Source organism: Lepidochelys olivacea (assembly GCF_965140295.1).
Source record: "Lepidochelys olivacea isolate rLepOli2 genome assembly, chromosome: 2".
NCBI classification, from domain to species: Eukaryota; Metazoa; Chordata; order Testudines; family Cheloniidae; genus Lepidochelys; species Lepidochelys olivacea.
The window spans coordinates 67,371,908-67,443,996 of NC_140412.1; the positions used below are offsets into that span (position 1 = coordinate 67,371,908).

Below are 72,089 nucleotides of genomic sequence, written 5' to 3' on the forward strand. Positions count from 1 at the left end.
TTTAAAAAACGCTGCCTGAATACCTCCAAAGATATTAATAAATACAAATGCATGCTGTATTTTCTCTGAGCGCTTTAATCTTAAAGTAAAGACTTTTACCCAGATGTTACAAAGCTCTTACATCAGAAGGTCACTGGCTATTTAAAATAAAGAAAGGGTGACAACATGTAGTTAGTGATGTCTTAGATTCTCATTTTTCAGGGTTGTTCAATTTCTTTTATGTAACCACAGTTCCTTAGGCATTAAAACTGTTCAATTTGTTATTACCTGAGCACTGCTTATATTTTATTAGGTATGGACGTGAAGCTAATCCTTGATTCCAAACACGCCCAAACTTTGTAGTGGTTCAGATCCACATCAGAACTCTGACTCGGAAATCTATATTTTATTTACCAAGTATTTAGGTCTAGTATATTGTTTTAAACATATATTTCCTTCCTCCCTCACCCCAAATACACAACACTCACCATGCAAAACACACAAACAACTCGTTTGTCACAGCGTAAAAAATAAGAGAATATGAAAAAGTTGTCTGGGACATTTTTAACTTAAAATGTTTTCTTTATTGATTAGCACACACAATGTATTTGTGATTGTTTAAATCATGCAGATATTTGTCTTACAAAACATTTGACTTCCTAAATGGTTGCAAATGATTGAAAATTACTTATAGTTGGAAATGCCTACTCTGAGGTAAGAACTTAAAATAAATTCTACTGACCAAGGATGAGCGAAGTATAGTGAAATAAGTTTTCAAGTTTTTGGGAAATAATATTAAAGACAACATTCTATACATACTGGCACATGGGAGGCAGCCCATTCTCCTCATCTAAGATTTGATCCTCTCTTTTGACTCACGGTATGCAGATTTATAATATCTGTGGCTGTATAAATACAGGACCCCATTTTCTATTTCACGCTGTTTCTATCTGCATAGCAGAATGAAGGATTAAACTCTTTGAAAAGAATATATTTTCAAAGAATTGTCATGGTTTAATCACGCAGCTGCCAGTGAGAATAAAGAAAATTGCATAACTAAATTCCCATTGTACTACTTTGAAAATTTAACACTTTTAGACAAAATATCAAATATGAAGAGCTAAAGTCCAGGTGCAAAACTGCATGCACAACTGCACATCTTCTTTTGTGCATTCAAATGACTACATAAACAAGTCTTGTGTTTGTGCACACATGTTATCTGAACACCTAAATAACTGCTTGTGCATGGAATTATGTATCTGCATAGGTCTCACTTGCACGTGTGTTTGAATGTGATCATCAAGCCAATTCTTTGGAAAATATGGAGCTTTGTTTGTCCATTAGTTGCTATTACTCTCTACCATTTCTATTTAAAGTAAATTCTTTCCAACATGAGAATTACACCTGGAGCACAAGTGAGAAAAATATTAAATATGAGTGAGAACAATATTAAATATATTCAGAAAAGGCTGAGATTTGTTTTTCTTTTGTTACTGATCCATTCATAGTGACGGTTATAGGATAATTTACAGGAAAAATATTTATAGGTTATTTTATGTAATTATACTGCACCAACAAAACACTACAAACAGAATATTTTAAAATCATATTAGGGCATGTAAACATGTCAACTTACAAAGAATACTTGAAAATCTATGTGCTAAGGGAGGTAAACATATCTCAGCCTACTGGGTTAAGTTTTCAAAAGGCTGTTTGTCAATGCAGCATAAAACATTTCCTTAGTGCAAGACTTACCAAGTGTGTAAAAAGACACTGACTCCCTGAAAAAACTCCTTTTCTCCCCTAAAAATATCTGAATAATAAAGTGATATCTGTGTTTCTCAAGTAGCTTATTAGTTCTTGCTGAGTTTTGGAACATACCCATTTATACAAGCTTAGTTTTAAAACTGTAAAAACATTTGGTGAGAAATCACTCTAAAATCTGATTCAAATATGCTATCGTTGGAACACAGAACAGAAATAAAAACAAAACTGATCTGTGCAAGTGAAAGAAGATGTTGATTTGATTCCCTCCCTCCGCACCACTGGAAGCATCCTTGTATGACAGTTTGGCACATTACCTATCCACAAAAGCTATATTGGACTGACAGGTGCAAGGTTACTTTAGTTGTTGAAGAATCACAGTGTTAAGTATATCTGCTTCTTGTAGTGTCAGACTTTCATCTGTTAGTTCTTTATTTGGAAATGTAGTCACAAGAACAAAGTCAGATGCTGCAAATGCAGGACGGGACTGGATAATAAAATCTCGAACATCCATAATCCTGTTGAAATAAATATGATATAAACACTGAAAATTACTAATGATTTAATTTATACAGGAATCAGCTGCCAACACCAATAAAGGCAAAAAATTTGAATACTGCAAATACAGCATGCACTATTTACAAATGCACTTTTGATTGTATACCTATATTTTGATTATATTCGCCAGATTAGGATGATAATCTAGGGATTCTTGCTTTCTGAATACAAGGACTGAAAAGAAGAGTAGATGTATGGTTTGTCTTATATAATAGAAAGTTACTCATCTTGTAAAATCTTGAGCTGTCTCCCTCTATAAGTGCTCCACTTCAGGTGTGCAGGTGCCTCTTGAGTCATTGATCAGAGATTTTCAGCTATCAGTGTCTGTTTAGCCTGTGCATTCGCCTATGCCTCCTTGTGCCAGACACCAAGGCTATATAGGTGTGTGCAGGCAAACTGGCCTCAGGTCCTTCTCTACCCAACTGTCCCCCAAGGAACAGTTTGAAGCACAGGGGAAGGAGGGCAGGTACTGGAGCACCCAAGGGGACACACATCTTGAAGACTGTAGTTACTGCACAAGTTGAATAACCTCCTCTTCTTCTTCGAGTAGTGTCCCTATCGGTGCTCCACTTCAGGTGATTTCTGGACAGTATCCCCAGAAGGAGGAGGGAACTTCAAAACAGAGTCCAGAACTGAAGATGATACTGTAGAACCTATTGATGTATCAGATCTGACCACATGGATAAGGAAATGAAGCTGGAATACAGGGTTGGTTCCACCACTGTTGATGACCAATACAATCCTCCCTGGGACTAGCCAAAAAGGAATTCCTGAAGGGGCAGGTTGGTGAACCCCTGACCAAGACAGAGGAGACTGATTGAAAGTCTCCCTCTTTCTTTTTTATGTCATCCCATCGGGTCGGGGGGCACCACTGAAAATGGTGGAGATTCCTACGGTGCCAGAGGACAGTAGCCCAGAGACTGGTGTCTCAGTACCGAAAGGCACTTAGTACCCATAAGAAGCAGGGACTCTGGTCCATCAGATAACGTAAGGTCCTTAGAGTGCTGGAATGCCTGTGATAGTGAGAAGGGATCCAGTACTGAAGCAGTAGCCCAGGCCATGGTCACCAAAGCCAACGGTACTGATGATGATTACACTCCAGGTGAAGAAGGGGGTCATGCCAAATGTGCTGGCACTGATGGCTGGACAAAATGAATCAGTACCAATGGCTGGACTAAGGGGAGTAATGGCACTGCTGGCTGGGTCGGATGCATTGGTACTGACTGCTGGGCTGAACTCGACAGTGCCCCATGACTGCTCTCCTTGTGGGTAAAGGATACTGGCATCCTGCCAGAGCAGTGTCTTCTTTCCTTGGAGCTCCAGTGCTTCACAGCCCCACCAGTCCCCATAGAAGAGTCTTTGGCCTCAACAGTACCCTCGGAGACCGTAGACTTGGTGCGGAGACTTGGTCTTTTCTGGTGCTGGCTCCTTGGATTGAGAGTCTGCACTTCTCTTTTTGGGAGCCTTCCCAGAAGCCTCCAAAAATCTTCCCTTCCTTGGGGGAAGCTTGCCCCAGCGTGCTCTGGGTCTGTCTGAGGACAGGCATTCTGGAGGTGGGAGGTTTCTTGTGACCTGGTTCTGGCTGCAGGAGTGTTCTGTCATGAACAGTCTTAGCTTGGTCTCCCTGTTCTTCCTTGGCCTACACTTAAAGGTCAAGCAAAAGTTGCACTTCTGAGAGATATGGGACTCCCCCAAGCAATGAACACACTTAGAGTGGCCATTGTTTACAAGACTAGCCTCATTAGGAGAGGCAGCATTTGAAACCTGGGGAGCCAGGCATGTCCTGCCAGGAAAAATGAGTCTCCCAAAGGAAAAAAGGGTAAGGAGAACAAAGCAATCCCCCCTCACTATCCACAGAAACTAACTATAACTACTACTACTAGTAGTCTCTCCATAGTAGTCGTCCATCACTGATAATGATGACAATATTGTTACAATTCTCATCTATGGCCATGCATATGACTCTGAAGTCCAAACCCTGATGCAGAGTCGGCTGCACTGAGGGTGCAGGAAGTCCGTATCCATGATATTTGACGATGCAGCTCTATGGCATCTTTCATATGCAGCCTGGAAACAATTTGGTCAATCCTGCTCAAACCCATGGCATACTAATCTTGTCAGAGACTACCAGTGAGTCCTGTTCTGAGCGGTTTGCTCAAGTTCTTTGAGATTGATCCCAGCCCACAACAGACCGCATTTCAAGTTATCTATGAAGCGCTCATACGGATAACACTTCTTTGTTTTGCCCTGTCTCAGCTCCCCATACAGGATCTGTTTTGGGAGGTGGTGGTCTTCCATTCTGATGACATGTCCAGTCCTAATTTGTGCTCTCAATAACATTTCCTCGATGCTGGTTGTGTTTGCTGTAACTATATACCACACTAACTATACCACACTAACATTACCAACTGCTAAACTAAGTATCTTAACACTAAGGAAAAACAGAATGGCCAATGTAGATACACTAAGGCTCCGTCTCAGGCTGAAGTGCTTGAGAAAAAGCTAAGGGCAGTTTGCCTGTGCACCCATATATAACCTTGGTGTCCGGCACAAGGAGGCACAGGGCGCATGCAAGAGCTGAACGGACACTGCTAGCTGAAAATCTCCAATCAAGGGCTCGAAAGGCACATGAGCACCTGAAGCGGAGCACCCATAGGGGACACATCTTGAAGAATGAAGGTTGTGGCACAGGAGTTCACTAGATAAACTCCTTTTATTTTTCAACGTAATTTACTCTTTCAGCAGTTTGAGTACTGAGAGTTGAGTAAAATCCAATACCCCACATGTAATGACAAAGCCAAGCTAAATTAACGCCAGTTCCTTAATCAGCTTCAATTCTGAGTGATCAGTGCTGTCCCTACTTCCCAGACATGGCCAAATCTGAATGAAAAAAGAGAAGCATTACACTGTACCCCTGTGGTGTAGCTAGGTATCGAAATTTGGGTGGGCCCCAAATTCTGATGGAAGGGCAATGTCTAATACCTGAGCTCCCACCTTCACGTTGCATGGTTCCAAAATAAAGCCCATTAATAAATTCACTTAAACTTGGCATTCACACAGACTCTGATTCTGGTGGGCCTGAGTGAGCTACGATCCATGTCTACACCAGATCCATGTCTACACCCTTGATGTACCCTGAAAGTCAGCAGACTAGCTCTGACAGAAAAATGGTGGTTGGGGACAGGAATGTGTTCCAAAACCAAAAAGTTTTCTGCTGAATACCCCTATCAACCACCCACAATCTAAAAACTGTCAGCAAAAGTACTTCAGATGACATCATAAGTAGTGTCAACACACAGAACAAGAAGTCATCTTAAGACAGTCAAGATGCAAATTATACAGGGCTCGAGAACAAATTTAATGCTGCAAAATTGTTCCAGAGGAAAATAATAAGCCTGTGCAATCTTTGAAGAGTTAGTGTAAAATGTCCTCTTTAACCAATAATTAAGCAAGCAGACAGCAGCATCCTGCAGTAGCTGTAGTTCCTTACTGATCGTCTACCGTACACTGGGCTGTGAAGTGTATTCTATATTGACATTATCAGTGCTTGGATAACTATGACAACTATGTGAGAAAAGGGTCACTACTGCCTAACAAAATACATGGAAACAAGTGCTTCTGGCTATTGATGCTATCTGGGAACCTAGGAGCAGGTTGGAGTCCAGAATCCCCCTTCCCCTCCTGGATGGCAAAGTTCCTTCAAGACTGGAAATACTCCCTCAATAATGGGGAAAAGCAATATCCTGGGTCACACCTTGTATCAGTTTCCCCGCTTGAGCTGGTCAGGAATATTCAATGCAGTGGTTTGTCACAAAATACTGATTTGCCAAAACTTTTTGCAGGAACATGCCAGTTTAAACAAAAAACTTTTGCCAGGAAAGGTTTCCTGGGTTGAGGATGGAATTTCTGGTCTAAATGAGAGAGACACCTTCCTCCTCCACCACCACCAGAATAGCCCATTGGTTAGGGCATTCAACTGGACGTGGGAGATCTAGGTATGAGTCTTGCTCTGACTGATTCAGACCAGGGACCTGAACGTAGCCTCCCACATCCCAGGTGCGTGCCCTATGCACCATGCATTGACTGTTCTGGAGTGTGTCTCTCTTCGGCTCTTTGCAACTACATAAAATGTCACTGTTTTGTCTATATGCAGAATGGGAGTGTTTTTGAAATCTCAAAAATTTTAACAGGACAGGAAATCTGTTTCCTGCACAGTTCTATTCCCAATCTATCAGCATCACCTTTATTTTAATTGGACTAAGCCTCAGCCACCTTGCTCTCAACCAAATACTAGGAAAGAAGGAAGGTTGTATTATTCAGGTCTGCTAAAATAAAGAGACTTAGCATTGCAAGTCCCTCTGCTCACTGATTGTACCACAGCTGAAACTGTCTCACTCTGCCCACCACAGTTCTCACATACATGTAGAGCAGGAAATGTGACAACAGTATAACTTTGCCAAACTCTGCACAAATGCACTCTTAGAATGGATAAGTAATTGCATAACACCACACATCAAGCAGCCAAACAGAAGTAATTCTCAAGGCTATATCCAAACTAACAGCCAGAATGATATGAGTATGGACGATGAAAGTTATATTAATTTTACAGTTACCAAATGCCTGAATCTGATCACCTCCAAAAGTGTAATTCTACATCTAGCGTTCCTCTACCGCAAACATTCATAATTAATAAACTGCTTATACACTTTACCTTTGTTACCATCATTCTTGCCTTTTTATATGCCAGCTGCTATTTTAGTTCTTTTTTTATCTTACTGAAAGAAGTGTGGTTACTTGTATCTCTGTGGCATTAGTTTACCTGTGTGTTTGATTGAACCTTTGTATCAAACGGCTTCCATCCGCTAGCCTAATCTGAATTTTAGTTGTTGCAATGGAGTCATCAATCAGAACAGTTGCATTAAGAATGGATTTTTCCTCTTCTTCTGGGGAAGAAGGTGTACTGACAATTTCAGGTGTGAGGCTAAAGGATTGAAATATAGGTGTTACTGAAAGAATTAAACCACAACTGAAAAGATGTATTTTAGAACATTTCTTATCTTTTTTTTTTATCTGAAACCAGTATCATGCACTGTATGCTAATTGACCTGGGTATTGAAAACAGTGTCAAAGCTGTCTGCATTAATACATGGATAAGATTTTATAAACATGCACTTAGTTACACAAGAACATTTTCTCCATACATGAGGTTTCTTGTACATATTTTTTTATATACAGAACTATTTCACACAGGGATATAAATATTGTTTAAAAAGTTAATCGTTTAAACGATTAAAATTTTTTCACTTAAATGGTTAACCGATTAAAGGATCAGACTGGTGCGGCTGGGGCTGCTCCTGCCCTTGTGGCTGGGGCCAGCGGGTGGGCTGGTGTGGGGTTAACGGTTAAGGTGGATTAACCAGTAAGACTAATGCTTACAGGTTAACTAGTAAACATTTTACATCCCTAATTTAATGCACATCACTACGAAAGAGGGAAGGCTAATACAGTTGCATAATTTTATATATATGGACAGATGATTATAAAACAACCCACAGGTCGCAGGTTGCCCATCACTGGCTTACACTGAAAGCTCTAAATCAAAAACCCATGCAATTAATGGAACCAACTTTTGACACTTACACCCCACACACCTTACCTGCAAATGAAAGCTTTTTCAGCAAATTCATTTGAATATGTCAGTTAAGTGCAAAGAAGGAAGACTTGGAGAGTGAAAATCTGAACAGGAGTTTTGAAGCAACAACAACATGTAGCTATTGCCTGTTGTAATCAAACAAATCTGCTTATGTGATCTTAGATGTGTTATATATTTATTTTAACACAGTTAAAAATTAATTACCGTATATACTTGTTTATAAGCCGACCCCCCGCCAAATGGATATGTAAAAATAGTAAAAACTGCATGACCCTTTCATAAGCCGACCCTATATTTCAGGGGCTGGCAAACTTTGGCTCCCGGCCCGTCAGGTCGGGACCTTTTGTTCACTTGGGGCGCCTGCAGGCACAGAGCCCCTCACTCCCAGTGGCCGTGGTTTGCCGTTCCCAGCCAATGGGAGCTGTGGGAAGTGGTGCCACTTCCTGCAGCTCCCATTGGCTGGGAACGGGAAACCACGGCCACTGGGAGCTGAGGGGCTCTGTGCTTGCAGACGCCCCAAGTGAACAAAAGGTCCTGACCACCAGCAGCTTACCCTGACTGAACAATAACTGAACAAATATGTCTTCACTTTCAAAATTACAATCACTTTCAAAATTACAGTCAACTGCGTGCCACTTCCCGCACCTCCCATTGTCTGGGAATGGCGAACTGCGGCCACAGGGAACTGAGGGGCGCCATGCCCGCAGGCTCTCCAGGTAAACAAAAGGACAATGTATTAGATAGTCAATTCAATGATTTCATAGAGTTTAAAATCACCACATTTTGGTGTAGACCCGTTTATAAGCCGACCGCTGCTCTTTGATGCGTCCTTTTTTACCAAAAATATTTGGCTTATGAACGAGTGTATATTGTAAGCTATTTCCAAAAAGGTATCAGAACTGCCTTGCTGACAAAATTAGTACACATTATATAACGTGGTGAGCATCAAGCAGTTGAGATGTTTACTATTCAACTGCTAGGCATTATTGAGTTAGTCTATAAGATTGCTCTGGAGCCTATGATTCTGTGTTACATAAAAGCTTGAGGACAGAATGTTACACGTATATTTTTTTCTGCTTCTTCTTGCTGAGTTACCTTGAATAGTTTTTTAAAGCCTTGTCTAAAAAGGTATAATATCTCAAGTCTGATTAGGGATGCAAGCTGACTGTCACATCTCAGATGCTCAGTCACTAGAACATATTTTGCAGTTGCACTATTATGTAACTGTTTAGAATTTTATCATCCACATATTCTTGCCCCCAGATACCAGATTAAGCAATTCAAAGGCAGGTGTCACATTCTTTAACATTATTGCTTATGTTTCAATGACTATTATCTATGTACTTCAGCTTTTTGTGGCAGCCTTTGAAGCTCTCACCAGGATTTCATTGGAATTCAGGTTTTAACATCATGCAATTTATTGTTCATATTCATTTTGTGTAAAATAAATCAAGCGGGATTCTCAAATTAATATCTCTTCTGTTTAAGGATACCGGACCTGTCAATTGTGTAGCTGGGAGTCTTATATTCAAAGGTGTCACCAGTTCATATACTATATCACAATATTTCTGCCACTGGCATTTCAGCCAATAGATACTTTAATTGCTGCCATACAGAAATCCTATCAAGAACTTGGTCAAGTATCAGACTATGAAAATGTTTATGGCTAAAAGCAGAAAATGACAGAGAAGGATGGGGGTTGGATGGTTCAGGGAATTAGTAATGGAATATACAGTTTGCTATTTATACTGAACGTCATTGGATTAAATACAGACCAAGTACTGACGGCTATAGGGTTGAATAAATTAGTGGTCTCAGTCAAATTCCTGTTGAACTGGTGCCTTCTTTAAAATCTCCAACAAAGTAGGCAAAGTTTTTGGCAGTCTCACGTGAGACAGCAAGGAATTAACAACGATCAAGACTTAAGTGTGAAGGACTATGTATAAAGAGTGGTCCTTCCAGATCAGGGTTGAGGCATATTGGCAAGGTTGCATGAGGAATCCTATACTACAGCTCTCGGCATTCTACCCATTCAAACAGTAAAATAAGGGCTTCAATCTGGTTGGCAATCAATCCATTACTTTTAATCAGCTACATTTCCTTAATAAAGGAAGGACAGGTCTTTGTATATATTAATTTATCAAGTGTCTAGGTAAACTGATCTGGCAGATTGGAATGACATTCCACTATGAATGTCAAATTCCACTTCATGATTCTCTAGAAACAGTAATAAAGCAGCAAGTTTAAATTTGAATAGAATAATCTTAACATCCTGCATACATTTTTTTCCGATGATTATAAGCAGAACTGGTAGCACCACCCTTCGTTAAAGTTGCCCAAAAATGTTTCATTATTAGGATGACCATACATCCTGTTTTGGTGGGACAGTCCCCTTTTTAAGCCCTGTCCAGGATGTCCTGACATTTTTGGCAAAAGTGTGCATTTGTCACAAAAGCTAATGGGTCAAATGCACAGTTTTGCCAAAGCAGAGGAACGTGGCGGGGGAGGGGTGTGACGATGTCAGACCTTGGGCTGTCAGCCCTAGCCCTGAGTGGTGGGGCTAGGGTTTTCAATCCTGTGCTGGGGGCAAGGCTTGGGTGAGCCCCACACCGGGGGTGGTATGGGTGTGGGATGGTAGTGGTGTGGAGTGGTGGTGGAAGGCTTGCTACGTCAACCCTGGGCAGCGGGGCTCAGGCTTCAGCCCCAGCCCTGGGTGGCGGGGCTAGGTCTGTCAGCCCTGCTCTTGTGGGGAAAGGCTCGGGCAAGCCCCACATGGGAGATGGGGAGAGAGAGGGCCTTAGGCTTCAACCCCAGCCCTGGGCAGCAGGGCTCAGGCAAGCCCCATGCGGTGTCCTGTTTTCCCTTTGGGAAATATAGTCACCCTATCTATTATAAGACCCTGTTTTTAGTTGCCTATAACTTGGCCAAATGTTAAGCATTCAGGCTGAAATGTTCCATTCTGGGTGTCCATTTCAGGCTGAATTTTTTGTAAAATTTTAGCAAAAATGGTTGAGCCACATCTGAGAATAAAGATAAGGGTAAAATACATTGTTTTCCCAGTGTTAAAAAAATCTTACAACTTTGGCAACTCCATTCTTTGAAACAGGGACTTTAAATTCGGCAGGGGTATCACCCTGATTTCAAGGGTGCAGCTTCTGCTGTTCCCACAAAAACCCCCTAAATTTGACCAATTTATACAAAAAAACCCCCACAGTATGTGATCATGTAATTAAGCAGGGCTGCCCAGAGATGGGGGGGCGTGGAAGGGGCAGTTTGCCCCAGGGCCGCTGTTTCAGAGGGCTCACAAAATGACAGAGGGGCGGCTGAGCCAAATTTGAGTGAAGAGGTGTTGCAACATGGTGAACGGGATTGCAATGCTGCTCGGGTTTGATGCCTGCCATCAATAATGCAGGGAGCGAATTGCCCATCTCATCCAGGCCCAGAACCCATAGTCAAGGTTATTGGCATCTTTATGCCAGGCTTGAGGCAACCTGCCACGCTGACAGCCCAGAAGAAGGAGTAAGGTCAGGGATACTATTCCCGCTAGTGACAGGGCTAGAAGGGCTAGAGTTCAGGGAGAGGCAAGACCTGGCTACATGCAGAGAAGAGCATCCCCATTCCTGTGGGGAAGGCAGCAAACACACAGGCCTGGGGCTTCGCTGACCCCCTCCCCCTGTATCCTTTCCCCTCTTCCTAAACTTTCATTCCATGGTAATTTTTTTTTATTTGGATGGGGACATCAATTTCAGATTTTGAACTGGACCCCCAAAACCCTCTCTGCAGCCTTGAAGACTGTAAAATAAGGCATGCACACAATGGGACAGAATTACATTGCAAAGGCAACCTTAACTGGTCTTCTAACTTCTAAGTTTTGACATATTTGACCTGTGATATTTTGGATTAATAAAGTATTTGTTTTCATTCACTACATTCTTTGAACAAGATGGATCAGTAAACACTTCTGGTATTAACTGCCGTAAGTGGAAAGTGCACTGAGTTACCTTCTCCAGAAGTCTCCTATAGTGTTTGAAAACATTACAAAAACAAAATGCATCTTTTGCGGTCATCCTGAGTCCTACTCTTCTCTTTAATTGCAAATTACACATGCACATGACAGAAGAGAACATTAATTTGTTTACATTTTTTTTTACCTTCCAAGCTTTTGTCCTTCTCCACTGAAAGCTTTGAATTTCAATCTAGGCTTTACATATTCCTGTTCTTGGTGGTCTTCCATATCCAAGTTAACTTGGCCACCATGCACCAACCGTTGAAGTTCCAAAGGAATCTCTCTTAAATGCAAAAATAAACCATTTTAGCTGTCTCCTTAAAGTACACAATAGAAATTCCGAATTACAGTACAGTAAAACATTTCAGTATGGATCCTACAAGAGCCTAAACAATATTTTAATAAAGAGTGGAAACTACTGCCCTATCTGTATCAAAATGCAGAGGAATCCAATTGCGCCTACTTCTTCTAGAAGCTAGAGTTAAAAATAAAGACTAATGGAATGTATAATTAATGTAGTTCATTATTAAGTCACAAGTTGAAATCTAGGGTGCACTGATAAAATTGTACACTCATTCATTGTAATAGCTACATTTTGCAAATGATGTTCAAGCAGATGAAGTTACTGGGGAGTTCTGTGTTTAAAAAAAAAGTGAGATAGAATATTGCCCATACTTAGATATTTTTAATATTTTGGTTGAGAATTTAAAAAATAATCCAGAGGAACAGAATTAGAAATGTCTAAAAATAGTTGCTGTAACTTTAAATTTATATTATAATTTTTCACTAATCAAACATTTTTAAAGTTTTCTCAAGTAATCTCTAATGCAGGCGTGGGGAAACTTTTTTCTATCAGGGGCCACTGACCCACAGAAAAAATCAGTCACGGGCCACACACAGCCCCACAAGCGGGGGGGGGGGGGAGGGGGGGGGAGGGCGGCGTGGAAGCTCAGGGCTTCCCCCACAGTAGCGGGAACCAGCTGGGGGCTTACCCTAGACCCCTGGGTGGAACTAGAAATGAGGGGTTCAGGGTGCAGCAGTGGGCTCCGGGCTGGGACAGGCGGTTGGGGTACGGGATGGGGTGAGGGTTCCGGCTGGGAATGCAGGCTCTGGGGTAGGGCTGGGGATGAGGAGTTTGGGGTGCAGGAGCGGGCTCAGGGCACGGGAAGGGGATTGGGGGTGCAGGTGGGGGTCTGAGAGGGAATTAGGGTGCAGGAGGGTTTCAAAAACTGGGGTGGGGGTTGGGGTGCAGGCTCTGGGAAGAAGTTTGGGTGTGGGAGGGGGCTGAGACCTGGGGGTTGGGGTGCGGGGTCTGGGAGGGAGTTAAGGTGTGGCAGGGGGCTCAGGGTGCAGGCTCCGGCCAGGTGGTGCTTACCTGCGGCAACTTTGGTTGGCTGCGCAGTGGGGCTAAGGCAGGCTACCTGTTTGCCCTGGCCCCGCACTGCTTCCGGAAGCGGCTGGCATGTGCAGCCCCTAGGTGAAGGGGCAACCAGGGAGCTCTGCACAGTGCATGCTGCCCATGCCTGCATCGCCGGGCCCGCAGCTCCCACTGGCCGTGGTTACTGGCCAATGGGAGCTGTGGAGCCAGTGCTGGGGGCATCATGCGCAGCTTCCCTGATTGCCCCTCCGCCTGGGAGCTGAGGGGAGAATGGGGGGTGGGAGGGGAGGGCGCAGAGGCTCAGGGCTTCTGGCCCACAGCACAGAGACTTGCTGTAAGCTGGATTAAATTAAGTAGTGGGCTGGAGGTTCCCTACCCCGGCTCTAATGGAATACATTTTTTTTGCCTGTCAATCACAGTCCTTAACAGGGATCTTACTCCAATTGAGGGGAGGAAAAAGGCCTTGAGAAATAATCAGCTGATTATTATATTGCAGTAGCACCCAGGGCCCTCAATTAGTAACATCGCCCCACTGTGCGAGGTGCTGTACAAATACAAAGACACAACCCTACCCTCAAGATCTTACAATCTCAAACAATCAATATGTAAAGGGTGGAGGGAAGAGGGATGAAATCTAATATATACATATACAATAAGAGGTATAACATGGATTTTGAAAACTGGACTTGCAGTCACTGGAGTAATTTCAAGTGTTCAAAATGTATTTCATTTTATAACTTATAACTTCCTCCTCACAATAAAACTTGTAACCCTACATAAACAAAACTAAGCGTGTTGAGTAAATATTAGCAATACTATATTTTACTTTTGCATAGTGCCATTCAATTAAAAGAATCAGTCCTTTGCAAGTCTTCATACATTATTTATTTATTTTATATACCGCCAAAATGCATCCACCACTTCGGTAGAGCTCAGCTGTTTAAAAACTTATATCAACACTTTTCCTTCTATACTGTTAAGAAAATACTTTTGCTAAGATTGCCTAAGATAGCAAATCATGCTTTTCACATACATAGTGGACACTTCACAGGTATTAAAACTAGGGCTGTTCATTAATCTCAGTTAACTCACACGATTAACTAAAAAAAATTAATCATGATTAATGGCAGTTTTAATCTCACTGTTAAACAATAGAATAGCAATTGAAATTTATTAAATATTTTGGATGTTTTTCTACAGTTTTTCTAAGTGTATATTATTTTTTATTACAAATATTTGCACTGTAAAAATGATAAACAAAAGAAATAGTATTTTTCAATTCACCTTATCCAACTCTCTGATGCGGAAACTACAAAATCTGAACCACCAAAAAAGAAAATCAACCTTCTGCTTGTGGCATCTGACTCATATAATGAAAATGAACATGCATCGGTCCGCACTGCTTTGGATTCTTATTGAGCAGAGCCCATGTCTGCATGGACACATGTCCTCTGCAATGGTGGTTGAAGCATGAAGGGACATATGAATCTTTAGCACATCTGGCACATAAATATCTTGTGATGGCTACAACTGTGCCATGAAAAGGCCTATTATCACTTTCAGGTGACATTGTAAACAAGAAGTGGCCAGCATTATCTCCTGTAAATGTAAACAAACTTGTTTGTCTTAGCGATTGGCTGACCAAGAAGTAGGACTGAGTGGACTTGTAGGCTCTGAAGTGTTACATTGTTTTATTTATGAGTGCAGTTATGTAACAAAAAAAAATCTATATTTGTAAGTTGCACTTTCACAACAAAGATTGCACTACAGTACTTGTATTAGGTGAAGTGAAAAATACTATTTCTTTTGGTTTTTTTATAGTGCAAATACTTGTAATCGAAAATAAATATAAAGTGAGCTCTGTACACTTGTATTCTGTGTTGTAATTGAAATCAATATATTTGAAAATGTAGAAAACATCTAAAATATTTAAATAAAAATTGTATTCTATTATTGTTTAACAGTGCAATTAAATCGCACAACTAAAAAAAATTAATCGCTTGACAGCCCTAATTAAAACATTATTCATGTTAAGGAATAACTACACCTGTTTTGCTCAGCCCAGCATAATATGAATATTCAAACAGAAGGAGGCATTTGTTGCAGTGAATAAACCATGAATTATTTTGAATCACAGTTGGCACTTCTGAGCCTACTACTGCCCAGCAGGAACTAAAAGCATACCCCCTATGGAGATTATTTCTGTTTGAGCATATTCGCAGAAATACATTGCGTGGAGTGGCAATGTGTGTAGGCCCCTTGTTGCGTCAGAGGGCGCGCGCGCACGTGTGTGTGTATATGCAGATAATGCTAGCTAACATCTAGGCTTCAGAGGTGTCCTCAGTGCAGCTATAGCATAATAAATAGACAGTCTATGGAATAGTCCCATACCGCAGTCCTTCTCCCATCACAAAAAAAGTTTTCAAGATAGGAGGAAATTAAGAAAGCGTACAACATCAATCCTTATAAAATTGCAGGAGGCATAAATGCCTTTTGATCCATTGCAAAGAGGTCCCTATGACAATATACACTGTCTGTATCTCTGCAGTAACATTAATCAGCCTAATCTTGTTTCTGGTACAATGATTATTTAATGTTTCAGTACTCGGTTGCTTTACACTGCAAAAAGGTCATATACTTTAATATTCATCACTGTTTTATTACTATTTCCCTTCTCTCCAACCGATTGCTCTGATATAGTCAGCAAAGTAACCACCATTATAACTTACCCTCTTTTAACAGACTCAAGAAACTGAGCATTTGTTGGGTCTGTGTAAGATCTCAACTCTCCATCATCTAAACTGAAACCATTCCTCCATAGTTTAAGCAAAATTTGAACCTATTGAGCAAAGAAAGTATAATAAAAAACTAAATGAAAAAATTTCTAAGCAATTATCTGCTGATCTTTTTTGTTAGCTTTGTACATATTGGCAAACAGAGTACTGAATCTAAAACACACACACATTTTGGAGCAAAACATAGAAACATAAGACAGAAGGCAAAAGAAATAAAAATACTGTGTTAGTTTTTGTAGAGAGATTTTGGACTGTCATTTTTAGATTCCCCCCCCAAAAGTGATATAGACTTCTAGTAACATTGGCACTGTTGCTACAGTTGAAATTACAAATTCAATGGTACTGAGACCTCAGACAGATTGGCACCCTTGAACCTCACAATAAGCCTTGACTTTTAACAGTGACATAGCTAATAGATAAAATACAAGGTACACAGAAAATATATGCCAACAATAGTGTACTAGGCTTAACAGGTGATGCAACTGCTTTCAAAATAGTGAATACTGTTTTTGTTTAAAATTGATCTAGCACCCATAAACTTGCAGACTACTACTACTATTCTAATCACTTGTGGAATAAAGCGAGAGTTAGAATTAGTAATTCTGATAACTGGTTTTATCATTGTTATTTTTATTGTAACACCTAGGAGCCCCAAGTCATGGACTAGGACCCCTCTGTGATAGGCACTGTACAAACACAGAACAAAAATACACACCCTGCCTGCCCCCAAGACCTTACAATCTAAGTATAAGATAAGAGACAACAGATGGGTACAGACAGACTGACCGGGGAGTACAAGGAAACAATGAGACATATTGGTTAACATGATAGGTATGTATGTATTCTCAGCATACCCAGCAACATAACAATTGCCATATTTTCTGTAGGCTTCAGGGCAAAGGAGAATTTTAGAGGGATTCAAAATAGGATAATGAGTTTGTTTTGTTTTACAGGGAGCTTCTCCAAGGCACAATGGGTAGCATAAGAGAAAGCATGAAGGTACTTGTCTGCCAATTTAACAAGTGGGTGATGGAAGCTAGCATCATGGGCTTATTGGAGGTAGGAGTCAACCTTTCAATATGGAATGAGAGATGACAGGTAGGGAGGCAGATAATCATGAAAGGCCTTGAAAGTGCAGACAAGTAGCTTATATTTGATACAACAGAGAAGAAGGGAGCCAGTGAAGGGATACAAAGAGAAAGGTTATATGGTCAAAGTAACAAGCTAGGAAAATGATCTTTGCAGAAGCATTCTTAGTGGAAATAAGCAGGGCAAGACTGCATTTGTCAAGGCCAGAGAAAGGATGTTTCAGTAATCAAGATGCGATTACTTAAGCATTTATACAACACTAAACAATTATGCAATGTTTTATAAAACATAAAAGAAGACATTCCTGCTCAGAAGAGCTTGCATTCTAAAACAGACGAGGAAAAAATTCAGGAAAATGTCTGGGTGAGAGTGTGACTTACTGCCAGGGAAAGTTGGTAAGAACAATTCAGGGTAAACAGAAGAAATATGTGGAAGTCTGGATTTACAAGAAGCAGCAAGAGAGTGCTCACAAGTTTAGGAAAAGCATAAAAAATGAGGTATAGAGTAAGAAAAAGGAGAATGAGGGAGCAGCAGATACAGATGATTATAGCACAGAAAAGGAGCATGCAGGAGCATAGGAAGAAAGAAGAGTAGAGATAAGGATAGGGCAAAATTATGCAGAACCTTAAAGGCAAGGATGAAAAACCTGATGCAGTAAGAAAAGAATCCAGCAAAAGGGCTGAAGGGGACAATTATAAGGGCAGAGTAGACACAGATAAAGATGACTTTAGCAATGATATTTTGGAAAGTTTGGAGGGAAGTAGAGGTGAGAATTCCAAAGACCACAGAGGAAGTGGTTGCAAGAAGGAAGAGGAAATATGACAAAAGCATAGACAAGGGTTTTAACAGTAGCTATAGCTGAACTTTGGTTTTTTAGGGCTTGCAAACACAGGACTTGTGCAGAAATCCAGGGAGCCCACTAGCCTACTGCACAGTAGCAGGCCATGTGGACCCTGCTACTTTGCACTAAAAGTTCTGTAGTGTGCTTTGATTTACTGCTGTTTCTTACAACCTGTTTCAAACAGCAGTATGTCAAAGCACACTACAGAACTGTTAGTATGCAGTAGCATGATCCACACAAGGATTTAGTGTGCAACAGGCTAGTGTGCTGTTCATTCACACACTGGTTTGCCACACACTAAGTTTCTATGTAGACAAGCCCTTAGAGAGGAAGAAGTGACAGAACTTAGCACTAGTTATGGTGGGGAAAGAGCAGAAGTCAAATATCGGAGGGTAGGGGAGTGGAAAATGGTGTTAGAGAAGAAAAGAAAATGAAGAAATTTTAGGAGAAAAGTTCAAGGTTGGAGAAAATGAGCTTGAGATAGCAGGAGGACATTCACATAAGTATATCAAACACAGTTGAAGAGGTGGACAGAGGGATGAAGATTAGAGAAAGAGAATTAGATTTGTAAAATTATTTCCATAGAGGTGTTAGCTGAAATCAAGTGGAGCTATCTTGAGCACAAAGGACAAAGAGGAGATGACCTAGCACAGGACCCTGAAAGGCACCAGAGAGAGAAAGATGCTTTAGTGTTAATTTAGTTTTACTGATGATATTATAGTGTAGTTTTACTCTGAAAAGTGACTATATAAAATGGCATCATCTTAGTTCACAATTCTATTCCCTGTGTATATTCAGGGTCATGTCTGCTCTCGTTGGTGGCAAAAGTAAGTTTGACTCTTCTTTACTCCTGTTAGCACTGCCGACCAAGCTCAGCTAAGATTCAATTACTGCTGATGTTTTTTCCATCTTGTGCATCAACTAAGTTGTTTATTAAGCTCCTATCAGTCACACCTATCCAAGTCTGATGAAAACAATGGCAATCAGGAAACAACTCTTCTATTCTATTCAATTTGTCATACTGATCCCAGCACTTTCACAGGTGTAGCTGAAGGCCCAATTTGGATGTTAGAACATTTATTATTGGTGATGATGCATGGTATGGAAAGAACCCTGTTTGACTCTCACTGTGCAAATAATATGAAAGGCTGACAGGAAAAGACACCTCTTTCTAACTATAAACTGACACAGAAATCACTGAGCTACAACAACACAGAACACTATGAAGCGGGAAGAGATTGAAGCTTCTTCTACAAAGTAGAACCATTCCGGTTGTTTTCTCTTCACCCTAAATAGGACTTAAAATTAGTCAAATATAATATTTATTTTCTTTCTACACGATATCAACTTTAGAAGGATCTTATTTAGCTAGGGAGTATTCCAGTAGCTTACTATCAATGACACTCAGTTTTCTATCTCACAGGGAATATAGACAACACACAAAATTACAAGTTATGAATTGTTGTGAGATGCTTAATAGGGCTGAATCAATACAACTAATTTCTACAGAGCCTTTAAATATTGTAGGCAACTCCTCACAAAATTAAGCTTTTAATTCCAAAGGAGCACTTTGCAACTCAGATTAGAGTCACAGAGCACTTACAGAAATACAACCCTTTTGCCAAACACCTCTTTCCTCTACCTGCAGAGCTTATGTACTTCATAATCTATGTATTTTTGTCCATGTAGACCCTTTGGCTTTAAGAAATTATTCTTAAAATGTACATTACATGGCTCTATAGCTATTCATTATAAACAAAACTATTGTTATATAAAAACATTATCTTGAAAACTTGGGCTTCAAACATTGCCAACCAGGGGTCAGAATGTGTAGCCCTATTTTCTGCTATTCAACATTTTACGTACATCTTGCCCATTCTGATTTTCTCCATATATATATTCAGAGCGCTTCCGTGATGAGTCTCCCAGTCTGTATCCACCACCTGAAAATGACTGATAAAATATTTAAAAAGAAAGTTAATTAAAAAAATTAAACAGCCAGAATAGATACATGAAACAAGTTACAAAAATATTTAATGGGGTGCAAGCATATAAATTAAAATGTGAACAAGCCTGCTTTTTTAGTTAACACAAACACATAATGTTCTAATTAATATGCCTTCTAATTAGCAAATTAGGTAGTTAGAAATTATAACCATGCAAAGCAGTCAGTGTACTATGAAATGTTAAGATTGGAAATTGAACATTTGCAAGCATTAGTAATATAATTCACGAGACAATAAGCCATTTAGGCAAAAATAACTATAATTCGTTTGGTTTTCACCAAACTATCTTTTTTATACTTACTTTAGCTTTACTAAAATCACCTGAGGCTCTTGCGGCTTCATCCAGTGGAACTGCCCCATGTTCTTTCGCCTCTTTGAAAAGTTCATCAACAATTTTACTGGGATTCTTATTATCAGAAGGCCCAACAATCTGTAGTCCGCTATATTCTGAGTCACCTGAGTAAAATCTTTAAACAATAATGTACATCAGTGACAATCCTTTTGAAGTAATTGATGGACACCCATTTTTCAATAAAAAAGCTCAGTAAACAAATGGAGCCAAATTCTGGCACAAGACCTCTTCACTTTGATCACAGAAGCATTCATCCAGTTCTGGCTTTTGCAATACACAAAGAAGCACTGCTCAAAGAATTGTTACAGTATTGGACCTCCAAAGGTATAGAGGTTCTCAGAGGTTAGGAACCATGGTCATATTTTATAGCGAACACAGTCCTGACATAGCTGTGGCTTTACATGCCTTATCTTGTGTGGATTCCCCCAGCTCCTGGAAAGAATAATCTCCACTGGGAGGTTCTGTGCATGAGACTATGGCTAGTCTGATCAAAATAAGGATGCACAATTAACATTGCCTTTGTAGAATTAACATACAACTGTTTGGGGGAACAACTAAAAATAGCACCAAAGTCAGATTTTAGGCTTAATGGTCAATTATGGTCACATTTCTAACAATATTAGTTCTTTTTTTAACAACAATTAATTTATATTCTGAGGCACTTTAGAGTCTGCAGTAACTTCAGAGAAAACCACTGAATAAAAGAAACAGTAGTAAACATCTAGTTTATTTTCAAAATAGACTAATTTCTAGCCATTGCAGGAGATCCATTTCATAGGAGTGTATTATTTAGTAGTTTTATTATCTATAATCAGAAGTTATATACATGCCGGATAGTAAGATTAAAAGACTAGAAGTGCTTGGGGCTAATATGTGCTTAGACACCATGGTGATGGATGCTATCCAAATTTAGACAGATAGATATGACATACTGTCAAGCTGTAGCATCTTTAATGTCTGTTTGGTTTGATTTTAAACAGATAATAAAATGCTGAATGCTTCCTATTCTCTTTGGGCATACTATTTAAGTATAGGAGGCAAGGTGAGTTGATTCAGGATAAAACAAGTCAATCTGCTGCTGCTTACTAGAATAAAACTGATTCTGCTATCTCAACACTGATGTCTATAAACTAAGGGTGATGTGATGAAGCGGAGCTGGAGGTGATTGTTCTAACAAGTTAATAACTTATTGCTAGCAGTTTAAGGATTAAGTGTTACCTTTAATATTAAATACAAGATTCACACAACTGAAGGTAACAAAGGAACAAAGTTAAGCTGTGAAACAGGAACACAAACACAGAGAAGAGTTGCAAGGAAAAGCGGGGAAAAGATTCATTAGAAAAGATTTTTTGAGTAATGGACAGAGTTAGATTATTCTAGAGGAAAATTACTCAATATGCACCTGTGTAAATCTGACTATGAACCAAAAACGAAACTATTAAATAAAAGGTGCTCGAGTGGCTTACCAAACATAATGGACAGGAATGCAGATGTAAAAAATAAGCATATTTGGAAGAGCTACTAGCACGTTTTAATACCTCTACATCATATTCATTTCAGTTCCAGAAATAAAATCTAAGAAATATATAATTATTTACAAAATATGTAACATATAAATTTGATTTAATTCTAAAATTTATTTTCCTAAATTTGGCCTGGGCATTATGGATTATCAAGAGCAATACTTTGCCAGGGGAGAGGGAGGTTATAACAAATATTACATGTAAAACCAAAGAGATTAAGAATGGAAGCCTACAGTTCAGAAAGATTCAGATTATAGGTTGAATGTTGGACAAAGCATTTTATTTTAAATAGGAAAGGCTATCCTCCATACCTTGTGTTGCCATTTCCCTCTAATGAGTCACACAACAGCCCTTATGTTACCACTTAGAGCAGTGGTTCTCAGCTCTGATCTGCCGCTTGTTCAAGGAAAGCCCCTGGCGGGCTGAGCCAGTTTGTTTACCTGCTACGTCCGCAGGTTCAGCCAATTGCGGCTCCCACTGGCTGCGGTTCGCTGCTCCAGGCCAATGGCGGCTGCAGGAAGGGTGGCCAGCATATCCCTTGGCCTGCGCCACTTCCCGCAACCCCCATTGGTCTGAAGCGGCGAACCGCAGCCAGTGGGAGCCATGATTGGCCAAACCTGCAGACGCGGCAGGAAAACAAACCGGCCCGGCGCGCCAGGGGCTTTCCCTGAACAAGCCGTGGACCAGAGTTGAGAACCACTGACTTAGAGGAAAGACTAAGATCAACACCATTATGAAGAAAGAAAAAAAAATGTATGAATGAAAAAAATAAAAACTAAATTAATATATTCATAATTGTTATAGATAAATAAGCTTCTGTTTTTACAGTACCTTTGGTTTTCTTTGTCATCACTCATGCTTCTTTCTGGTTTTCTCAAACTTCTGAAGGAGTCAATTTTTAGACTGCCAACAAATATTTAAAAAAAATCATTTGATGATTACTGATATATACACTGCATCATATATCCATGGTGACAAGCACTTCACACTTTATGACTGTCTTTTTTTTTTTTTTAAGTATACAAAAAACTAAGAGAGAGAGCAAAAATAAGGTCTCTCAAAAGTTCTGACCTGATGGGTTCCAACAGCCATTCAGGCTCAATGTTTAAGCATTTTATAAAATAATTCTAAATTGTTGACACTCTGTAACAGCATATGTTCTTTTGACCACAGTAAATAGTTCCAAATATTTGCCATGTAGCAAGGAAAGAATGGAGGGCAGCTCATTTAGGACCATACAGCAATACCCTTATGCATGCTGAATGACAATTTACTTCAAAAGTGGCCTCACTGACATCAACAGGTAACATTCAGTGTGAATAAGGGTTGCAGAATCTGGCCCTTAACCTTCAATTATATTTAAAAACTGGTTTTGTAGTACAGTATCTCCTCGCTTAACGTTGTAGTTATGTTCCTGAAAAATGTGACTTTAAGCAAAACGATGTTAAGCAAATCCAATTTTCCCATAAGAATTAATGTAATTGGGGGGGTTAGGTTCCAGGGAAATTTTTTTCACCAAGCAAAAAACTATATATAAATAAATAAATAAAAATATATATAAAAACACACACACACACACAAAATAAGTTTTAAAACAAACAATTTAATACTGTACACAGCAATGATGATTGTGAAGCTTGGTTGAAGTCGTGAAGTTAGAGGGTGGAAGAGGGTGGGATATTTCCTAGGGAATGTCTTACTGCTAAATGATGAACTAGCATTCGGCTGAGCCCTCAAGGGTTAAACACATTTTTGTTAATGTAGCCTCACACTGTACAAGGCAGCATGAATGGAGGGAGGGGAGACAGCATGGCAGACAGAGACACACACCCTGTGTGTGTGGGGGAGAGAGAGAGAGAGAGAGAGATACGCATTGCCCCTTTAAGTATGCTGACACCATTCTAAGTACATTGCCTCAAAGATCAGGAAGTTGAGACAGCAGCTGCGGCCAGCCTCCTGAGCCCTGTCCCCATATAGAGAAGGGCTAAGCGGGGGGGGGGTGGGGGGGCAGGAGTAGAGGAGTAGAGGGACACCCTGACATTAGTCCCCCTCTTCCCCCCTCCCATACACAGCAATCAGGAGGCTCCCGGGAGTAGCTCTAAGGCAGAGGGCAGGAGCAGCACATGGCGGGGGGGGAAGGGGGGGGAGAGAGGCAGGACAGCTGAACTGCCAGCAATTGGTAGCCTGCTGGGCGGCTGCTGCACAGGGAACTTAGGGGAGCGGGGAGCTGATATGAGGGCTGCTGGTCCACCCTGGTTCCAAGCCCCCACCAGCTAGCTGCAACGAGCTGCTCTTCCTGCAAGCAGTGGACAAAGCAGGCGGCTGCCAAACAACATTATAAGGAAGCATTGTGCAACTTTAAACGAGCATGTTCCCTAATTGATCAGCAACGTAACAACGTTTACCGGGACAAGTTTAAGTGAGGAGTTACTGTACTTGAACCTGCAATCGGACCAACCAGCATTACTATTATTTATTTGTATTACCAAAGTGCTAGGTACCCCAGTCATGGACCCGGACCCCATTGTGATAGGTGCTGTACACAGACCAAAAAGACAGTCACTGGTCCCAAAGAGCTTACAAGCAGTAGTTTCCCCAATCCTTACTGTTCATTATATGAATTCAAAAATATTCTTAAAGCCAACATTGCAAAAGTTTACAGTAAACATTTAGAATGAATTTAAAAGATACTTTGTAATAGGGAATCAGAACCACTGCACTAGCTTCAGATCCATGGGATAGGTCCACCACTGGTGCAAACTGTCCTAGCTCCACTGACTTCAGTGGTACATTGACAATTGATGTAGACTACAATCTATCCAAATTAGGAATTATTTAACATTGTGTAGTTAAGGGGGCATCTTTTCTTTCCAAAAATGATTCATCTGAGTCATGGTATATGATTGCCAATAGAGAGTCAGAGTTTGCCAACATATACCATTCTGAAGTATTCAAGATACAGTACCAACCTATTCCCTACTTGAAACAGGAAGTAAGTATAACAACTTTGTGGTATGTATTGGCAAGCAGATTTTTAATAGTGATATCCATAGATGGTTAACCATCCTATATTGGCGATCTCAACCAGAAACAATTATTATTGTCCCCCAAGTATCCGACCCTGGGGTGAATTTCATCTTTCCAGAGATCCATGTGCACAAATGGATTGGAGGTTGTCCAGTCGTGGAGATGTCCACTGGTATACACCCATTTTTTAAAAAATGAGATTCACATTGACACATCTGTGTGGATGGGGTCTTTTTGGAAAGCCACAAAAGCCTTGTGTTTGGTTCATCATGTCCCAGTCACTTGCCACATATAGATCATTTTAAAAACAAAACACATCTTACTGTTCAGTTGTTTTGTACTTGATTAATTTAAACTTGGCAAGATTTTTTAGAAGATTATTTGAGAGTGCTATAATGAGTCTCCATATATTCTGTTATGTGTACCCTAAGTACTTAAAGCAAATTCTTGTTGGCTGCATGCACCTAAACATGCCAGAAAAACAGAGAAATATATTCAATTTCTCTACCACACAGAGGTTGTCCACCCAAGTTCTTTGTTCCCATGAAGAATCTTAGAGGATATTTGCCAAATCTCCTATGGTAGATGCTGCTGAGGGATAATTTTGGATAGGGCTTAATGGTCACGGATCATAGTCCTCATGTTGACATAAGCACTGTGGTTTCCTGACCCAAAAGAGACACCTATGCATAGTCCTCCATGTGAATTGCTCCTGCTCCTAACAGTTGTTCCCCTTAAAAAAGAAAACAGGTCATATGTCCAAATCTGTGCGATAGCATAACTACTTCTGCATTTAACTTTGAGTCTTTTTCCAGCATCTAACAGAAACATATAGTGGTTGGGACCAGCTGCAGAATGAAGACTACTCAATAAATAAATATATGCTACAAATACTTCCTAAGGAAGCAGAGTGGGCATAGTATTATAGGGACACCCATTTTTCTCTTCTGTGTTGTTACAGTTTTTTAAATAAGCATTGGAATATAATACTTCTTTGAGCTCAAATTTCTGAATGTTGTGACAAAAGCAGGGTTAGTAAACTGAAACAGATATTACAGATGTCAAATAAATTACAAATCCTAATGTACAAATCACTTCTTACCTCTGAACAGGTAGTCTTGGGTTACCGACCACTGTAGCTGGTGGTCTGTCAGAATGGGATAACTTGCTTTTAACTTCATCTTCATATAACCCAGCCAAAGCCAACTACATACAATACCAGACTTTTTAGAAAATCGATAAGACTAGAGATATAAACTATACAAAGAACAAGAAAATAAATATTGTATTCATTGTTTTAGAAGCCCAGGTTCCTTATTGATTTAGAAACACGAGTGACATTATTCAGATACTCATAAATATTTGTCTGGATACTTGTACTCTGAAATAAACACACTTGTATTTATTTACATATTAAAATAAACACAAGTCTGAATTACCCCATTAAATATGTAATAAGGCTACATTAGCACAGAATGACTAGACTTTTATACAGAAGCATCTGTTCAGAATACATAGAAAGCACTCACATTACTTGTAAAAGGTTAAGACAAAGATATTCTATGTTCATGTGAAGCAATAAGCCACATTACTTTCAATAAGGTTGTTAGAGAACACAACAGTAATAGCTTTTGATTTATATTTTTCAGTTTCTACATAACAGGTTTATAACCAGGACAGAATGTACTAATATTAAGATCCCAATTTAGCAAAGCACCTTAGCATGTGTTAACACTGACTTCAACAAGTGTTTAAAGGCTTACACCCAAGCGTAATAATCTGTATTAGAAAGGCTTTTCCCAAGGATAGTCCTAGATGCTGCCATTTCTCTGGCAGATTCAGCTTTAAAAACAGTATGCGAAGGTATACCAAATACGACATTTTTAGTAGCTTGATTTCTATTGTCTTTAACAATGTTGTACTTTGGTTCTGAGACAAAAATTTTAGTATTTTAAAAAACATTAAATTTTTTGTCTCAAAACCAGAGTTCTAAAATTTGATTCTGCTGTTCCCTGGAGTGATATTAACATTTCACCACATGGTGCTGCAGGGCTGTAATTCTACTATGGTTTGGCTTACAAAACAACAAACATTAAAATAATGAGAGCCCTCTGCAAGACAAACTGTTTTAGAATCACAGTATTTAATACTGTAATAAGTGTTGTCATGAGATGCTTGTTATCCAGGAAAGTAAACTAGTTGAAGAATTGAGGCTATTAAGAAAATTGTACAGAGTAGTTAGACTGCAATAGAACTTTTAAAAGACATCCAGTGTCTCAAACTTAATATGCATTCTACAGATTTGTGCTAGTTAAAAAGGGAACTTTTATTTCAGATACATTTAACACCATGAAAGACCATCTACTCAAAAAGCCTGCTTAACTACAAGTCCGATCTTCAACAGTTGGAAACCTGAAGATGAATGTAACTACTGTATGCTTCAGTTAAAAATGTTATTCTCAATAGACTCATAGGCTTTATCAACAATAATTAACGTGCAAACCTAATATTAGTAAGTAGAAAGGAAAAATGGTAAGGACTGGTCAGCAAAGTACTGGCCTTGTGTGTAATGTAAACAAAAACAGTAACACTGCCTAGAGTTTCATGTTTCTTTTAGTTAAGTAATAGCTAAGGGTAGGTCCACACTTGTGTATTGTGTAGAGTAGACACAGCACGCCCAATCAGCAAGGGTATAAAATAGTAGTATAGACAATGAGGCATGGTTGAGTAGAGCAGAAGGCCCTACATGCCTGAATGTTAAAGTATATACCCTACACAGCTCTTTACATGCCCAAGCTCTTTACATACCAGTAGATCTCTGCTGGAGACTTTCATTTCCACAGCGAGTGTGGACATCACCTGCCCTTCATTGCGGCATGCAGCTACATGCAGTGGCATTGGAACTATTTTTATTGTGGGGGTGCTGAAAGCCATTGAACAAAACGGTATACCCTGTATATGATGGAAACCACTTCAAGCCAGGGGTTGCTAGTACACCCGCAGCACCAGGACCCCTGGCTACACCTACCCTTCATGCTGCTGCAAGCATGGTCAAGCATAGACATGGTTTTAAAGAATTTTATTTGGAAGCCTTTCATAGTTTTAAAGTTGGTGGGGAAAATGAATGCTGAAAAAGAAATGGTTACAGCTGAGAAGATTTTATATCCTTTCTTTGCAGGAAGCTAGAAATGGGAGCCAAACTCTCTCCAGGCTGGGGCACCTCTCCATTGCTCCAGTGTTTGAAAGCCAGGCTCATCGGTGCAACAAGAAGGTTTTGGGATTAAGCAGCTTTATTCTGGCCCTGCAAACAAGAGCGGGCAGCCTCATCGGGCCGGGCTATTAAGTCCTGAAAAATGTGGGTCTCGTGAGAGAAGGGGTGTGACACAAAGCCGCCTGGCGGATCACCCCACGCCCTATGGCACGTTACGGCCCCGTGGGGAGGAGCACGGCGGCGGAGGGCCCAGGGGCAGGGTGCCAGGTGTGTGCATGGAAAGGGAAGGCAGCAGCCCCGCGCCAGCGCTCAGCTCCCAGTGCCCCGCTCCGCCGGGAGATACAGCCCGCCGGGCAGCGCCCTCCGCGCGCCTCCCACCGCAGAGACTGGCCTTGCCCAGCCCCGCCCAGCAGCCCGGGGCAGCCTCCGGGCTCTTGTTCGTCGTTCCCGGGTACCGCCCCGGCCCTCCCGTACCTGTAAGTCCCGGGCCGTGGGTGGCCGGGCAGTAGCCCGGGGCCCTTTGTCCCGCCGCGGCCCGTCAACCGCCGCCTCTTCCCGCTGCCCCGCGGCTTCCCCGCCGTCCGCCATCTTCAGCAGCACGGAGGGAGCCGCAGCCCGGCTCCGAGCGGCGCCCTGCGGACCTGGAGGGAAGCGCCGCAGAGCGCTTCCGTCGCCAGGCTGCCATGGCAACGGGAGGAGCGGGACTGGACCAGTCCACGAGCCCTAGCCCCGCCCCCTCCGCAAACGTGTGATTGCGCGCGTGCCTGCTCCCCTCGGTGTGTGCGCGTGCACACACATATGCCCCCCCACCCCGGCCCCCATGTGTGCAGGGCCCAGCGTGCCGCTTTGTATGATTGCCCAGCTTCCTGTTGTGGGCATGCATAGGCCTAGGTGCTGGGGGTGCTGCTACACCTCTTGGCTTGAAGTGGTTTCCATTACATACAAGGTTTACAGTTTGGTTCAGTCACAGTGTTTTCCCCAGGAATTGAAATTAGGGGTGGGTGTTTGAATTTACAAGGGAGCAGGGTCAGGGCCAATGAGGGGTGAGACTATGGGCTGTATGGCACCATAGTAAAAACTGAAAAAATGTTTCATGACCATTTTATTAGATTTAACTCATGTTTTAAAATCATCACACAAATTAAAGTTGGCTACTCAAGCCTTCTAGGAAGCACTAGATCTACATCCTTCTTGGTTTCTTGTTATAATTTTGCACAACTCTGTTAATAAACTTCTTGAATACAATGCGTTCATCTTTGGTGGCTTCTCGTGTGTCTGGTACTTTCATTCCTTCAACTGATATTCTTATTAGTTTATTCATATGATCAGGCAGGAGGCAACTTCTTTCAGAACACAAAATTCTATTCAATGATGAACAAGAACGCTCAACTGTTGTGACTGAGAGTAGCAAGAGATGAATTCCTACTTCTTTCAGCCCAGGAAACATAGCACAAAGATCGGGTCGAGCCACTAATGATGATAAAAAAGAAGTTGAAGTCAAATCTTCATTCATTCATCGTATGATATTCCACTCTGTGTTCAAATTCTCTGTTCTGTCCTGAGCATGGCAGCCCCATTGCTGGTAGTGCCTCATTCCACTCAGCTGTCGGTGTTTTATAGGACAGGGATCTGTAAAAGCTACGTAGAGGTTGAGTAGAATCTAGAAATCACTCTTGTAGATTTGTAACAATCAAGTCTGTGTACTTTTTCAGTTGTCTTGACAAACACTTCTTGTCCGCTTCACTTAAGGATTCAATATAAATGCCTTCATTAGTCAACTTCTGGACTGAAGTCTTTGCTTCTTCCAGCACTTTTTCAAGGGCTAGCTCTCTGATTGATCCAAATATAGCTTCTATTTCTGGACAAAGTTCTACTACTGTTGTAGCAGATGCCTGGATGCATTGTTTAATGACCCAAGTGGTTCAAGTGGTAGACTTAGAGAGAGAGAGAATGGCAATGATCTTCTCTGAATGTAGTAGCAAAAGTAATCCCTCAGCCTCACTACTTAGATCCATCCCATCTTGGTAGATACTTTCCAAAGCCGGTAATAATGACTGGAGTAATTTTAAGACAACAGCCAAGGATCACTCATGAGAAAGCCAGAGGGTTTTCCCAGGTTGGACTAGTTTGAACTTTAGTCCCAGTGTAACTTCAGTCTTTTTGGACTCTTGCTGAAAAAAGAATATACTGAAGACATTAAATTTATAGCTTTTTAAATGTCTTTTGAAGTGTAGTACTTGTGGCACCTTAGAGACTAACCAATTTATTTGAGCATAAGCTTTCGTGAGCTACAGCTCAGTTCATTGGATGTAGCTCACGAAAGCTTATGCTCAAATAAATTGGTTAGTCTCTAAGGTGCCACAAGTCCTCCTTTTCTTTTTGCGAATACAGACTAACACAGCTGTTACTCTGAAACCTTTTGAAGAGTCTGCAGCTCGTACTAGTGCTAGTTGGAGTAGATGGCCTCTGCAATGTGTATAGGAGAAATTAGGGTTACACTTTTCTCTGAGCAAAGCTTGTGCTCCACCATGTCTTCCAGAGAAGTTTGCAGCTCCATCAAATGCATAAGCAGCCATCTGTTTGGGATCCAATGGACAAGCATTTAACTCTAAGATGTGGGTTGTCACAGGTGCAGCCAATGTGTCTTCTATAACTTGAACATCTAGAAATGCATCTAGTGGCCTACCACTGACATCAAGATAACGTACACAATGACTTAATACTTGATGCCCATTTGCATTGGTGCATTCATCAGCCATGTATGCTGTCAGGGTTCCTTCCACACCCTGAACTTTAGGGTACCGATGCGGGGACCTGCATGAAAGACCCCCTAAGCTTATTCTTACCAGCTTAGGTTAAAAGCTTCCCCAAGGTACAAGCTTTGTTTTGTCCTTGGACAGTATGCTGCTACCACCAAGCATTTTAAATAAAGAACAGGGAAAGAGACCACTTGGAGACGTCTTCCCCAAAAATATCCCCCCATGCCCTACACCCCCTTTCCTGGGGAAGGCTTGATAATAATCCTCACCAATTTGTACAAGTGAACACAGACCCAAACCCTTTGATCTTAAGAACAATGAAAAAGCGATCAGGTTCTTAAAAGAAGAATTTTAATTAAAGAAAAAGTAAAAGAATCACCTCTGTAAAATCAGGATGGTAAAGACCTTACAAGACAATTAGATTCAAACCATAGAGAATCCCTCTAGCCAAAACCTTAAGTTACAAAAAGACACAAAAACAGGAATATACGTTCCATCCAGCACAGCTTATTTTACCAGCCATTAAACAAAAGGAAATCTAACGCATTTTCTAGCTAGATTACTTACTAACTTAACAGGAGTTGGAAGGCTGCATTCCTGATCTGTTCCTGGCAAAAGCAATACACAGACAGACAGAACCCTTTGTTCCTCCATGCTCCAGATTTGAAAGTATCTTGTCCCCTCATTGGTCATTTTGGGTCAGGTGCCAACGAGGTTACCTTAGCTTCTTAACCCTTTACAGGTGAAAGTGTTTTGCCTCTGGTCAGGAGGAATTTTATAGCACTGTATACAGAAAGGTGGTTACCCTTCCCTTTATATTTATGATGTATGCAAATTTTTGGAACTTGGTAAAAGAATTCTTCACTTTTTCAACTGTTGAGTCTTTCACTGTTGCACCGCATGCTTCTAGCCATCAGTTCAGTTTCTTGCAGAAAGATAGTGAGCATTTGATGGTCTTGTTCGGAACCAGTGTTCAACTTCAGAATGAACCAGTGACAATGCACTTAACATTGGCCTCCAGTTTGTAGTGTGTGGTATCTCTTGCTTAAATAGAAAGTATGATGCCACAGCCATGTTTGTTCTCATGAACTGTGTTGTGTCTCCAGCATTCTTAACAGCCTCATTAAGTACTTCTAAAATTGGCTTTGAAAGTGGGGTTATAAGGCTTTCTGCATGTTGATGCAGTCCAGAGGCATGGTGTTTTGCAGCCTTTTCACATAAAGGGTTAAGAAGCTAAGGTAACCTCGCTGGCACCTGACCCAAAATGACCAATGAAGGGACAAGATACTTTCAAATCTGGAGCGGGGAGGAACAAAGGGTTCTGTCTGTCTGTGTGTTCCTTTTGCCAGGAACAGATCAGGAATGCAGCCTTCCAACTCCTGTTAAGTTAGTAAGTAATCTAGCTAGAAAATGCGTTAGATTTCCTTTTGTTTAATGGCTGGTAAAATAAGCTGTGCTGGATGGAATGTATATTCCTGTCAGCATTGGCTTTGCTGATCAGTCTGACAAACCAAGCTCCTCCACTTTTACCAATTATAGCATTGGAAAGCTTTCTTTCTTCATCAGCTTTTTTGCAAGGGTGCACCAGTAGCCATCTTTTGTAACTTCAATAAATAGGAACACTTTGACTGACAAACATCAGGCCTACTAGGAAACATATTTATATAAGTTTCCATTCTCAGTCACAAATCTAGCATTCTGGAGCAAAGTCACTAAAATATAGTCCAACAAACAAATATTTATTTAATGTACCCCTCACTTTTCCCTCCACTGCACCCCACTCACCGGTGTTGTCCTTGGTTAGTGGAGACTCAGAGTTCAGAGGTGCTTTCACATGAGTTTACCTCCCAGGTGGGGGGCAAGAAGGCACCTTGCTCATTCCTCCAGCTGCTCACTGTTCGCTCTGGCCACTGTTGTTCATTGTGCCACCGTTCACTCCATCGCTCTGTTGCCAATGGCCCTGCACCATCACCTTCTGCTGCCACCTGCCACTGTGACCTCTGCGAGTTGGTCTCTTGAGGGTCCACCCAACTATCAGTGATTTCAGTTGAGCTCTCAGTGGGGGAGCCTCGCTGCTTGTGCAAGCTGGGCCGTCTCTTCCACAGAAACAGTGTCCCACAGCAGGTCTAAGTACTTTGACCTGATAATCAGTAATTTCAGCTGTAGTTGTCACTTAACAAAACAAAAGACTATCTATGGAGCCTAATCAGATCTGTCTTTAAACAGCGGAGAGGGGCAGGTCAAATAGTACTTGTGACTCAGGCAGACCATCAAGCAAAACACCTGTCCCCACCCTCTCTCTTGATGCCCTCAATCAGCACAGGCTAAGTACACTTCTACTGCCCTTTACTCATACAATATGAATAACATTTCATTTCCCCCCCACCCCATTCAAGTGATTTGTAACCCAACCCCAGCCAAAATTTATCACTTGGGCAACACAGCCCTGTTTGCTGGATACCTAAGTAGATTAGGTGTGAATGTAAATATAATCTGGTCCTGAAGCCTTTCTGCCCAGCCTCCAGCTCATCACTAGCTGTCAGGGAGAGCTCATTTAGACTTTGTTACAAATCATAATTTGAAATTATTAGGTTGGCCAACATTGCCAAAATGAATGCACTGACATTGTCAAAAAAAAAACAACAACAGCTGTATAAGGAAACTAGTCTATGTCCATACTTTTCAAATCAATTATACTTTTTCAGATACACATTTTATCATACACTGTATATGCTTTTAAAGTGTGTATTAATATTTCCATTTCAATTCAAATTTCCAAAAAATCACTAAATTGGCAACACTGCATGTAATTAGTTCACAAAACTGAGGTGGGGGTCTAGGGAAATCGCTGGTTCAGTGGCTCTCAGCAGCCCCACTATACAAATTGTTCCAGCACCTGTGTGCATATGCCCACCTGCCCATGTATGTGCACTCACTCCTGTGTGTGTGCCCACAGGCACGCATGTATGTGTCTGCCTACTCATGTGTATGTTTCTGCCTGTCCCCATGTATGTCTGCACATGTCTGCTGCTGTGTGGGCCTGGGTGTGCTTCCTGCCCCCCAGAGTGCATGGGTGTGTGCACCTGCCTACCACTGTGTGTGTATACATCTGCCCACCCCACGGGTGTGTGACTGCCTGCTCCGTGTGTGTGTGTGCTCGAGTGTTAGAGTTGCCAGGTATCCGGTTATTGACTGGAACACCTGGTCAAAAGGGGACCCTGGCAGCTCCGTCAGCACCACTGACCAGGCCATTAAAAGTCCGGTCAGCGGCACAGCAGGAGTAAGGCAGGCTCCCTGCCTGCTCTGGCTCCGCGTGGCTCCCAGAAGCAGCCGGCATTTCCCTGCAGCCCCTAGGCCAGAGGTGGGCAAACTACAGCCCGCAGGCCACATCCGGCCCGTGGGACTGTCCTGCCCGGCCCCTAAGCTCACGGCCGGGGAGGCTAGCCTCCGGCCCCTCCCCTGCTGTCCCTCCTCCCCCGCACTCTCAGCTTGCCGCGCGGGTAGCACGGCTTGCGCCCGCCCACCTCCCAGGCTTTCCAATAAGCCTGTCCTGCCACTCTGAGCGGCCTGATAAGGGGAAGGGGGGTTGGATAAGGGGCAGGAGGTCCCGGGGGGCAAGTCAGGGGACAGGGGGTGGTTGGATGGGGTGGAGTTTCGGGGGTCAGGGGCTGTCAGGAGACAGGGAGCGGGGGGAGGGGGGGTTAAATAGGGGGTGGGGTCCCGGGGGGTTGGAGGGTCCTGGGTGGGGGCAGTCAGGGGACACGGACACTAATTAGGTCAGCATTAACTTGTATGGCTTCCCATCCTACTTAGAGAAACTCCCTAGCAAAGCATAGTTGGGTGAACATCAGGAGGAAGGGAAGACTTAGCCCTGGTCTACACTAGGACTTTAGGTCGAATTTAGCAACGTTAAATCGATTTAAACCTGCACCCGTCCACACAGTGAAGCCCTTTATTTCGACTTAAAGGGCTCTTAAAATCGATTTCCTTACTCCACCCCTGACAAGTGGATTAGCACTTAAATCGACGTTCCCAGCTCGAATTTGGGGTACTGTGGACACAATTCGATGGTATTGGCCTCCGGGAGCTATCCCAGAGTGCTCCATTATGACCGCTCTGGACAGCACTCTCAACTCAGATGCACTGGCCAGGTAGACAGGAAAAGAACCGCAAACTTTTGAATCTCATTTCCTGTTTGGCCAGCGTGGCAAGCTGCAGGTGACCATGCAGAGCTCATCAGCACAGGTGACCATGATGGAGTCCCAGAATCGCAAAAGAGCTCCAGCATGGACTGAACGGGAGGTACGGGATATGATCGCTGTTTGGGGAGAGGAATCTGTGCTATCAGAACTCCGTTCCAGTTTTCGAAATGCCAAAACCTTTGTGAAAATCTCCCAGGGCATGAAGGACAGAGGCCATAACAGGGACCCGAAGCAGTGCCGCGTGAAACTGAAGGAGCTGAGGCAAGCCTACCAGAAAACCAGAGAGGCAAACAGCCGCTCTGGGTCAGAGCCCCAAACATGCCGCTTCTATGATGAGCTGCATGCCATTTTAGGGGGTTCAGCCACCACTACCCCAGCCGTGTTGTTTGACTCCTTCAATGGAGATGGAGGCAATACGGAAGCAGGTTTTGGGGACGAAGAAGATGATGATGAGGAGGAGGTTGTAAATAGCTCACAGCAAGCAAGCGGAGAAACCGGTTTTCCCGACAGCCAGGAACTGTTTCTCACCCTAGACCTGGAGCCAGTACCCCCCGAACCCACCCAAGGCTGCCTCCTGGACCTAGCAGGCGGAGAAGGGACCTCTGGTGAGTGTACCTTTTAAAATGCTATACATGGTTTAAAAGCAAGCATGTGAAAGGATTACTTTGCCCTGGCATTCGCGGTTCTCCTAGATGTAGTCCTAAAGCCTTTGCAAAAGGTTTCTGGGGAGGGCAGCCTTATTTCGTCCTTCATGGTAGGACACTTTATCACTCCAGGCCAGTAACACATACTCGGGAATCACTGTAGAACAAAGCATTGCAGTGTATGTTTGCTGGCATTCAACCAAAATCCGTTCTTTATCTCTCTGTGTTATCCTCAGGAGAGTGAGATATAATTCATGGTCACCTGGTTGAAATAGGGTGCTTTTCTTCAGGGACACTCAGTATAGCCCATTCCTGCTGGGCTGTTTGCCTGTGGCTGAACAGAAATGTTCCCCGCTGTTAGCCACAGGGAGGGGGGAAGGTTGAGGGGGTAGTCACGCGGTGGGAGGAGGCAAAATGCGACCTTGTAACGAAAGCACATGTGCTATGTATGTAATGTTAACAGCAAGGTTTACCCTGAAAGAGTGTAGCCACTGTTTTATAAAATGTGTCTTTTTAAATACCGCTGTCCCTTTTTTTTTCTCCACCAGCTGCATGTGTTTCAATGATCACAGGATCTTCTCCTTCCCAGAGGCTAGTGAAGCTTAGAAAGAAAAAAAAACGCACTCGCGATGAAATGTTCTCCGAGCTCATGCTGTCCTCCCACACTGACAGAGCACAGACGAATGCGTGGAGGCAAATAATGTCAGAGTGCAGGAAAGCACAAAATGACCGGGAGGAGAGGTGGAGGGCTGAAGAGAGTAAGTGGCAGGCTGAAGAGAGTAAGTGGCGGGCTGAAGACAGGGCTGAAGCTCAAATGTGGCGGCAGCGTGATGAGAGGAGGCAGGATTCAATGCTGAGGCTGCTGCAGGACCAAACCAGAATGCTCCAGTGTATGGTTGAGCTGCAGCAAAGGCAGCTGGAGCACAGACTGCCACTGCTGCCCCTCTGTAACCAACCGCCCTCCTCCCCAAGTTCCATAGCCTCCACACCCAGACGCCCAAGAACGCGGTGGGGGGGCCTCCGGCCAACCAGCCACTCCACTACAGAGGATTGCCCAAAAAAAAGAAGGCTGTCATTCAATAAATTTTAAAGTTGTAAACTTTTAAAGTGCTGTGCTTAAAGTGCTGTGTGGCATTTTCCTTCCCTCCTCCACCACCCCTCCTGGGATACCTTGGTAGTCATCTCCCTATTTGTGTGATGAATGAATAACGAATGCATGACTGTGAAGCAGCAATGACTTTATTGCCTCTGCAAGCGGTGATTAAAGGGAGGAGGGGAGGGTGGTTAGCTTACAGGGAAGTAGAGTGAACCAAGGGGTGGGGGGTTTCATCAAGGAGAAACAAACAGAACTTTCACACTGTAGCCTGGCCAGTCATGAAACTGGTTTTCAAAGCTTCTCTGATGCGTACCGCGCCCTCCTGTGCTCTTCTAACCGCCCTGGTGTCTGGCTGCGCGTAACCAGCAGCTAGGCGATTTGCCTCAGCCTCCCACCCTGCCATAAACGTCTCCCCCTTACTCTCACAGATATTGTGGAGCACACAGCAAGCAGTAATAACAGTGGGAATATTGGTTTCGCTGAGGTCTAAGCGAGTCAGTAAACTGCGCCAGCGCGCCTTTAAACGTCCAAATGCACATTCTACCACCATTCTGCACTTGCTTAGCCTGTAGTTGAACAGCTCCTGACCACTGTCCAGGCTGCCTGTGTACGGCTTCATGAGCCATGGCATTAAGGGGTAGGCTGGGTCCCCAAGGATACATATAGGCATTTCAACATCCCCAACAGTTATTTTCTGGTCTGGGAATAAAGTCCCTTCCTGCAGCTTTTGAAACAGACCAGAGTTCCTGAAGATGCGAGCATCATGCACCTTTCCCGGCCATCCCACGTTGATGTTGGTGAAACGTCCCTTGTGATCCACCAGAGCTTGCAGCACTATCGAAAAGTACCCCTTGCGGTTTATGTACTCGCCGGCTTGGTGCTCCGGTGCCAAGATAGGGATATGGGTTCCGTCTATGGCCCCACCACAGTTAGGGAATCCCATTGCAGCAAAGCCATCCACTATGACCTGCACATTTCCCAGGGTCACTACCCTTGATATCAGCAGATCTTTGATTGCGTGAGCTACTTGCATCACAGCAGCCCCCACAGTAGATTTGCCCACTCCAAATTGATTCCCAACTGATCGGTAGCTGTCTGGCGTTGCAAGCTTCCACAGGGCTATCGCCACTCGCTTCTCAACTGTGAGGGCTGCTCTCATCCTGGTATTCATGCGCTTCAGGGCAGGGGAAAGCAAGTCACAAAGTTCCATGAAAGTGCCCTTACGCATGCGAAAGTTTCGCAGCCACTGGGAATCGTCCCAGACCTGCAACACTATGCGGTCCCACCAGTCTGTGCTTGTTTCCCGAGCCCAGAATCGGCGTTCCACAGCATGAACCTGCCCCATTAGCACCATGATGCATGCATTGGCAGGGCCCATGCTTTCAGAGAAATCTGTGTCCATGTCCTGATCACTCACGGGACCGCGCTGACGTCGCCTCCTCGCCCGGTATCGCGTTGCCATGTTCTGGTGCTGCATATACTGCTGGATAATGTGTGTGGTGGTTGATGTGCTCCTAATTGCCAAAATGAGCTCAGCGGCCTCCATGCTTGCTTTGGTATGGCGTCCGCACAGAAAAAAGGCGCAGAACGATTGTCTGCCGTTGCTCTGACGGAGGGAGGGGCGACTGACGACACGGCTTACAGGGTTGGCTTCAGGGAGCTAAAATCAACAAAGGGGGTGCCTGTACATCAAGGAGTATTTCAGGCAGGACTGCACGGAGGGTTCCAATAAGAAATGGTGCACCAAAGTTATCGTTGTTATTGGAACAAGGAGGTTAGCCTGGCCTCTGATTGATACATGGCTAGATTAACCTCGCTGCGCCTTCTCTGTGACTGACTGCAGTGTGATCTAGACAGGGGAGGAGGAAAATGAGTACAAAACAAATCTGGTCTATTTCTTGTTCTGACCCACTCCATCTATCCTTTACATCTTTGGCTGGTAGCAGACGGTGCAGAAGGACTGCATGCCATCCACATCTCATGGCTGCTTGGCAGAAGATGGTACAGTACGACTGCTAGCCATCTTCATCTCTTGCCTGCCTGGCATAAGATGGTACAATACGACTGCTAGCAATCCTCATCTCTTGCCTGCCTGGCAGAAGATGGTACAGTACGACTGCTAGCAGTCCGTATCGCCTGCCCGCTCACCATAAGACGGTTCAATAGGACTGCAAGACTAAAGAGAATGACCTGGTCAAGTCACTCCAAATTTAGTCCCTGCGCCCATGTCTGCCCAGGCGCTCCCAGCCGACGTGGCCAGGAGCACCTCGGACACGACGAGGATGACTACCAGTCGTATTGCACCGTCTGCTGCCAGAAGGCAATGGGTTGCTGCTACTGTGCAGCAAAGCCGTACCGCGTCTGCCAGCACCCAGGAGACATAGGGTGACGGTTACCTGAGCGGGCTCCATGCTTGCTGTGGTATGGCGTCTGCACAGGTAACTCAGGAAAAAAGGCGTGAAATGATTGTCTGCCCTTGCTTTCACGGGGGGAGGGAGGGTGGGAACGGGGTCCTGACGATATGTACCCAGAACCACCCGCGACAATGTTTTAGCCCCATCAGGCATTGGGATATCAACCCAGAATTCCAATGGGCAGCGGAGACTGCGGGAACTGTGGGATAGCTACCCACAGTGCAACGCTCCGGAAGTCGACGCTTCCCTCGGTACTGTGGAAGCGCTCCGCCGAGTTAATGCACTTAATGCACTTAGAGCATTTTCTGTGGGGACACACACACTCGAATATATAAAACCGATTTCAAAAAAACCGACTTCTATAAATTCGACCTAATTTCGTAGTGTAGACATACCCATAGGGGACTAAAAAAGGCAGTGGGGGCGGGAACAAACCTATTCTCTCAAACCCACAGAGGAAAACTGATAAGGGAACTTGGCAATCGGAAATGTACAACATTTCTAGTCTTTCATGTGGGAACGATGTATGTAAGGGACAATGTGGCTCTTTATTTCCAAAATCCCCATGGAAGTTTGTGCCATGAGGCTTGAAAGATTATTAAAATACAGTTAATATGTATTTTTAAAAGTATTGAAAGACAGCACATGAAATCGTTCTGATTGTCATTCTGAAACAAACCATTTTAAAGATCTTCCGTAAATTGTGTTGGGATTTATTAAACACTCTTGTAAAAATTTCCTGTTTATGGATGGGCCAATACTCCTTTTAATTGTTTTGATTTCCTTTTATTGATTGATTTCATTTTATGTATAAATGTGTATATTCACATGCGTGCGCACTATGGAAGTTTTTGGGGGGCTAATCATGCATTCCCTGCACACCCAACATTTCTGTTGATTCCAAAAGTTGTGAAAGGAATGTAAGATCAGACTCGTGGAGTGTTTGTGAGCTACAGCCTGTGAACTCTCTTGGTGGTTTGTAAATCTGACAATCTTTGAAGAAACTTTCAGTTATAGTCCCAAACACAAATCCATTTACTTTTTTCATTCTTAACTTTACCTTCCTTATTTTTGCAACTCTGCTGCCTCCAAGATTCCTAATAATTTCAGGGATAATAATGCATGTCTAGGCACAGTAAGATCAGGCCCTCTGTGCACTGCAGCATCCCCTCCTGTGAGCAGAGGGTAGAAGAACCTGGAAGGATTCCCGCTGGGAAGGTGTGAAAAGGGGCACACCACCTACATGACATCAGTTCCCTTGATCCCTTTGCCTGACCCAGCAGAAGCCCATCAGTGAGTGCTCTATAGAGTTATGGTTTCATACTGTGGGAATAGGAGGCTGGGGTTTATCCTTCAACTAATGTGGGCTTGGAGTCAACTGGAGTCTTTCTATCAACTTCAGGCTCTGGATCAGACCCTGAGTGAATAAAGTAATGCAGGCAAGGTCAAAATTCACTTCCCCCCATCTCTAAGAAAGGTTCTGGAGGCAGTGACCAGGATAATATTCCCTTGTAGTGTGGCTTCCTCAGAAGCTATGTTGCCATAGGGCTTGAGATAGAAGGTAAAAGGAGGTCCTGTATGCCCTGTGTCTTTGTCATTCTCAGAGAATAAACCCTGATTTTGGGGCCCGAACACCTTGGCACTTCTTGGAGGCTAGAATGGGAGGGAACATGTGCCTCCCACCCCAGCAGAAGAATTACAAGGAAACTGTGTTAGAGTGGCATTTCTTGTACTCTAAATTGATATAGGCCATGTGGTGAAGATAGGCCCCAGCACCCAGCACTAGTGGCATGTGAGTCAGCTGACCCGTTTTAGGGAACATAGGAGCTGGAATTAGGGGTACTGGGGTTGCAGGAGCACCCCCTGGCTTGAAGTGGTTTCCATCATATACAGGGATTACAATTTGGTTCAATAGCTCTCAGCACCCCCGCTATACAAATTGTCCAAGGACTCCTGTTAGAGAACCGTGGGCTTAAGCATCTACATTGTATTTTAACCCTATGTTAAGACTTTTCTAGCTCATGCTCAAACCTAGGGCTCTGGAATCCACACTGCAGTGCACCGACCCAAGTCAAATTAACCAAGCTATGATTTGATAAATATGATTATCCTGTTTATATGCATGTATCATTTCTCTATCTAAAGTTATGAATATTGTCCATGGACTTGTATCTTATACATGTGTTGTATTCCAGGGTAACTCCCATAAGATAAGATTTACATCAAGGCTAGACAACTGTGTTGATGGCTCATTAAGGACATTTCACTCTAAGACAGAAGAAACTCATCCTGGCCAGTAGCCTTCCTGCAGACACCTCAGCAGTCTATTGCATCACTGTTGCAAACTTGATATAGGGCCTTTGCAATTATTTGTATGTATATGATCTAGTAAACATTATTAACTCTCTTATTCTTTTCTTTCATTATTAAACCTTTAATTTTTAGTTCGGCTATGTCTATACTACACAGCTTTTAGTGACATGGTTGTATCGCCACAGCCCTGCCGCTAAAAGTTGTGTAGCGTAGCCACTGTTTGTTGACTCTCCTGCCAACAAAAAACTTCTACTTCCAATGAGCGGCGTTTGCATTGTCGACAGGAGAGCGCTCCAACAACGCACTGTTCACACTGGCACTTGTCGCGGCAAAATTTTTGTCTTTCGGGGTTTTTTTTTTTTAACACTTCTGAAAGACAAAAATTTTATTGTTCAATTGCCAGTGTAGACATAGCCTTACTAAAGGATTGGCATCAATGTGATTATTGGGTAAGATCTGAGTTATATATTGACCTGGCTATGTGGCTGATTTTCTGGGATTAGAAGAATTCTATTTTTGATTAAATTGGTTTTCAGTAACTACTCATCTTAGAGCCCAGTGTCTGAGTGGTGAGAGAAGGGTTGAAATGCCTAAGGAGACTGTGTCTTTAACTTCTTGTTAACCAGTGTGGTTCACAGAAATTTACTTTTGTTACTGGCTTGGCATAATCTAATGAGATAATCACCAGTCTGAGGTGAGTCTGCCCTATTTCTCAGCAGTTTGTCCTGAATTTGGCATCCTCAGCTGTGACCCACTGAGAAATGGTGACAATCGAGTCAAAATACCACATCCCAGAGACCCTAGCACCAACTGCCCACCTATGCCTGAAATGCAGCTGCGAAACCCTAGGACCGTGGTGCTCCGTGGAAAAACTTTACTGCTTGCCCTGGATGTTATCAGGAAGTAGCTTGCTTTGCAAAAGGCTTGTTCGGTTCACTCTCCATTGCAAATCCAGAAGACTCTCTGACAGTGTGCTTGCAGATCGGTGATCAGAAGAGAATGGGTTAATGTTGACCTGAGCTTCTGTTGTTTGCAAAGGAATGGGTGGCTTCTTTTTTCCCTAGAATGGATTGCAGATTGTTGGATAAAGAGGACTAAGAAAGTTGTCCTACAGAATTGTGGGATACTCCTGGGACCTGAGTCAAGTGGGGCTGTGTCTACAGTGCAAAGTAATAAGGACTTGGACTGTGGATCCGGCTTAACTCGAGCTTGGACCCTCCAGCCCTGAGATCTGAGCCCTGGGTTAGCATAGTTACAGTGTTAACGCAAAGGGAGTTAGGCTTGAGCCTGGGCTCAAGCATGGGCTTATGTTGCAGTGTAGACGTACCCATTGACTTCAGTAGGGCTTCATGTGGAAGCAGGGTTCTGCTTCCATGCAACAAATTCAGCATCAGGGTCATAGTCTTTTGTCAATCACAAAGCCATTTTTGTTTTCATGAGGGTTTGCACTGTTCTTTGGTTTTCTGCAAGTGTTCCAAAGACTGAGCAGTCTTTGTGCTGGTCATATTTGCCCACATTATTGAAAATACATTTAATAATGTAAGTTCAGCTGTGGAATATATAAATGAAATGTAGTTGACCTTTACTTGACAAGACTTGTGTGAATGCAAAGTTTTCTAACATGAAATAGAAACAGCAGAACAAAATGAAGGATAAAGAAGAGAGAACAGAAAAAAAAACCCCCTAGAACTATCAATGTTGTTAAAACCCTCACAGAACTGAACTGGTTGTAGCAGCAATGGACAGGGTCAAGGAGAATATTTAATGCCTTTGAAATGAAGGCATAGTCCATTTGAACTCCACTCTGCCTCATCTATGCACCTGACTGAGTAAAAGTACACCAAGGGTTCAAGAATACCCAAAAGAGAACAGATGCACAGAGAATAGATGAATCATTCCACAGACAATCCATTGCTGCAAAAGAAGTGAGGAAAATGTTTCTTTTTGATAAATATTGTAAAGGTATTTTTTAATGATTACATTCTTACAGATTTTGTAGATGCTTTCAAAAATCATGGGACAAAGTTAATCTTAGTTGGGCTATTCCTTTTTTCTGCTCTGCTACCCAGCTCCCTCTCCTCCTCAGGGCAGCTACCAGCGGAGAGAAACTTGGGCAGGCATGGAGAAGGATTAGGGAGGTGAGGTGAGGGTTGGAGGTGGACTAGGCTCCACAGGCTACAGAAGAGGTTTGGAAAGTAGGCTGCAGGAAGGAAGCAGCAGCATCTTAGAAGAGCAAGAAAGGCACGTTTAAGATGCTGGCAGTTAGTTTACAACAGCACTCCTACCAATGCTACCACCAATGGAGCTGCAATGATGGAAACATTTAACACAAGGCTAGTGTAGTCACAATCTGCATCAGACTATGCAGAAGACTCTATGCACAGGTGCTAAGTGCCAGGGCTTTGACTCTTTACTGTTTTTTAAGCAGAACTTATCAGGCCAGACGCAGCTACTAAGATGATTACGTTCTACCTAGAGAGAAAATAGTCCTAAAAATGCCATTTTTATCATATCTGAGTAACAGGCTTTTTTTTCTAGGAGCATTGATATTTTTCCATCAGGTTTATTTGTATATGTTCGTTTTCTTTTTAATATAGCATGCTACGAATATCCTCCTTTAAATATGTGGTAAAAGGAGAGCAGCGGGAAAATTACATGATGATAGGCAAAACCCTGCTTGTCTAACTCCCTTGAATAGTCTAATTGAAATCAAGTAGGTGTAAAGCAAACAGGACTTGGATTAATATATGTAATATAATATATCTTCTGTGACCCACACTTGACAATATCTATGAAGCAATAGTCCCACAGCTATAAAAAAATTCAGTTTTCTAAAATGAATGGGTACAGTGTTTTTATAGATATTCTTAATAACTATGGCCTCAGTCATGCACAGCCCATGGGACTACTCACAATGTGTAAAATGACCATTAATCTAATTCTGCTTAGACTGTACTTTAGAGATGCTGAATTAGACTACATGGAAAAGAATTAAAGTTGTGTAAAAGCTCTGACTCTGAAAAAGATTTGGGGGTCCTGGTGGATAATCAGCTGAACATGAGCTCCCAATGTGCCACTGTGGCCTAAAAAGTTAATGCGATCCTGGGATGCATAACCAGGGGAATCGCAAGTAGCAGTAGAGAGAGGTTATTTTGCCTCTGTATTTGGCACTGGTGCGACCACTACTAGAACACTGTCCAGTTCTGATGCCCACAATTCAGGAACGATGTTGATAAATAGGAGAGAGTTCAGAGAAAAGCCATGAGAACAATTAAAGGATTAGAAAACATGCCTTATAGTGATAGACTCAAGGAGCTCAATCTAACAAAGAGAAGGTTAAGGGGTGACTTGTTTACAGTCTATACCTATCTACATGGGAAACAAATATTTGATTATTTACTCTTCAGTCTTGCAGAGAAAGATATAACATGATCCAATGGCTGGAAGTTGAAGCTAGACAAATTTAGACTAGAAATAAGGCATACATTTTTAACAGTGAGAGTTACCAACCTTTGGAATAATTTACCAAGGGTTTTGGCAGATTTTCCATCACTGACAATTTTTTAAATCAAGATTGGATGTTTTTCTAAAAGATCTGCTCTAAGAATTATTTTGAGGAAGTTCTATGGTCTGTCATACAGGAAGTCAGACTAAATGATCATAGTGGTCCCTTCTGGCCTTGGAATCTATGAAAAACAAAGAGTCAGGCTCTGGAGCTTTTGTTCAAGTTTCAATGTGAATTTTGCCTAAGTCAGCCTTTCAGGATTTGGCCTACTCATTTCTTCTAAACTTCATAGAATAATTTGTGCAGAAAATTATTTGTTTTATGAGATCTGCATACAGTTCAGAGCAGGAGTGCTGGAACTACGGGTGCTGGGGATGTGGCAGCACCTCTGGTTTGAAGTGTTTTCCAGCATATACAGGGTTTAGTTTTGTTCAGTGGCTTTCAGCACCCACACTATAAAAATTGTTCCAGCACCACTTGTTCAGAATTAAGAAAACAACAGTCATTGGTTTGTCTTTCACTAAATTCTTCTTATAATGCAAATAAATGGCAAAAGGAAAATAATCTTACTACAAAAGAGAAAAATGTTGGTGATGTGATTTACCACTAGGTGGCACTCATATAACAGTAAGTAGTAACTGTGAAGGGAATATTTGAAAACTTTGTTCCCAGCTATTACCTTTTCTACACCACTGTTTACTATTTAATATTATTATCATTTCATATTTGTATTGCCATAGTGCCTAGGAGTCTAGTCAGCAACCAGGGCATCACTAGGCGCTGTACAAACACAGAACAAAAAGAAAAGTGTTTTGTTCCTCCACTATTTCCGGTTACAGGGCAGTTACATGCCACATAGGACTCTTGGGGATTTCCAGGAGTCTCGTTAACATTCTATCAATAAATTGAAGATCAGGTGTAGAGGATTTACCTATCTCTCATAGAGCTGATCCTATATGGATACCATATCAGATGCAGAAAGACCTCATCTCGAGAACTGCCAGTTACACCAATTGGCAGGCACTTTATAAAATAATACCCAGTGGGATATTCCCCCATCAAGGTATCTTACCCGCCACTTCAAATTAAGAGTTGAACGCTGTGCTATATTTTTAATGTACTCCATATATTTTTTTCAAGGCAAAGTAAATTTCCAGCTTTTAACGTAAGCATCTCATCTACTTCCTTGGTTACGGAAAGCATTTTTGTTTAACTTGGAAAACAAGTGTACATATTCTCCAGTCTTGCTCCCCTATTCATCAGACCAAGGGCTTTATCCCAGGTAAAGGGAGAATAATTTGGGGGGAACCCCTTGCTGAAATATTGATAGCAAGTCACAGCCAAAGCTGATTTCTTCCTTGATTTGCTAGTAGCAATCATACTGAATTCATCCCTTTTGAGATTAATTTGCAGGTACGGTTTTATCATGTGCCCCAGGCTGCTTTATTTTTATGGTGTTGCTAAGTCTTATGACTTTAGCAAACAATATTTGGCCATTTTCTTAAACCTCCAGCTTCTGGAGTCACGTGAATACCTGAAAATCTCAACTCTCCGTTTTTTTAAAAGCTTTCTAGACTTTGTGGTGATGGAAAAATGTTTGAAAACATGGCCCATGTGCACCCTAATACTAATACTTAATAATATAAAACCAACAATCCAGAACACAAGTAAAAAGAATCCCAAATATATTTTAAATTTAAATTTCATGATTTTAAGCTAATATTATGATTTGGGGAGTCAGGAGATGGGTGACTCATGAGGTTTGCCTGCTTGGGATTAACCATTCTGCTTTCAGGAGTTCAAAGAGTTGTGGCTTTTAGATCTGGAAACACTTGCTCTGAGAGTCTTTTTTGTTCTTTCTGTTTCTTTTATCTCTCTTATACCTATTTTTTCCCAGGGCAGATTTGAGTTGAAGTTGGGGCAGGGGGGAGGGGTGCGGGAAGAAGTGGGAAAGGAGCTGGGAAGTGCATGAGATGGTCTTTCTCCATTCACTTGCACATCCAACTTTTACCTCATTGTATGGCCTAGAGTATGATTTTCTGCAGGGGTTTTGTCAATGGCGCCTCTTCTCCATCCCCATTTCCCTGAGCAGTGTTAGCCCTGTTCCTTCTTCCCTGGCTGCTGTCTGTGCTGCAAGAAGCATGGCAGCAACTGGTAGGAAGAGCAGTGGGACAGGAACCCAATGACAAGAGGCAGGTGTTGGCTGCTGCTCAGCAGCCATAACAGTATCCCCATGATACTTAAAAACAAACTGTAGGAATGCACAGCTGCAAATCTCCTACTGTTAATGTGACTTTATCGGGTTCTGCCATCAGTGGGGTCGAGTAACATGAGTAACCTCTCACAACCTGCTACCTGAGATTTGGTTGGCACAAACCATTATGGTGAGGCACATCAGAAAAACACCCCTGAAGAAATGATCATCAAGCAGACCAGGTGAGTCTCTGTATTGCTCGGCCCAGGGAGAAATTGTGGCCTTAGCAGAGCAGAGAATCCAGTATAGCTGTGCCTGGGCCCTGACCCTTACTTCTCTCTGTCATTGCACTGAAATGGTGTTTTAATGTGTTTTTTAAGATTTCCCATTGACACCTGCAAAGTTCAGACCCAAGTAAAATATTACTGCCATTCTGAGGAAATGTTTTGACATATTTCAAATCCAACTGCCCTCCAAGTTATGTATGTCCCACCTCCAGTTTTGTGGAACTGAATTTCAGACTGTCTGCTAGGAAATGAATATTCTTGTCAGATAAGCCAAAGGTTAACTTTTTGTAATCTAGCCAGGGGGAGAACTCAGCATTCACATTCCAAGAAAGGACTATGACAGAGATATGTGTTCATCCCACTCTTATATCAGGCAGTAAATCCATTCAATCAGTCATACACGGTTACAGTAGCGAAGGGTTGCTGGCTGACCCTACAGTTCAGATAAGCGGTATTAACAGAATGCAGACTATCCGTTAGGATTAGTGGAAGAGTCAAGATGTGCATTCCCAATTTCATGTTTGTGCGGCTGAGTAGCTTCTTACAATTTACATAGTGTTGCTAGCTTAGCCTGATTTCAGAAAACAGGTGCTGATTGCTGTGAGTTTCTTCTGGTACTTTTACAACAAATGCTGATTTCTCGCTCTCCCTGAACTGTTTTGCATCTACATGTAAATTCTGTACAATGGGATCTGTTCTCCAGCCACTCCTAGAGTACTAAGCATTGCTTTTTATTTTCTACTGAGTCCCTACATTATGAGATGCTAACCACAGGCAAGGTTCTTCCTGGGCCAAGCATGCAGATGCAGTGAGGAGCTGAAGGGTTCACTTACAGAGAAAGACATGGCTCTGAGAATGGCTTCATACACTGCTGTGTCTGTCAAAGTTTCCTTGAGCCAGTGGCTCACTGGGCTGTGGATGAGACTCCCAAATAGCCATGTGTGTGGTCTATGGTTGTATACACACATGTGGCTTGAATTTTCATTTGCTTTGTGCACTGTTCACGAGTCTCATGTTGATTATTATTGGTGGTATTACATGACTGTAGTTCCCTACTCTCATCAGCGTCAAATCTATGCAGGTAGATATGCTACTAGCAAGAATGTATTTGGCTATTAGTGGGAATGGGGTTCTTTTACATGTCTTCTCCAAGGTCTGTGGAATTGCACCCAATGTTTTTGATTTATTGCTCAGTTGCTCCACTAGTCAGCTGGTATTGGCCACGGAGGGAAAATATGATTGACTCTTGGCACTTACAGACAAGTCATAATTGGTTTAGTAGAGTTGGAAGGTAGGCTGTGTAATGTAGCTCAGTTTGCCAAGGAAATAGGTTCTAATGAGGAAACAATAACAAAATAAAAAGAGATCTTTGATCAACAGAATGATCACTTCTCATGTGATAAAAGTGGGACAGCGTCTTCATGAACCAGTTACATTTTACTATATTTGTGTCAGGAAACTAATTAATCCATTTCATCTTATGCTAAAAGAAATAGGGAAAGAACATACTAAATTAGCCAACAGATAATTGCTAAATTAATTAATTAATAATGATCCTGCCTATTTGTAGCACCATTTGGCACTTTTCTCATGACTAGGGATATTAAACCACATTCTGCCTATCCAAACGGCTCCTGGATTTTCAGTGTCATAGGTATTTTCACCTCCGGCCCTAAGCTTTTGTATAGTATTGCGCTGTGTTGCAGAACTGCTAGTGGGCTGCCTTTTGGTGGTGGATGAAAAGATCACTGTGTAGAATTATATAGCACTTGAAGGGCTTGTCTACATGGGAAAGTTATGTTGATATAAATTAAGGTGTGAATTTAAAGAGAAATAATACCACGGGATAATGCTGCATGTGAACACTCTTATTCTGGTGTAAGAGTGCCTTTTTTTGGTTTAGCTTATGTCACTTTGGAACAGATTTAAATGAAACCAAAAATACCCACTCTTATTTTGGAACAAGCGAGTCCACATGGGAGTTATATAGGTATAACAATATTGGTTTAACTGTATTAGAAATATACTGATATAACTGGTAAAACTGTCCTGTGTAGACAAGCCCTCCATTTTCAAAGTGCTTTCAGAGTCTTGAGGATGTAAAGTTCTCTATACATTTATTATAAAATTCTTAGTTATTATGCTTATTATTTTCCCCTGGAAAGCAAGCATGTTTGAAATAGAGATGGAGCCAAACCAAAACCCTGAATTGGAACATAATACCTTTGGGAAAGTTCAAATCCAGAGAGAAATATCATATCTTTTTGAAACAGATAAAACAAGTTCCACATTGTTTACTTTTCAGAGGCTGTCCAGCCGAAACCTTAAAAACTGAGGTCCTGTCTGCGCTGCATAGACATAAAGGAGTCCATGGTTTGTTTTGTTGGATTGGGAATATGCCCCCATTGTCTTTGGCCTGAATTTCCCTTTTCTTCCCAATTTTGTGCAGGACCTCAGATGATTGCCTCCCTCTGTTGTAGAGGGTGCATTTGAATGTGTCTGTAAAGGATCTTTTTTAACCTGGTTTAAGACATTGCAAAATTATTAGGCATGTGAATCTGCTGCTGTTGCTGCTTTCCCAAAGTTGGTGATCTAGCAATTGTGAGGGAGTTGTTTCTGTATCACTGTTTCTGACTAAGAAACAATCATCATAAATTCCATTTGAAGTTGTATGCTAGTGATACGCTTATTCTTTTCCTTGGACAGTTGATCTATCTTTGGTATTTATATGGCCCCCCATTACTGTACTATCTGAGCACTTCACAGTCTTTAATGTGTTTAGATTCATGTCATCCTTGGCAGTTTGGAGGTACTATCACCCCATTTTACAGATGGGGACTGAAGCACAGAGATTTTTTTAAAGTATTTAGGCATCTAAAGATGTAGATAGGCACCACCATAGAGGGACTTTGAAAAGTGCCTAGGCACCTTAGCTTAAATATCTTAAAAACCTGGCCCTAAGTATTTTGTCCAAGTCACACAAGAAGTCTGTGGTAGTCATCCAAATCCTGGGCTACTGTCCTTTGAAAAAGTTCAGATCCAGAAACAAACTTCATATCCGTCATAAATAGTTAAAATGAGTTTACTACAAGCAATGCTGACATAGTATAAGTAGATCTGGTTTCAGCCAGGTGAGAAAAACAGAAGACAAAACAGCTAAATTTCTATTAAACCAGAATATCACTTTGCATCTAGCAATCTGAAATTAAATATCACGTTTCTAATTTGGTTGGATTTTACTTTCATCTGTAGTCTCTATAGTTAAAATACTTGTTGGAATTCGGCTTTTGTTTTGAGCAACCAGAATGAGGTTGCTTCTGAGTAGCAGTCAGAAGCTTAAATAATGGAGTGTGTGTGTTTTGTTTAAACTGAACTCTAACGTTAACCTTATGTTACACAATTAGGTTAAAAATTAAGAGAAGAGTGGAAAGTAAATTACATCCCTCCTTTGGCTCTGTGGGGCATGGCTATATACCTCATAAGTAAAATAAATCTAGAATTAAAGTTTATTAACAAACCAATGTAATAAGGCTGAATAAATTAAGCTGTCAGATGCCAGTCATTACATATTCTTCTGTGATGCATGGCAGCTGGAGACAAAGACTGTGAATATTATGCTAATACTATTTAGTCTACTCAGTATCCATGACATCGTATCCTGGTGAGTCTAGGCTACAACAAAATTATTCCTCATAGGGAAGAGAAAGAAATAAGGTTAATGAAATTGCATTTTAGGATTATGGCGAAGTAAAACACATCTCTGACTAGAGTACAGAATAGTATTTGGGATATTCATGAGCTATTCTGTGGGCTCTCTGATTCACATTAGCATGTGTAACATAGAATCGCCCTGTCAAAGGACACTTATTCTGTTTAACAATATAAAAAGGGATTTACTGTGATTGTTGGATTATAGAGTCCAACTACTTAGATAGATTTTTGGATTGTGCACAATGTAAAAATTACAGTAAAGGCCTAATTTTTAAACAGCCTCCAGAAATATAGCTGTCATTTGAAAATATTGCCCTAAAGGTATGGGTAAAGCCTGGAAATTTAGCATTAAAAGTGGACTTTTCATTTCAATTTGCCTTGTTATTCTGTGGTGTTTTAAGGGGCTTCTGATTTCACTCAAGACAAACTTTCCATTTCCAATCAGGATCTATTTATCTTAAAATAAATGAATGGATCTAGATCAGTGGTCCCCAACCTTTCTGTGAGAATAGCATATTCCTATTCCCAGATGACTGTGGCGGGTGCCAAACACCCCGCTGCTGAAATGCCGCTGAGAAGCGGCAACGGCAAGACGCGGGCGCACACAACTGACCCGGCGGGCGCCATTGCGCCCGCAGGCACCATGTTGGGGACCCCTGATCTAGACCAAAAATCTATGCATTGTTTCTATTATAGGGCCTGATTCTGTCACCTGTACTGAAGCTGAGTAGTACCTTACAATCAATGGAACTACTGAGCCCCATAGGGCAGGGACCATCTTTTTGTTCTGTATTTTTACTGCACCCAGCTGTCCTGGTCTATGACTCGGCCTCCCATGTCTCAACAGCCCATGAAAGTGAGCCTCCCAGCCCAGGTAGACAGATTTGGGCTAGCAGGACTCACGTTAGTGCTCTAAAAATAGCTATCTAGGTAGTTCTTTGATGTTGCAACTCGTGCTCTGAAGCTGAGGGCTTGGGAGGCTTCACAGCCTGATCTCCAGCCCAAGCCTTAACTTCCAAGTGCTGTCTACACAGCTAATGTTAGAGCACCAGCATGAGCCTTGCTAACAGGAGTCTGTTGACCTAAGCTGAGAGGCTTGCTGCCATGGGCTGTGTAAACATATCCTTAGGTACTATGGTAATACAAATAACAATACTCCAAGAGTAACATACTACTCTGAAAGTATGAGTGGGCCCATAGTTAATTTACATATTTAAATTTTTTTGTATACTACACACAGTCTTAACTACAGGAGAACAACTGTGTCCCTTCTAGTAAGCCTTGAATCCTAGTATTACTGGATGTTGAGTCTTCCTAATGTACCATATAGTGTATAGTAACAGCTAAAGATATTGATACCAGAGGACTTAGTGACCCATCGTTGGTCTATGTTTAAAAGATAAACATTGTTATGATACTAGCTACTTTAACTATTTTTTAGAAAAGGATAAAGCTTTTAATTTATCATAGTAAATTTGACATTTAGTCTAGTATTAGCTAACTAGTACAATAATACTATTATCAGTAATGTAGAGTCTACAGTATGGATGTACACGTGAGGCTGATGGTCTGGTAATAGTGTAATGTGCTATTATGTGGGGTTTCTGAGTGTGAACTAGTATTATGTGGTCCTTCACTCTTAGGTCAATACCAAGGGCCAAGAACATTGCAGAAAGTAAACAGAAGAGAACCTCACAATTCTTGATAGCCACCTTTCAGACCCTTTCAGGAATGGTGTTGATATTTTCCCAAAAGGTCTATGGCCAGCTCTCGTTAGATAGAAAAGCTGGGGCAGATCCTCAGCTAGTATAAATTTTAATAGCTCAAATAGAACTATGGCAATTTAACCTTATTAAGGATCTGCCTAAGGATACAAGGTATGACACAAAAAATACAGACGGTTTGGTAGAGTGAAAGTGAATAGTCGAAGGGGAGGGCAGGAGGGAAGAGTGGAAATCCTCGGGATTCTGAAAAGGTATACATGTCACTAAGAGAAAGCATGGACGTTTAGTAAATGGTCAAGGAAAAAAAGGAAACATACAAGTGAACTCATGCTCATCTCTGCAATAACATATCTGATGCCTAGACAGGTTCTGAATTGAATTATGTAACTAATTACAATGACATTTTTCATGGCCTTGGTGTGTACCTTAGACGCTAGATTAGGATTCAGTTTGATGTGGATGTTTTTCCTGACAGAAAATAGAATTTTCTAGATGAGTGGCCAGAGACCTATAAGTTAACTAGAATGGCAGTGGGATGATGGTTCTGTTGTAGCATAAAGTATAAGGAATCAGTTGAAAGGGATAAAAATCCAGTTTGGGGATGAGGTGAACCATTAATTGTTTCAATTAGATAAAACTATAGAAGACAACAGATCACATCTGGAGCTGTGAAGTGCAATGAATTAATTTATATATGATGTATTAATATTTCTGATCAGACCAGCACCGATTATCCTCAATTTGCTTTGCTGATCAAAGTATTTTAAGTATAATAAATAGAGGGTCAGAGGATTTAACCAAATTTCTAGAAAGCAGTTTCACACCACATTTTAGCAAATGGAAATTTGGATAGCCTCCCTTCCCCCTTCACCCCCAAAAGGATCTAAAATATTTAATCCTTGTTATCAACAATACATCTAAATATATTATTTAATTAAGTTTAACTTCAGAAATGAATAGAGCAAAATTAGAGCTAGCTAAATGAGACCAGTTAAAATTTAGCATATGGAGAAAAAAGGGTTCATTTAAAATAACTTAGTTTGTAGAATACTATATATACTCAGTGCATTACTCATGACTATGCCTAATCAATACTTGCTGATTTTAACAGTCAGTTTCAGAATGTTATCTGGGGAGTGGGAAAAAAATCTCCAAATTTCATTTTTTAAATTGGACATCCACTGCACTTCCAAAGGATGGAAGATTTGGGAACATGAAAACAGACTGTGATTTATTTACCACTAGGCCAATTATATACTGATTAAAAGAAAAATTCCAGGATGCGTTGGACATGGCAGAAGGGAATAATGAATGGAACCTATCTGCCTAGAAGTGCTTCTGTGCAAGACTCAGACTAGCAGATTATGCCTTTAGCCAGATACTGTAGATGGATTTCAGAATTCAAAATAGGATTTGCAAAAAGAGCTCAGCCTTTACCTAGCTCTGCTCCCATTGAGATTGCAGATAGAATTTCCACTGGTTTCAATAGCGGCAGATTTGTCCAATGCTAAATGCTTTTGAAAATCCCACCTTTAAAGTCTTTAAACACTCACCTAATAACATTTTTTTTAAAATCAACTATGCCATAAAACAAACTGAAACCCCCCACAGTGTGGTTGAAGCTTGCATCTCTCCCTGGAAGAAAATGCCTCTGCAGAACTCCAGCATCTGTGTTAAGATTGCTATTTAACTCAGGCCACAACAACTTGATAAGCCTCACATAGCAATATAAGACTTTACAAATGCTTACTGAACAGGAAGATGTCAAAAACAAAGCAATATGATTTGTTTGCCAGGCAGATGGGAAAGACGTTCAGCATAACAGCAATCTCAACCCAAGGCCATTTAATTTAATGAGAGAATCTCCTAGCTCTTATGCAAGTACTCCTACAGGAGAGCCTTCGGAGCAACAGGTCAGCTTATCAACCAGTGTTGACCATACTCTTGCATTTGTGTAACTGTGCATGTTGTCTTCTGTTTAATCTCTGCCGATACTTTTGTTCATATGTTGCTGCTGTTCGTAGCCAAATGATGCTATTCTCTATTGCTTTTCAGCCTGGACTAAATTCTACCAGTTACAGACCCTATGTCCCTCTTTCTTAATGTAATACTGTCAAAAATGTTAGTCATCTGTTTACAGTGCTGACAACTCTATGTTGTTGATTTACAATTCTGGCACAATTTCTGTATTGGTATGGGTGGTCCTGACTCCAGTAGAACCATCCTATTCCACTGCATGAGAATGGCAAGGGTAGCTTGAAAGTGGACCTTTGGTATTGAATCCCAAATAGGTTATGCAAAGGTACAACAGGGAGGAGAGGATGTTCTAGGCATTGCTTGGGGTGTGTTGGGGAAAGGTATACAACAGGGTGACAGATTCGGGGACCTTGCAGAAGGATACATGGCTCTTCTGTTGAGTAACCTAATGTCAGGTGCTTGTACAGTTAATAGAGACATATTTTGTACATATTTTGTACCCTGGTATTACTGTGTCCCATTGATTATCCTCATTCCACCAAGTTTCTGTGATGCCTATTATATCAATATCCTCATTTAATACAAGGCACTCTAGTTCACCCATATTATTATTTAGACTTCTAGCATTGGTATATAAGCACTTTAAAAACTTGTCACTTTTTAGCTGTCTCTCATTACATGATTTAATTGAATGAGACCTTTTTTTACGTGACTGTTTCTCATGTGCTGGTGATTTGCAATATTCTATTCCCTTGTTTGATCTCTAGCTCATTGTACAGTGTGTGGTGAATGAGTCAAGGGTTCAAGATGTTGAAAACAATGAGGTTGCACAGGTGTAACTGAGGGAAAAATTTGTCCTATAGAGTCTTCATTACTGGTAATAATGTGCAAGCCAGAAAGAACAAACTGTGATTTTCCAATCTCTGGAGGAGTTTGCAGTGCTAGCATTTGGGGGAAGTGGGGGAGGAAATATTTTACTTCTGTAAAGAACAAATTTAAACTAGAAGTCAACAAGATGCAATAAATATGGGACCCCGTACTTCAATTTTTGCAGAAACGAACTTTAAAATTGTTTCTAAACAATATTCTCATTCTCATATCTTCCATAAAATTGGTGCCTGTCACTGGCGGACAAGTTTCTTTAATTATTTATCAGGTGATAGATCAACATGCAAAGCACTCTGACCTGAGTCAGTTCCCGAGCTGCTTCTTAGAGACTGATTGCATGATATGGACACAGATTAGTTCCATCTAGAAAGCAAGTTTTACCATGAAGTATGAGCCTTACAAATCCTGAGGGAAGGGATTGGACTATACTTCATTCCTAAATGTTATCACTACCAGCCTCCTCTGAATCTATGTGCTCTGACTCAAATCAGTTTGGAGCAGACTCCTAAGTCAGATAATTTCACATTCAATCACTGAATGGTCTCAGGGTCTCTAAGCCCTGGTCTACACTAGGACTTTAGGTCGAATTTAGCAGCGTTAAATCGATGTAAACCTGCACCCGTCCACACAATGAAGCCCTTTATTTCGACTTAAAGGGCTCTTAAAATCGATTTCCTTACCCCACCCCTGACAAGTGGATTAGCGCTTAAATCGACGTTGCCGGCTCGAATTTGGGGTACTGTGGTCACAATTCGATGGTATTGGCCTCCGGGAGCTATCCCAGAGTGCTCCATTATGACCGCTCTGGACAGCACTCTCAACTCAGATGCACTGGCCAGGTAGACAGGAAAAGAACCGCGAACTTTTGAATCTCATTTCCTGTTTGGCCAGCGTGGCAAGCTGCAGGTGACCATGCAGAGCTCATCAGCAGAGGTGACCATGATGGAGTCCCAGAATCGCAAAAGAGCTCCAGCATGGACCGAACGGGAGGTACGGGATCTGATCGCTGTTCGGGGAGAGGAATCCGTGCTATCAGAACTCCGTTCCAGTTTTCGAAATGCCAAAACCTTTGTCAAAATCTCCCAGGGCATGAAGGACAGAGGCCATAACAGGGACCCGAAGCAGTGCCGCGTGAAACTGAAGGAGCTGAGGCAAGCCTACCAGAAAACCAGAGAGGCAAACAGCCGCTCTGGGTCAGAGCCCCAAACATGCCGCTTCTATGATGAGCTGCATGCCATTTTAGGGGGTTCAGCCACCACTACCCCAGCCGTGTTGTTTGACTCCTTCAATGGAGATGGAGGCAATACGGAAGCAGGTTTTGGGGACGAAGAAGATGATAGCTCACAGCAAGCAAGCGGAGAAACCAGTTTTCCCGACAGCCAGGAACTGTTTCTCACCCTAGACCTGGAGCCAGTACCCCCCGAACCCACCCAAGGCTGCCTCCTGGACCCAGCAGGCGGAGAAGGGACCTCTGGTGAGTGTACCTTTTAAAATACTATACATGGTTTAAAAGCAAGCATGTGAAAGGATTACTTTGCCCTGGCATTTGCGGTTCTCCTAGAAGTAGTCCTAAAGCCTTTGCAAAAGGTTTCTGGGGAGGGCAGCCTTATTGCGTCCTTCATGGTAGGACACTTTACCACTCCAGGCCAGTAACACGTACTCGGGAATCATTGTAGAACAAAGCATTGCAGTGTATGTTTGCTGGCGTTCAAACAACATCCGTTCTTTATCTCTCTGTGTTATCCTCAGGAGAGTGAGATATAATTCATGGTCACCTGGTTGAAATAGAGTGCTTTTCTTCAGGGGACACTCAGAGGAGCCCATTCCTGCTGGGCTGTTTGCCTGTGGCTAAACAGAAATGTTCCCCGCTGTTAGCCACAGGGAGGGGGGAAGGTTGAGGGGGTAGTCACGCGGTGGGAGGAGGCAAAATGCGACCTTGTAACGAAAGCACATGTGCTATGTATGTAATGTTAACAGCAAGGTTTACCCTGAAAGAGTGTAGCCACTGTTTTATAAAATGTGTCTTTTTAAATACCACTGTCCCTTTTTTTTTCTCCACCAGCTGCATGTGTTTCAATGATCACAGGATCTTCTCCTTCCCAGAGGCTAGTGAAGCTTAGAAAGAAAAAAAAAACGCACTCGCGATGAAATGTTCTCCGAGCTCATGCTGTCCTCCCGCACTGACAGAGCACAGACAAATGCGTGGAGGCAAATAATGTCAGAGTGCAGGAAAGCACAAAATGACCGGGAGGAGAGGTGGCGGGCTGAAGAGAGTAAGTGGTGGGCTGAAGAGAGTAAGTGGCGGGCTGAAGACAGGGCTGAAGCTCAAATGTGGCGGCAGCGTGATGAGAGGAGGCAGGATTCAATGCTGAGGCTGCTGCAGGACCAAACCAGTATGCTCCAGTGTATGGTTGAGCTGCAGCAAAGGCAGCTGGAGCACAGACTGCCACTGCAGCCCCTCTGTAACCAACCACCCTCCTCCCCAAGTTCCAGAGCCTCCACACCCAGACGCCCAAGAACGCGGTGGGGGGGCCTCCGGCCAACCAGCCACTCCACCACAGAGGATTGCCCCAAAAAAAGAAGGCTGTCATTCAATAAATTTTAAAGTTGTAAACTTTTAAAGTGCTGTGCTTAAAGTGCTGTGTGGCATTTTCCTTCCCTCCTCCACCACCCCTCCTGGGATATCTTGGTAGTCATCCCCCTATTTGTGTGATGAATGAATAACGAATGCATGACTGTGAAGCAACAATGACTTTATTGCCTCTGCAAGCGGTGATTGAAGGGAGGAGGGGCAGGTGGTTAGCTTACAGGGAAGTAGAGTGAACCAAGGGGCGGGGTTTCATCAAGGAGAAACAAGCAGAACTTTCACACCATAGCCTGGCCAGTCATGAAACTGGTTTTCAAAGCTTCTCTGATGCGTACCGCGCCCTCCTGTGCTCTTCTAACTGCCCTGGTGTCTGGCTGCGCGTAACCAGCACCCAGGCGATTTGCCTCAACCTCCCACCCCGCCATAAACGTCTCCCCCTTACTCTCACAGATATTGTGGAGCACACAGCAAGCAGTAATAACAATGGGAATATTGGTTTCGCTGAGGTCTAAACGACTCAGTAAACTGCGCAGCGCGCCTTTAAACGTCCAAATGCACATTCTACCACCATTCTGCACTTGCTCAGCCTGTAGTTGAACAGCTCCTGACTACTGTCCAGGCTGCCTGTGTACGGCTTCATGAGCCATGGCATTAAGGGGTAGGCTGGGTCCCCAAGGATACATATAGGCATTTCAACATCCCCAACAGTTATTTTCTGGTCTGGGAATAAAGTCCCTTCCTGCAGCTTTTGAAACAGACCAGAGTTCCTGAAGATGCGAGCATCATGCACCTTTCCCGGCCATCCCACGTTGATGTTGGTGAAACGTCCCTTGTGATCCACCAGAGCTTGCAGCACTATCGAAAAGTACCCCTTGCGGTTTATGTACTCGCCGGCTTGGTGCTCCGGTGCCAAGATAGGGATATGGGTTCCGTCTATAGCCCCACCACAGTTAGGGAATCCCATTGCAGCAAAGCCATCCACTATGACCTGCACATTTCCCAGGGTCACTACCCTTGATATCAGCAGATCTTTGATTGCGTGGGCTACTTGCATCACAGCAGCCCCCACAGTAGATTTGCCCACTCCAAATTGATTCCCAACTGACCGGTAGCTGTCTGGCGTTGCAAGCTTCCACAGGGCTATAGCCACTCGCTTCTCAACTGTGAGGGCTGCTCTCATCCTGGTATTCATGCGCCTCAGGGCAGGGGAAAGCAAGTCACAAAGTTCCATGAAAGTGCCCTTACGCATGCGAAAGTTTCACAGCCACTGGGAATCGTCCCAGACCTGCAACACTATGCGGTCCCACCAGTCTGTGCTTGTTTCCCGAGCCCAGAATCGGCGTTCCACAGCATGAACCTGCCCCATTAGCACCATGATGCATGCATTGGCAGGGCCCATGCTTTCAGAGAAATCTGTGTCCATGTCCTGATCACTCACGTGACCGTGCTGACGTCGCCTCCTCGCCCGGTATCGCTTTGCCAGGTTCTGGTGCTGCATATACTGCTGGATAATGTGTGTGGTGTTTAATGTGCTCCTAATTGCCAAAGTGAGCTGAGCGGCCTCCATGCTTGCCTTGGTATGGCGTCCGCACAGAAAAAAGGCGCGGAACGATTGTCTGCCGTTGCTCTGACGGAGGGAGGGGCGACTGAAGACACGGCTTACAGGGTTGGCTTCAGGGAGCTAAAATCAACAAAGGGGGTGCCTGTACATCAAGGAGTATTTCAGGCAGGACTTCACGGAGGGTTCCAATAAGAAATGGTGCACCTAAGTTATTGTTCTTATTGGAACAAGGAGGTTAGCCTGGCCTCTGATTGATACATGGCTAGATTTACCTCCCTGCACCTTCTCTGTGAGTGACTGCAGTGTGACCTAGAGGAATGAGTCCCCTAGACAGGGGAGGGGGGGAAGCAAATGAGTACAAAACAAATCTGGTCTATTTCTTGTTTTGATCCACTCCATCTATCTTTTACATCTTTGGCTGGCAGCAGACAGTGCAGAAGGACTGCATGCCATCCACATCTCATGGCTGCTCGGCAGAAGATGGTACAGTACGACTGCTAGCCATCCTCATCTCTTGCCTGCCTGGCAGAAGATGGTACAATACGACTACTAGCAATCCTCATCTCTTGCCTGCCTGGCAGAAGATGGTACAGTACGACTGCTAGCAGTCCGTATCGCCTGCCCGCTCACCATAAGACGGTTCAATAGGACTGACTGCAGGACTAAAGAGAATGACCTGGTCAAGTCACTCCAAATTTAGTCCCTGCGCCCATGTCTGCCCAGGCGCTCCCAGCCGACGTGGCCAGGAGCACCTCGGACATGACGAGGACGACTACCAGTCGTATTGCACCGTCTGCTGCCAGAAGGCAATGGGTTGCTGCTACTGTGCAGCAAAGCCGTACCGCGTCTGCCAGCACCCAGGAGACATAGGGTGACGGTTACCTGAGCGGGCTCCATGCTTGCCGTGGTATGGCGTCTGCACAGGTAACCCAGGAAAAAAGGCGCGAAATGATTGTCTGCCCTTGCTTTCACGGAGGGAGGGAGGGAACGGGGGCCTGACGATATGTACCCAGAACCACCCGCGACAATGTTTTAGCCCCATCAGGCATTGGGATCTCAACCCAGAATTCCAATGGGCAGCGGAGACTGCGGGAACTGTGGGATAGCTACCCACAGTGCAATGCTCCGGAAGTCGACTCTAGTCTCGGTACTGTGGAAGCGCTCCGCCGAGTTAATGCACTTAATGCACTTAGAGCATTTTCTGTGGGGACACACACACTCGAATATATAAAACCGATTTCTAAAAAACCGACTTCTATAAATTCGACCTTATTCCATAGTGCAGACATACCCTCAGTCAGAAGTATTTGACTGCAGGTTGTTCATCTTTTGTGTTACATTTAAAGGGGCCAAATTAGTGACAAGTCAAACCTGTTACAGAATGTCTTTCACTGTCAATAGAGGTCACTGAACATCTCTATTCATTCTTTTACCAGGAATGTTTAGCTGATAGTCTTTTTTTCCTGAAGATGGACTTCAGCTTAGAGTTCTCTGGCATGATGTTTTGAAAGCATAGCCCCTTACCTTTCCAGACTTAGTTCACTTGCTTTCTGCTCCACAGTATGCTCTTCTCTAGACACAGAAGTCAGCTCTTGCGGGTTTTGGAATTGCATCATTGATCATACAGATATCCAGGGCTGTGGGTACACAATTATTTTTTTAAAAAAAAGTTTTAATGGTTTCATTTATAGAAAGATGAAAGTATTCTCTAGCTATTTTGCTCTCTCATAACTTAGTTTTCCATTTAGTCTCCTAAAATTGTATTCTATTCCCTTGTTTGATCTCTAGCTCATGAGAAAACGTAGATACACAGTATTCCCCTTTTCCCTGTTCATGTATGGTATCTTCATATTTCCAGGCTGTAGATGCTGACTAGTCTTTTTGGCCATTTGCCAACACCATAATATATGTTTCTGCTTCAGTCTCTTTCTCTTCTACTCTATAAAAAACATTTCTGGGGGGAGTGGAAGGTACAGGGGACAACATGTTAACAGCTGCTGAGGCTACAGTGGTCACTAAGGTGATATAGCTTTGATGAAGCACCTCCACAACTAGGCCATGGTCTTGCATGGAAGATTCTTTGCCTACTCCATCACCCCTTTCAGGCTATAAAGGCAGGATGCTGCATTTTGGACTTGGCTGCAGATGTGCTACAAAGCAATACTAGTGATAAAAAGCATTTTCAGCATATAATATAAATGTAATGTCTACTGTGGAAGCATATCTGGCATTAGACATTAGAACTGCTGTTCTGCTTAGGGCTGACTTGGCTTTTCATCCTTCTCTGAAGTAGGCAAACTGAGCTCCCTAGAGTTTACTGTGTGTAAATATTCAAAACCAGACCTTAAAAACCAGGATTTTGTCAGCTCTGCATAGACATTAATGATCTCTTGGCTCTTATAGTAAGAGAGATTCGCCCTAGTGTCCTTGGCCCCAGTTTCTCTTCCTGTCACTATTGCGTCACTGCAACAGGGCATGAATTGTCTGCCATCTTTCAGCCAGGAAGGACTGTATTTCACGGACACTGTATGCATATCACTTAACATGCTTTAGCATCCTTTGGGATGACAGGGGCTATATGAATGTATTGCCTTCATATAAGTTAGGCTTGGCTAAAGCCATGCACACTTGGTATGGCACTCTGTCCCCCTCTAGTGGTAGCTAGACTACAGAGGTTAATGAGCATATCTACAGCCGAGACTAAGAGAGCTCAGTCTTTCAGCTCAGGAAGTTGAGGCTTACACATTAAGATCCAGAAGTCCCAGGTGTTGGTCCCTGCTGCTGATGACCCACCCACGGGCATCAGTGTTAGAAGTGGTGTTCTCTTTGGGGAATTGAACTGGGAAGATCCAGAAGCTTGGGATGTGCTTCCTGGCCAGGGAGAGTATGTAAAGCCATGCCCACTCATTGTGGCATTCAGACCCCTTCTAACAATGGCTAGGTCAGACAGAAGTTAACCAGCTTGCTACAGTCTTGACTGACAGAGGTGGAACTTTTAGCTCATGCAGTAGAGGCTCACGTATGGAGCTCTAGAGGTCCCAGGTTTGATTCTGCTGCTGACCACCCACCCGGGGGTGTCAGCATTACACTTGGATAACTGTTCATCCAGCCCTCGCTGTTGAAATGAAAGTAAAGTGCATGTAGATTATATCTTTACCCTGTAACTTAAAGGCAGCATTAGCAGTCAAGTTGTCAGAAGCACTCTATTTGGCAGGCAGAAATGATATAAAACTCCAAGCAGCACAGAGTCACAGAACATTCCTGTCACATGGCATTCTCCTCTTCTCCACTGCTGACTGCTGGCCTGGGTCTTTGAAGCTTAAATATTTTGTTTTGTTATAAATTACAATTTTACAGTATGGGCTTCATTCAACCCCACTGAAAATTAGTGCAACGCCATTGAAATCAATAGAGTTGTAGGCACGAGTTCCATCCACCCATGAGGAAGTCCAAATTCAGGGCTCTGCTGGGGCATACAAACCCCATACTGGAGAGCAAGGGGTACAGCTCTGGGCCCAGACACACCTGCAAAGCCTGCCCAAGCGGGAGGCAGGGCTTCAAAAAAGAGAGAAGAACAGCTCAGAAGGGGGCAGTGGAAGGAAGCAGATGGCTGCTGTGAGGGGAAGTACAGCCCAGGAGTTCACTGACTGAGACCTGATGCCACAGACCTGTGCAAACCTCCAAATGAGAGGCCAGTGAGTGAGTGTGCAGGTCAGAGTCTAGCCAGAAGTGATTTACTCCAAGAAGTTAAAGAAGGCTGAGGTAGGAACTGGGGGCAGCTGCTTAGCACCCCAAGGTGCTGATTGAAGCTGCCCACCACTGGACCCTGGACCAGAGCCTGGTGGAGAAGATGGGCCTGGGCTCCCCTATCCACTCCAAAAGGACATAACAACGACAAAAGCCTTCACCTTGGGTGAAAGGCTAGCGGGAAAAGACTTTGGCTGTTTGAGGGACCAGTACCCCAAATCCTTGTGCTAAAGGGGAGGACTGGAAACCCTTGGAGGCAGGGCGTTAAAAGACAGAACTATTTTTCAATAGGGAGCTGGCCTGCAACTGCTGTCTGAGCACGAGCAGCACTGTCGGAGGCTGTGAACCTTCCACAGGGGCATACTAGTCTTTCCAGCGTGTGTGTTTTGTAAGATAGCCTGTAGCAGTAGTCATATTTGGCAGAGGGAGCCCATTAGAAAGGTACAACTTGCACTGTTACACTGGCTTGCTTAGTTTGATTGCGATCTCAGAAGTGACATTCATTCTTTTACCATCAGAACCTGTCCGATCACATCAACAGTCTGACTGTCTCTGCAGATGTTGTTACATTCTCCGGGAGGTGAGGGATATAGAATTAAAATCAGGGCATGAGCCATTATTTGAGAATACATTGTTTCCCTTAGGATTGAGATTTCATCTTTGCAACGTCTGAATATGAGAACACATTTTTCCATCTAATTTTTAATAAGATACAGCCTTGAAATTAACTCAGGTAGTCTGGAAACATGCTGAAGAGCTGTCAAATAGTACAGATCATTCTGCTCCAGAAGCATCGGCTGAGCTAAAGGAGAATGTCCTAAAGAGGATAGGAACAGCTTGAAGAAAAGAGGCGCCCAGAAGAAGCTTGTTTTGGGACCAAGGAAGTTGTGCAGGTTGACCTAAGTTACATCAACATACAGCCACTGCAGTAATTAAATCACTTTTGCATATTCACACTACACTCCTTGTGTCGGCGGTGTGCATCCTCCCCAGGTGTGTTTACACCGATTTAATTGTCAGTGTGGGGCATTGTGGGACGGCTTCTGAAAGGCAGCAATAGATGATGTAAGCAATGCAGTGTCTACACTCGACACTGCATCGACCTAACTTCATCCGCTTAAGTGCTACACCTCTCGCGGAGGTGGAGTTGTTAAGTCAGTGTAGTGGGCAAGTTACATCGGTGGGAGCTGCATTTTAGTGTAGACACTTGCAGAGTTAGGTTGACGTAAGCTGCCTTAGGTCGACCTAACTGTATGGCGTAGACCAGGGCTTAGTCATGCTGAGGGCTTCTGCAGTCCCCAAAGCAGCACAGGTGTAAAGCCACCTTAGCCCCATCTCTCAAAGGAGCAGCATAGACTCAACCCTGGTCTACCCTACAAACTTATGTCAGTATAACTACATCACTATGGGGTGTGGAAAATCCATACCCTTGAGTGACGCAGTTATATTGACCAAACTCCCAATGTAGACAGTGCTATGTCAACAGGGTGGCTTCTCCTGTTGAGATAAGTACTGCTTCTTGGGGAGGTGGAGTACCTATACTAACAGGAGAAGCCTTCCCGGCAGCGTAGGTAGCATCTTCACTAAGTGCTACAGGGGTATAGCTGCAGCAGCTCCACTGCATCGTAGACAAGCCCTAATACACTTTAAGGCCAGAGGGGAACAGCATGATTATCTAGTGCCCTTGTTGCCAAGAAGGCCAATGGCATTTTGGGATGTATAAGTAGGGGCATAGCGAGCAGATCGAGGGACGTGATCGTTCCCCTCTATTCGACATTGGTGAGGCCTCATCTGGAGTACTGTGTCCAGTTTTGGGCCCCACACTTCAAGAAGGATGTGGATAAATTGGAGAGAGTCCAGCGAAGGGCAACAAAAATGATTAGGGGACTGGAACACATGAGTTATGAGGAGAGGCTGAGGGAGCTGGGATTGTTTAGCCTGCAGAAGAGAAGAATGAGGGGGGATTTGATAGCTGCTTTCAACTACCTGAAAGGGGGTTCCAAAGAGGATGGCTCTAGACTGTTCTCAATGGTAGCAGATGACAGAACGAGGAGTAATGGTCTCAAGTTGCAGTGGGGGAGGTTTAGATTGGATATTAGGAAAAACTTTTTCACTAAGAGGGTGGTGAAACACTGGAATGCGTTACCTAGGGAGGTGGTAGAATCTCCTTCCTTAGAGGTTTTTAAGGTCAGGCTTGACAAAGCCCTGGCTGGGATGATTTAACTGGGAATTGGTCCTGCTTTGAGCAGGGGGTTGGACTAGATGACCTTCTGGGGTCCCTTCCAACCCTGATATTCTATGATTCTATGATTCTATGATTCTAGTCTGACCTCCTGCACATTGCAGGCCATATACAACCTCACCCACCCATTCCTGTAATAGACCCATAAACTCCTGCTGAGTTATTGAAGTCCTCAAATCTTGATTTAAAGACTTCAAGTTACAGAGAATCCGCCATTTACTCTAGTTAAAATCAGCAAGTGACCTGTGCTCCCTGCTGAAGAGGGTCTCTGCCATTCTGACCCGAGGGAAAATTCCTTCTCAACCCCAAACATGATGATCAGTTAGACCTTGAGCATGTGGATGAGACCCACCAGCTGGACACCTGGGAAAGAATTCTCTGTAGTAACTCAGAGCCCTAGGGCTCCAATGTCCCATCTCAAGCCATTGGAGATATTTACTAATAGCAGTCGCAGATGGCCATATGCCATTGCAGGCAATCTTATCATACCATTGCTTCCATAAACTTATCAAGCTCAGTCTTAAAACAAGTTAGGTCCTTTGCCCCCACTACTCCTCTTGGAAGTCTGTTCCAGAACTTCACTCCTCTGATTCATCTAATTTCAAGCTTAAACTTATTGATGGCCAGTTTATATCCATTTGTTCTTATGCCAGTATTGTCCCTTAGCTTAAATAACTCCTCTCCCTCCTGGTGCTTCTCCCTCTGATGTATTTATAGAGAACAATCATATCTCTCCTCAGCCTTCATTTGGTTAGTCTAAACAAGCCAGGCTTCTTAAGTCTCCTCTTATAAGGTTCTTCTTTCCTCTGATCATCCTAGTAGCCCTTCTCTGCACCTGTACCAGTTTGAATTCATCTTTCTTAAACATGGGAGACCAAAACTGCACACAGTATTCCAGATGAGATCTCACTTAGAGTGGATGTGCATGCAGATGTTTGCATGGATAGTGAGTGTGTATGAGAGAGACAGGGATTATCGATGAAGCATATAGCAACACCTACAGTTAAGATCAAAGGGATGTTTTCCACTCCAAAGGGCTTCTTTCAATTGCTTATAACTTACTCAAATTCTTATCTTTTGGCTGAAATCTTCTAGGACTCCAAACAGATGTAGGTGGGGTAAGACCCTGCAACAACAAGCAAGTGATCAAGTGTCTTGTTAATTCCATAGTTTTTATTTAGCGGGTGTTTAAATGTCATAGTGCTGAGTGTTATATGTAGGCACACATGCACATGTCTCTCTTTGAACAAAATTGTCAACGATTCAGTAGATGTTTATATGACTGAATTGCTTTTCTAGAGTACCTTGACTTTATTTACTTGCAAAATAGTTTAGATGATTTTTTCCCTTGTCGTTTGCTTCAGAAAAGCGTCAAGAATAAATAAAGCTATAAATAGATAACTGGAAAAAGGCAATGGGCGTTGCAGTAAAGGTAGAACCTCAACAGAATTTGAATGAATAGCCTTTGAAATATGTAGCAGATACTTTATCCATCAGGATTCACAGCCTTTCTGTACAGTCCAGGGGAATTTGCAAAAGTAGAAATAGCCACAGGAGGGCTCCCCTATTGTTCCTTGAGAGCAACAGAAGCACACTGTGAATTACAAGTAAAAAGTAATTAAAAGTTGAATATGAAGCTATAGGGTTCTGACAGAGCTTCTTTTCTTGTGCATATAGTATCAAGATTTATCTGTACATGCATGGAAAATGTCATGTAGATCTAACTATAGAAAGAAGTCAAACAGAAAACAATGCACACATTTATCCCTAGCTGTCTCCATAAATAGGCATCTGTTAAAATTATTTTCTCCAGATGTTAGGGTGATTAGGTTTATATAAAAAACCCCACACACCTGTTTTCCTCCATAGTCTCTCAAGGGCAACCACTCAAGGTTTCTGGCTCCCAGCCATCACCTTTCTTGGGTGGAGACCTGTGTCTCTCTCCCTCTGGACCAGGGTTTTAAGGCTGCACAGCTTCCTTCCTTACATTGTGATATACCTAAAAGTCAGTCTGCGCAAGGCCCATGCCTGAGGGCCATGACCAGTGTATTGCCAGCAGTTACAAGTTATCACACAGCTGTTTCTAAGCAATCACCTTTATGCATAGGGTAAAAAGCATTACAGTGAAAACAATAAAAGTTCCTATACACAAGCTAAAAGCTTACCAGAGGTCATTTGTCAGTCGTATGGGGCCCTAGTAGATCAAAGTCCTTCCAATCCACCTGCAAGGGTTGGGGGCTCTACCTTGGACAACAGGGCCTGTCTGTGGCTGGATCAGAAAGAAGTCAATTAGATTTAGATTAGAAGATCAGAAGGAAGTCCTGAGTCAATTCAAGCTCATCCTTTTGTACCAAAAACCCTTTCTTTGTTTCCTAGTCTCCGGAAAACCCAGCCTGAACCAGCATATGCAAACCACTCTAGGGGTGGAACTTCTCTGGAGTAATTTACAGTCTCAGGAGTACTCACCCCACACTGTTTTCAGTTCTTGAAGGAGCTGTGGTAACCCACCTCTATGGAGTAGAACACAATCATATATAAACTATTCAAAAATGTAATACAATGGTCCCCAAATTTACTGCGTAGAATTGCAATATCTGTCACTCACTGCACCCTGATTCTCAACAATTTCATTCTTATATAAATAGTAAAGGTGCTGTTTTTCTAGCTCATTTTTAAGTCACTCTTGGGCTGGTGCTGTGTAGTGGGACTTCACAGAGAATGTTCACAATTATCTTGATTGTTTTACAGGACATGAGATCCGCTTTGTATTCAAAGAAAAAGTTTTTACCAATCACATGAAGTATTATGGAACCTGGCCCCAGTGAAGTCAATGGCAAAAATCCCATTGACTTCAATAGGGCCAAGAGGTCACCCCAGAGGTTCAAGTGGTGAAAATCTCCAAAGCTCTGTTGAAATCAATAAAGCTAGGTTGATTAATACTAACTGTAAATTTCATTGGAATAATTTGTTTAACTGCAGTGATTTTTTACTTAAAAAAAGAAGCAGGTTGTTGGGGGTTGTTGGGGGTTTCTTGCATCAGGAGATTTATACTTCATCTATAATTAGTAGACTAATGCTAATGTTCATAAGCATTAAGTGAGAATTTGCCAGTCATTCATGGTGCTTCATTGACCATAGTCATATAAATGAATGGTGGTGGTGGTGGTGGTCAGGGGGGAGGGGAATGCCTATGTAATTCAAATTGGGAACTCCCAAAACATTCTCAGGTCTTTTTTGAAGATGATTGTGGTGCATGTTATCAGCCAAATCAAAGTCTCAGGACACCCCCCAACCCTCTATCTAGTCTGCTGTCCTAGAACGCTTTCCAGTCACACATCAGCAGACCTATGGTAACAGAGGAATAATACATTAGTAAATGCTCTCTCCATTTTACAATGGAGAAACGCTTGACAGAAGGGACCAAATTATTATTTATATTCAGTAGTCTCTAGGAGCCCTGTTCAAGGGACAGGCCCCCCCGCACTGTATTTGGTGCTGTGCATGTATGTAGTAAAGAAGCAGTCCCTGCCCTAAAAAGTTTACAGTCTAGGGCCCTGATCCTGAGTGTAATCAACTGTTGGAATAATTTACCACAGGTGAATTCACCATCATGGGCAATTTTGGATTTTTTTTTCCTAAAACATGTGTTCAAGGAATTATTTTGGGGAAATTTCATAGTCTAGGACATCTGAATAGGTAATCTCAATGGTCCTTTCTGGCTTTCGAATCTCTGAATCCTGTGAATGCAACCCCAGCTGGACTACTCACATTAGTAAAGCTGAGCATAAGCATATGTGTCTGCAGGATCAGGGCCTAGGTTAATGACAAGACACCATGGTACAATTCCTGTCACTTCAGTGTGGTTGCCTACAGTGTTACTGAGAACAAAATTTGGCCCAGAGAGCCAAATGCTGCACTGCTGCTGTCTGATCTTATGAGCACAGACACCTCACCCAGACAACAGCAAGAGAGACTCCAAGCAGATTCACCTGAGATGTATTTTAAGTACATTCACAGCCATGCTCAGCTCACAGATTTTTCACTGGGCTTCTCAGAATGTCTACAGCCAGCTTTTGAGAGTTAATTGTATGTTATGTCAGTTGGGGAAGGGCTGCTGATGTTTACTCTAGTGTTTATTTTTGACCCTTGGCAATTACCCTAGAGGAGAGAAGGCTGAATTTTATCCCCCATTTTGTTTGCTCTATCACTATTGTAGCAATATGCTGAAACAAGCATATTTTTATGTTGCAGTGAATTGCCAATGTGTTCACTTTATACTTATTCTCCTTGTTTCTTCCATACAGCAAAACAATCCAGACCTTTAATCCAGACTTTCCTTGGTTCTTTTTCTCAGATATGTTTTTAGGTCAATTATAGCCTTGCATCACTGCTTGCCTTGTTCTCTGCCAATATTATAAACACTGGAGGAATATCAGCCTGGCAGTATCTCACCAGATAGACCTTTAAAAGGACATTTTTCTTCAATCAACTCCATCAGTTACCATTTTTTAGCTTTGTATTATTTCCCTTTGTTTTCTGCAATGCAAACTGCAAAATGTACAGAGTCATTCTCAGTCCCTTTGTGATTTACCACCACTCTGGCACCCGCTAGTACCAATCTACTCTCTACAAGTGTCTGCTGGCATGTGCATTATGAACTCTGTTATACAGGGTCTAATAACTCAGCTGTTCAGAATCAGTTGGGCTGAAACTTGGCATTTAAATTGTCAGCTCACATGATAATTATTGCAATAAAATGATTATAGTGTGGCCTTTCCTGTTACCCCAGCCTCAGTCCCTGCAGCAGCATCCCTGGAAATCACTCAGTCACATCAGAAATTAAACACAGAACATGCTTTCCCCTGCTGATAACAATATGTTGACTCCAGGGGTGGAATCCTGGCCCCAATAAAGTCAGCATGAGTTTTGCCATTGACCTCAATAGAGCCATGACTGTACCCCAGATCTTTTAGTATTGAACTAGGATATTATTTATAGTAATGGGAGAAATATTGCTTCTCCTCAGTTTCTGTAGTCCTTGAGAAGCAGATTTTATTGCTTAAGCATTATCTGCTCTTCTCCCCACAATGGACACAACTATATTTTTGTCACCATCCCCACCATCTCCAGAAACTGGCTGTTCTTGCTGAGTCTACCAGGCTTCTCCAACTATCCACCTCTGGCTTGAAGTCCACTTCTCTCTCTGTTCAAGTCTTTCAACTACTTTGCTCCAATCTGGTCCCCCAATCAGTTAATCTCCTCTCTGCGGCTTCCTGCTCTTTTGGACAGTGCTAGAAGAGCTCTGAACAAAGTGTGTTTGTGTGTGTGTGTGTGGGGGGGGTGCTATCATAACCTGGGAGCAGCAACTTTGGTAAGATGGTGCTTAAAGTGTGTCATGCTGAGTCTTTGTTTACTTATTTTGCTGGGGTCTGCAACCCCTTGTGAAATTCTCCCCTCCATTTTAAGCATTGCTTCTAGGGTTCTCTTTCCACCCTGTATTGCACCTATCTAGTTTGCCCGCTTGCTCCCATCCTCCAACCCCTGAGAAGAGTAGCAGGTAAAGGAGAAAGTTAGTGGCCGATTGAGTGATTGCTTGGGAGAGCATGGGGGACACAGAAAGTGTCTGGGAGAGGTAGAAAGAAGGCCAATTTGAGGACAATGGGGGAGACACAGTATTGAAGGGTGAAAGTCATTTTTTAGGAGTCTTTGTACCACACGATACTGTGTGGATGTTGAGAGGAATGTTCAGCTTGCAAAGATAAAGCAGAGATAAGAGAAGTCATGGCTGGAGTAGAACTGGACTATTGTCTTTAAAATATGAAATAGCTCTTTTCAGGAGATAAGCAGAAGATGTGAGTTTCAGGCTGAGAAAACCAGGCAACTGTGAAGCCCTACGGTGATAGATCTCCAGTTACCAGTTAATGTGGATTATGGATTAAAAGAGGGGACACTGCCCACCCCCATCTTCACAGTCCAAAATAAATTACACATGAATCATAAAATAGAGACGTGGAAGACCCACCCCCAACAATTTCTCTTTGCAGACTATTTCCTGA

At 42.7% G+C, this 72,089-nt stretch overlaps 1 protein-coding gene across 1 annotated transcript; it reads right to left on the reverse strand.

Moving 5' to 3' along the window:
* Positions 1-563: 563 nt before the first annotated feature.
* On the reverse strand, positions 564-28,875 carry UBXN2B (UBX domain protein 2B). Its single transcript, XM_084618252.1, has 9 exons — positions 28,657-28,875; positions 26,074-26,177; positions 22,776-22,847; positions 20,371-20,536; positions 19,930-20,016; positions 16,068-16,177; positions 12,106-12,243; positions 7,121-7,282; positions 564-2,261 (listed from the first exon to the last, which is right to left on the reverse strand). The coding sequence occupies exons 1-9, from the start codon at positions 28,768-28,770 to the stop codon at positions 2,099-2,101; spliced, it is 1,116 nt and encodes a 371-aa protein (XP_084474378.1). The 5' UTR covers positions 28,771-28,875; the 3' UTR covers positions 564-2,098.
* Between the last annotated feature and the right edge of the window lie 43,214 nt (positions 28,876-72,089).

What these genes read in the sequence shown, in the direction of transcription:
- UBXN2B (XM_084618252.1), bottom strand. Translation starts at nt 28,770, where the DNA reads ATGGCGGACGGCGGGGAAGCCGCGGGGCAGCGGGAAGAGGCGGCGGTT. An exon ending in CCAAGACTACCTGTTCAGAG is followed by an intron (nt 22,848 to 26,073) that starts GTAAGAAGTGAT and finishes ATTTGTTGGCAG; the next exon opens with TCTAAAAATTGACTCCTTCA. An exon ending in GATGACAAAGAAAACCAAAG is followed by an intron (nt 20,537 to 22,775) that starts GTACTGTAAAAA and finishes TATTGTTTAAAG; the next exon opens with ATTTTACTCAGGTGACTCAG.